This window comes from Setaria italica, chromosome II, assembly GCF_000263155.2.
Source record: "Setaria italica strain Yugu1 chromosome II, Setaria_italica_v2.0, whole genome shotgun sequence".
Classification (NCBI taxonomy): domain Eukaryota; kingdom Viridiplantae; phylum Streptophyta; class Magnoliopsida; order Poales; family Poaceae; genus Setaria; species Setaria italica.
The window spans coordinates 10564583-10634384 of record NC_028451.1 but is presented as its reverse complement, the minus strand read 5'-3'; the positions used below and the strand labels follow the sequence as shown (position 1 = coordinate 10634384).

The following is a 69802-nucleotide window of genomic DNA, read 5'->3' as shown; positions in this document are numbered from 1 at the left end:
GATAATCCATCCGAATCTTAAGCACGAGATTCTTCTTAAGGGGGTAGGATCTGTAACACCCTAAATCTCAAATTTTGCAATTTAATAAAATTTGCTAGAAATAGATTGCATGTGTTTAACAATTCTAAGGTTGCACTTCAATTTCTTATGCAATCAAATTCTTTTTCAAAATAAACTAATGAATCATAGGAGTTCATTGTTGCATTTATGCTGGTGCATTGTTTTTTATTGTTGAATTCAAATTTGTGTTTGAATTCAATTTTGAATTTGAGTTTGTTTTCTTTTCAAACCTTTTTCCTCTTTCTCTTTCTCCCTTCCAGCCGTCACCCTGTTTCCGGCCCAGCTCGGCCTGTCGCGCTGCGCCCCGCCAGCTCCCGCCTCAGCCTGCTGCCGTGCCGACCCATCGCGCGCACTGGCCCAGCCTGCTGTGGCCTTCTCCCACGTCGGCCTGCATCCACGCCCGCTCCCCGCCGCTCTCTCGCTGACCACTAGGCCCCGCCGTTATCTTCCTTCTCCCACTTGCACCGCAACCGCCACCCGCCTTATCCGCACCGGATTCAGCCCGAGTGCCGCCATGCAACCACCTCCGCTTCCTCCGTGTGCATGCGCACCTTGGCCTTATCTCCTCGGGCTATATAAACCCCTCCACCGCACGCACCAAACCCCTTCGCCCAAACCCTCGCCTCGCTCATGCTTTGCGCCGCCGCGCCCGAGCCGTGCCATGGCCCTTCCTTTTTGTCGTCGCCTCTCCGCCACCATGAACTCCACCCAAAGGTCCGCCAGGTGTTGATGAAGCTGCTGTGGGGTTCTTGTGCTTGTCGGTGGCCTTTCCCCGTGCGCCCGCACTCGCTGGAGCTGTGTCTCGCCACCGGGCTTCGCGCCACCGCTGCCGCCGCCAAACCCACACCGTCGACACCCAAATCGAGTTTGCCGCAAGCTCCTCTAGCTCCTGATCAAACCCCCGCGCAAAGCCGCGCCCAGAGACTCATTTTCGAGTTACTCAGGCGAGTCGTCGCCGCTTGCCGCCAGTTCCGCCAGCGTCGCCGAGCCATCGATCTTCTCAGCCGTCCGATCTGGATCCAACGGCCCGGATCTAATCTGACCGGGTTGGTACCGGTCAACGCGAGCGTATTGTGTCATTTTGCTAAAAAGCCCCTACGTTTCTTGCTTTTTGCGCCACAGTCCAGCTTAGTTCAAAAACCCTTAGGTTTAGGTCCTAGTTTCTTTCGCCTAGGCCCCTGAGCTTCTGCATATTAGTACTCGCCATCCAGCTTGGCTCTTTTGCGTGTTAAACCTTCAGTTTATATATGTAATTTTATTTTAGCCCTCGGTTTCTTCAAGTTTAGCCCTTGAAAGTTTTAAAACTTCGCCACCAAGCCCCTGCTTCTTGTTTATTGCATATCTTTAGCATCCGAGACCCATTTTAAGTGCTTCTTGCATCCACGAGTTCATCTTGGCGCATATTTTATCTTTTTGAGCTTGTTTTTCTCTGTTTATACTGTTTGAGTTCTTATTTTATTTCTTTTGCTTGCTTGTATGTGCTCGTGTAATCGTGTTAGAAGGACCACCGCTCAAGGGATTTGAAGCACAAGCCTTCGAGGACTACGAGCAGCAGGAGGAAGTGCAAGAAAGCAAGTTGTGTCCTTGACCACAGCTTGATCCTAAGAACTTTTACTTTCATGTTCAATAACATTTATGCCATGCACTTTAAGACATAAACATGATGGGACCTAATAAAGATTGACTAATTTTATTCCGTGCACCTTGATCAACCCAGGCTGACATAATGTTGGGTAGTACATGGTTATAAATTACATAATGTTGGGTAGTACATGCTTAGTTGCTTAACTGGGACATGGTGGTGTTAATGAACTCAATTATTAATCCTGATTTACCTTTAGTTAATGCAAGACCATTCATGCTTAATTGGAACATGGAGCGACTACCCTGAAAAACAGTACAACCACAAGAATTATATGGCTCTGTTCTTCGCTAATTAATTAGGGACTCTGGTTCGTGGTAGCTTTACCTGAAAGGGGCAAGAGGAGGAGATAGTCGTTGGTGTATAACCCGGTCCTCTTGGGAAGAGAGCTTGGCTCAGACCCTATGCCCACTAGGGAGGTTTATGCATTGTGCTGATCATGAAACCTTAGTGAGCTATCCTGGCTGGGGAAACTTTGTAAAGGTCTTGTAGCGTTCCTATGCAATCACACCTTGGAAGTGTGGTATGGTGCCTAGCTAACACCGCATGGTTGGGTCTAAAGTTCTTTGAACTTTTACGCAACTTGTGGGTATAGACGTGCAACCTCTGCAGAGTGTAAAACTGATCGATCAGCTGTGCTCACGGTCAAGAGTGGCCTAGACCCTCACATGCATAAATTATCGAAAGACAAGAATTAAATTGTTGCGAACTTATTTATGTTATCTCTGTTTATGATCCTGTTTCATGTGGGTGGTATAAACTTCCATGTATTAAATGCTAATAAAATTTGACCAACTAAATAAAATGCTGACATGCTACTGAAACTTTAGCCTATTCTTGATTGGTCTTACACTACACATTCCCCACGATTGCTTAGTACCAATCATAAGTGTACCGACCCTTGCTAAACCCGCTACTCAGAACAAGTCAACGCTGTGGAGGTTCTACAAGATTGGGAGGAGTACTAGGCGTACGTTTCTCGGGTCAGCTGCATGTGGAGTCACCGTGCTTATTGAAGATCCGCTGCGTTAATAATAAACTTTTGTGTTATTCGATTTAAAGACTACCAGTCATGTAATAATGTATACTCTCTTACGTTATGGCATTGATTTTGATATTCACTAAAGTCGTCACATGTGTGTAATTTGATCTTGACGCTCATGTGATTTATGCATTTGGTTTTTCCTTTGAAACCGGGTGTGACATTTACTTTTTGAGATTAATAACCATATATAAGTCAGTATTATATTCAAGATCTGATACCTTTTTAGCAGCTGCATGTGTTCAGCAAGAACCGTATTGTGCAGTTGCTGCCAGAAGCCACGAAAGGGCCACTGAGCATTTGGCGAATTGTTCTAGATCGATCGCGCCATTTCACAATTAATAAATATGCCATCACACTACTGCGTTGATGCATAACCACGGCATTTCCTTCTCGATAGTTCCATTCCTGAACTGCACCATTCTTTACAGTGTAGGAGGTGTAGAGACTCACGCGTACGACAACAATGTCAACCCCACCAGATTCCCTGATTGATCCTTCAGGGTTGTGGCCTCCCAAGCTTCCGCAGGTTGTCTCAGATGATGAGGAGGAGAAGGACTCTGTAGCAATGTCATCTGATGGTGAGCGTGGGTCGTCGGCCTACAAATTCTACGGCGTCAAAAGTGACGAAGACATCAGCGAAGGTGTCAACAATGACAGCAACGACGACAACGACGATGGCGACAACGGTGAAGATGGTAACAACGACGACAACGGGCCACCTAGCAAGCGCCGTCATGTGGACGGCTCGAGTGAGAATGGTGGAGGTCTCGGCTATAACGACACCACGTAATCTTCCGGCCGACTTTCCAAAGGTTGCTATATATTGTATTAATTCCAATCTTCTTTGTAAATAGGTTGTGTGTGTGTGTATATATAGATAGATAGATAGATAGATAGATAGATAGATAGATCTGTAGTCGGAATGTCTATGGACGTCGAGCAGAGGCAGTGGCCGCTCGATCTGACTTATTCATATATACTTAGATACACCGCCCTTACAGTCTGATATAAATACGTCAGACCTTTGAAGTATCCTTATGGCTATATGTTTAGATCAGGCGAAGAAGACGACAAATGCATCCACGTTTCTGTAGCCTGATCTGGCAATTGTCCAACTATTTTATTTTTTTCAAAGTTTCAGTTTCCCATATCTAAACTTCTTGTACAAACTACACGTCCAACTGCTCGTATACGTGGGAGTGTCAATTGATGAATATAGTTTGTTTATTTTTTAATAAATATTTGAATTTGGAGGGTTAGTTATACGTTATTTCTAGTAACTATTATCTTGTATGTAATCCTTTTCATATCACGTGCGACACGTCTACTGTTCTCTAAAAAAAACGGCGAGGGTTTTGGCCGGAAAACCCCAGAAGCCAATTCCCAAATGGCGTGCCACCGCCCATCGCTCCTCCTCCGCCGCCGGCGCAGCATCCCCACCCCTTCCTCCCTCCTCGTCCTCCTCCGCCACCGCCCCTTCGCCTCCTCTCCCTCCCCGCCCTCGCCCCCCACGCCGGCCTCCTCTAAGCCCCCCGCCCTCTCCGCCCGCCTCGCCTTCGTCTTCGATCAGCTCGACGCCATCGACCGCTCCCGCTCCTCCGACATCTCGGCCCGCGACGCCGCCCTCCGCCGCATCCAGTCCTGGCGCCGCCCCGCGCCGCCCCCGGAGGCATCGCCGCTGGAGGCAGAGCCAGGGCCGGGGCCTGGGCCGGAGCCGGACGAACCGAAGAAGGAAGCTGAGGCCTCGGCGGCGGCGGCGGCGGCTGATGAGGTGGGGAGGATGAGCATGGAGGAGGTGCTGCGGAGGGAGGTGGAGCTGGTGCACCCCTGGCCCGAGTGGATCGAACTGATGGAGCGGCTGGCTCAGCAGAGGTACTTCGACCTCGGGCGGGCCGGTGACGAGGCCTCGATGGCCGCTGCTGTGCCCATGGACCTCTCAGAGGTCAGTGAGGAGGCCGGGTTCGACTTCTCCAGGGACTGGACCACTGTTAAGAACGCCTGCATGAACTTTGGCCGCGACCGGTTCGACATCCTCAAGTACGTTTGTTGCTCCTAATGTTACATTTCGTGGAACATTTATGTTCCTTGTGTTGTTAATTATACACGATGCGGAAGTCAAATTCATCTGGGTGCCTTTACATGAATTATTTTACCTGTGTCATTGACTTTTGGTCAAAACAGGTTCCTTTCCTAAGGTGCTTGCGATAGCTTTGAAAAAGTTTGAAGGCAACCCATGTTAAGATAATTCCAGTCCATAGTCTTCGATTCAGTTCATTGCCATTCCAATTTTTCCATCCTATTGAGAGACCATTATCATTTGTTAGAAGCTTGTGGGATTATCAAAACAGTATCTTTATTTAGAGTTGTCAAGTGCTAGCTGCATAAAATTTGAAGGCAGGATTAGATGAAAATTTCTAGATCCATCAGATGGGTTGTTACTGTGTTCTTTTTCCCCCCTAGTTTTGATGCTAAGAAGTTACCACTGTTGTCGCTCATTGAAGTTAGATGACTACCTTGCTACACATACCTTTTTCTTCGCTGTAAGTGGATAATGATGATGCATATCCTGCCATTGTTATTCCCTTGGACGCACAGGAATAGATATTTTAAGTCGCATTTAAATTTTGGAAAGCTTCCCCTAAATTTATTGCAAAATTTGGAAATTTAGGGGTACAAGTATCATGTTAAGTTGGAAAACTCATCACTGCTGAGAGTAAATCACTATGGCCATCCGAAATCAGATATTGCTTCCTTGCATATAATTTTTTTGGTGAATCCATGACTGAAGCACATGATAATTAAATCTAAGATATATTGTATCGGAGAACCAACATGCTTTGCCCGTGCATGTGAATATTGTTATTTTGCCTCAAAATTAGTAAAAGGAATTCATTTAGCATGCCAGATCAGAAAGGGTTATTATTAATGTTGCAGCATTTGGACGACTTTGTTTATAGATACAACAAACGAACAAACAGGAGTGTGCTAATAATCATGTTATTGTTTCCTCAATCTTATGCAGGTCCTTGCCAAGGAAGGATCTTCAGATATTGGTTGGCCATGGGTGCCCCAGCATGGATGCAAAAGCGGTGTTTTCTGCAAAGCTTATAAGAAAACTTGTCCATCTTGATGAGGGTGATGTAAGTTGTATATTCTAAACCGAAATTTGTTTCTGAATGCCCAAAAATTTGCATTTCACCGCTTTGTGTTGTGTCTACCGACTTGTATCTCATCCACCATGGTCTCTAGTCATCATTGTGACTGGCTAGCACTTCCTATCATTTAATATCCATCCCTTTGGTCTTATTGACATAAGAGATGTCATTTATAGTTTATCTCTTTCTTTATCTGGAAAGTCAAGAAATTCTCATCGAAACATCGAGGAATTAGCCTCCTCCTCGAATGATAGCATAATGACTGGTCACGAAGGGTTTCGTTTTTGTAGGATGGTCCGAAAGAATAGGACAACAGTAGCCTGACAAACAGTAGGTTCAGTGCAGTTACGCCTACTTGTTCAACACTATATTTGGATGGGGGCATGACAAGTACCAGAGAATCTCAGAGAGAACATTTTTGTTATTTAATTATAATAGATGGTATCTGAGATTCTGAGTTTATGAGGGATACACGTGTTGTCTCACATTTTACTATACCATCTTCATTTCTTTCATTCTTAATGTCCGGCTGCATATTGCAAACACATTTTTATTTGCTTGTGCCGATCCTTTAAGAATTAGTTGGATTTGATAGCCCTAAATTTAGGCAAATAACTTGAAATTCCATTAGTATATGCTTAATGTTTTTGTTTTGCTTGCCTATTGTTAACATCAACAACACATTTAGCTATCTACACCCTGATCCTGACCCAGTGCTACTACTGCTGCATTGACACTCGCAAGAGTCAATTCACTAGACAGACTTAAATTCATGAAAACCTGCGATGCAATTGCTTACGCGGAAAATTCCCTCATGCTTGTGGTGTATTTATGATTTATCGTTCCTTGGTTGTAACTTATGTTACTTATACCAAAGCCACCATGATAGAGTCATCACAGCAAGAGAGTGAAGGAACTTTACATGGCGTAACAATAACTAAATGGTTTTGATACCAAATCGTTTTGTCCTGATTCCACTATCATCAAAGAGTCTAAGATTGATAAGTTAAATAAGATAATTTGAACCAGAAAAGGAACACTTCTATCTGCTTCTCACATTGAACTGGTACCGTACATGCTAGACTGCGCTGTAAAAGGTTCTAGTCAAGTAGCTGGTTTCGCCTAATGCCTAGCCGACCTAGCATACAAGATGGTGATGAGAGGGAACTGCTGAACAGGAGAGGTGAGTGGGTGGAGTGAAGGAATCTAACCATGCTGGCCATGGCTCGAAACCAACAGGTGAAGGAAGTCATAACAACCTTTGCCTCTGGCTGTGCCTCCACCTCCACTTGCTTCCTTTTCTAAAGCCGGAGCCACCCCTTGGCTTAGCTGATCTCCTCATGTTTTTTTTTCCTCGAGCACGCAGGAGAATCCTCATGTTTTCTGTCCCCATCGTATCTTGATGTCACTTCGTTGCATATTGTTCCTGTCTTTGAGCTGGCTGCGGTGAGTTCTATTCCTTCTGACCGCCTTGACAGGCTGGTCACCTAAGGTCACTGACTTGGTCGAAAGCTTTACATGAGAGTGCTTCCTAGTATTCTGAAGCCACCTAGCACCTAGGCTGCTGCCAAGGCCACCTTTGGAACATTGGTGTTAGACAAACTAAAATTCTCACTATACACAAATATGATAATGGAGCGTATTCATTTGACATTAGTTGTAGTAAGGTCATTTAATTGTTAATATGAGCTAAAGAATATGTGCTAAACAGTCCTGTTACAAAACGTCTGTATTCTTTTTTCTGACAACCTATGTCACATTTAGGGGGGAAGAGTTTATTTATTGCATCTTTTCCTGTCCTGGGAACGAACTAGCCTCCGTGAAACAAGCAGGGTAAGGCTGCCTGGAAATTCCTTTCCCTAAACCCACCTTGTGTGGGAGCTTTCAGAACTGGGTTCCCCCTTTTGTATTGCATTTTTACCCTCTACCCCTACATCAATGAAACAAGGTTATGCTGTTGTAGCATGCCAATTAGTGTGGTGATTTCTCTTTTAGTTTTTTTTCTGTGCCACCTTGGTTTCTGCACATGGCAGTTTACAGACAAGAATTGCGAAATAGAGTTGAGTTTTATTTTTGGCAACTGAGTTTTTGCCTAGTAAAGCTGCTTTAGATTCTGCCCAAAACAAGAGACTGAACTAGCTTATGTTGGTAACTCTGCGTTGTCAGATGGTATATTGCTTTTGCCTGACAAAATATGACAGATGTTTGCCTATCCCAATCGCTTTTTACCTTGTCTGACGTGCGCCTTCTTTTTGTTTGGATGTCATTATTACTCTTAACACTTTATCCCTTTTGTTTTGCTCTCTCATACTGGTTTTATTGTTAGCCCTTCTCATATAAGGTTATGAATATATAATGAGGTCTCCATTACAGTTTGGCCTTGTCATGAGATCTGAATACTTGTATTATATTTTCTCATACAGAAAATGTCATTCTTCTCATTTTTCTCTAGCTAGTGTACTGCTTTTCTACATCATCATATATAATTCAGTGTAGTATTCCGTATTTTGTAAGCATAATCAACGCAGGGTGTTAGCGCGGAGGCATATAATTTTGTTCAATTCACTTTTAGATGCAATGTCTAAGTGGACATCAAATATGGTAATACCTTTAAGAAAATCTGGCCTTCTGATTCTTTATTTTGCTTCTAATTTGCAGGTATGTAGTTCTTGTAATTTACGAAATGCATGTTCGAGGGGCTACATCCTTACACGTAAAGAAGATGAAGCTCGGACTCTTGATGTTATGCGTATTTTATTGATATATGGTTTTGATCACATAAAGGAAACTGTAGAGAACAAACCTCTTCTCAAATTAAAATCTTTGAAGACTGTTGTCCGGAAATTAATACATGAGATTGTGAAGCTGAGCGCTGTTCCTATTGATCCTAATCTTCCACCCCCTGTAATAAAGAAACCTCCTCCTAAGGTGAAGCAACCACCTCCCCCACCAAAGAAGCGAGTCGGACGTGATGATGTAGAGATGAAGAAAGGAGATTGGCTCTGCCCTAAGTAATTTAAACCACTTGCCTGTAATTTATGGAACCTCGTTAACTTGAGGGATATGATTTTTATTTTCTGGAGTTTGTTTGCAGGTGTGACTTCATGAACTTTGCAAAAAACAATATTTGCTTACAATGTGATGCTAAACGTCCCAAAAGGCAACTCCTCCCGGGAGAGTGGGAATGTCCTCGGTTAGCATACTCACCATAATTCTGTTTTGGTGTCTATTTTTCTAGCCTATTATATCTTAACTGTATGGAATGCACACTGCACTAACCCTTCGCACTTTTCAACATCTTTTGCTGCATCCATGTTTGCTAATATTTTATCTGTCCTCAAACACATTTCTGAAAAAAAAATGACTTGGTATCTAGGATGCGGTTTATTTTTCAACCTTATGGTTATCTCCTCCTCCTGGCAATTTCCAGCATTTCTTGTTACATCCATGTTTACTGCATATGGTTATCTGTAATCAATCACAACTGCGAACAAGAATGAGTTGGTATCAAAGATTCATAGTGTTTTCTGTTACATCTGTTACAATTAATTTGCTATGTACTGTTAATGTCTTCACTTATTGAGCTGATTTGTATACATGGAATTTCAGGTGCAATTTCTTGAACTATAGGCGGAATATGTCGTGTTTCCATTGTGAACATGATCGCCCTGCAGATGAGTACTCCAAGAGCCAAATGGAAGCAAAGCAATCGGCACTGCAGAAAAGATTGGAAAGACCACCACGCAAATCTGATGTTTCTAGTGCATGGAACTTTGATTTTGATGATAATGAGTCAGATGGTGCAGATGTTGCTGCATTTGAGTTTGCTGATTCATCTAAAGCGAGGGGGAGCTCATCTGTGGACAACATATCCTATAGAGATTCTACTAGGGGCTCCGAGGATGAGGAATTCAGAATGGCTGAAACAATGGGCAAGGGAAGAGATGATAAGTTCTCAGAAAGAGATAGCTTGCCATCTTCTAGAGTTGGTTTTGATGATTTTGATGATGAAGAGGATGACATTGACAGCTATGAACTTGACTTATCAAAAGGAAGTCAGACAGGTGGAGTGTCAAGGATGAGTTATTCTGATCTTGAGAATGCTTCTGATTCAGAAGGTTTGGATGAACTTGATAACGGTAGAAAGTCAAGATATGCAGCCAAAGATGATACAACAGTGTCTGCTGATGAGGATGAATTTGAGGATCAGCCTTCCCTGAGATCGAGTCATCTTGCTGATTCTTGGCATAAAACCAGAAGTCGGAGTGGTTCTAATAGATATAGAAGGGCATCTTTAGGATCAGAGAGTGATGAGGGGATGAATTCTGATCTGGACGAGGACATTGACAAAGGTCTAGGAAGTAGACGAAGCCATAGTCATGGAAATCCTGACAGAGCTTCTGTTAGGCACAATGCACTTGCCTACAGTGATGATGAACCATTTGCTGATGATATGGATTCTGGTATGGTTGATCGGTTCCAATCTAGGCGGACTAAGTCTTCCTCAAACATCAGTGGTAACTTCCGTGGCAGGAGCCATGACATGAATGATAGACAGTCTAGAGGTGATCGTTATAATAGAACAAAACGGAATGAACAATTTAACGGTTTTGATATGCATCGTGGTGGGCCGGTCTCGGATAGGGCTCGCAGGGTTAGAGGAAATCAGCTAGATAATGGTTCAAGAGGTTCACAAAGAAATGTAAGAGGAAACTGGGATAGAAGAAGTGATTTTAATGGCAGGCACTCAGGTTTTTAAATAGAACATATGAATCACATAATGTGAGTAGCAATACAAGTATCAGAAGGGGGACCAGTGAGCAGCAAGTTCCTTTGGTTGAAAAAACTGAACGGGAATTGGATTTGGAGGTCCTGGCTGATATGGGTTCTTTAGGAAAGTTAAGACTTGCTAGTCATTTCTCCAGTTTTGCTAACACTTGCAGCATTATATCACATGGCCATATATGTCTGTTGAAATCATGTTGTTTCACTGATTTTCTGAGCCAGCAATAAAGTTCAGTTTGTCATGTGAAATATACAATATGATGACCCACTGTATTTCATTTTTGGGTTTTGATTCAGTGGAATTGGGGTTTATGCTTTAGAGCAGTATCTAAACGATGGATTCATGTGTATGCTTACATCTGTTCAGTTTTTGAGTCTGGGTATTGCAATTTTGACAGGTCCATCCACTTCAGGATGGCTCCAATTTGGTTCCACCATAGCCGTGTTCCATGATCCTCCGTTCTGTGGTCATACCTCTCATCTGCATTTCCTTTTGAAGAATAGCACTTGTTTGTCTTATTGGTTTGGCATTGCATGCATCGGAGCCTACGAACCTGATTTACTCTGCTGGAGACGTGGACTGCAGGCAGGCCAAGCTGGGCCTGACTGAGCCGCTCGATCAGCTTACCTGCCTTGCGGCGGTGGATCGGGCTGTGATGCCGTGCAAGGTGTGTGTGTTTGGGTCTGGGCACTGATTTGGGTTCCGGCTCAAGTTGGGGTCCAGTTATTCGAATAGGTTTTCCAACTATAGTTTGGACAAAGTATATTCAAATTCATTCTACACTCCAAAAATTCCACTTCACTCCAAATAGAATAAGAATCATTCATCCATGCACGCTCTATTATTTAAATGCACTATTTCATTTACTAAAAGAAATTCAAAAGAGGAGAGATGCATTGACTTATATTTGACCTATTACAATGGATGGACACAATTCAACGTTCTTTTTCTTAAAAAAAAAGCGGAGCTTTTTGCCAACACTACGATTAGCTTCAATATACGTAATAACCGGATGTTCCTGGAAGGGCTACTGGCACCACTTTTAGTGCCACTCGATATCTTCTCGCCTTCACCATATTTCTTCCGGCCTTCCATGGCTTCGCTTTAGTTGATGTCTTTTTTTCCAAACACAAAGTATTTACACATATACACATACATACACTCATCCCTTTAAACACACACGCATGTACGTATATCATGTCTCTGTAAATACCTTTGAAAAGTTGGCCTGTTATTTCTGGAAGGAATCTAGGAACATGTAAGGTCAATGCTAAGTCTAAAACGAGAATAATCTAGGTAGACAAGTTCGACCACAACTCCATAAAATGTAAACAAATGAGTTTGTGCTTGGTTGATGTCTTGAATCTTCACTTGCTCTTCTAATGGTTTGAACACTTCTTTTTACCTAGTTCATTACCTTGCATCAATAAGACTGAGACATTTTATACTCACAAACGTGTTAGTGTAATCATGTTATCATTAATGATTAAAATCACATAAATAAAACATGTGCTAGGATAGTTGATTATTCAACAACAACATTTTTCAAATAACAAAACCATGAGGAAAAACCAACTCATTCAAGAAAATCGAGAAAAAAAGGACACGACAAAAACACTAGTAGACAAAAAGAAAAATACAAGGAACACATAAATAAAAGCAAAGTGTAAAAGGTTTTGCGAACATTTTTGATCCAAAGTTTGAGGACCTCACAAAGCTGCAGCTATTGCAATCATTATAAATAGGTATTTGTCAAACAATGTGGGCAGTAATTCTTTTTTTTTTTACGGAACCGGCAGGGGAGCCCCCTACCCCTATTTTTTTACAAATAAAAGGATAATATTTACGAGTTACAAGGCCGGAAGCCCAAGGGAGAAAAGGAAATAACTATTTACAGACTACTCAACCAAACATTGATTTTCTCCTTAATAGCTTGGTTTGGCCCTAAGGGTGACCAGACGCAAATCCTCCGAAACAATGTGGGCCAAGTCGAGAAGCACAAAATCGATAAAATCAGTTCACAATAATATGTACTTTCTCCATCCTGAAATACTATTCGTACATAACTTTTGATATATCTATGTGCATATCAAAAGTTATGCATATAGAAAAATCAAAACGAATAGTATTTTAGGATGGAGGGAGTATGTGCTAACTTCAACCGTTGTGGAAATAGCAGGGAGGATGCTAAATTATAAGACCTTGTTTTTTATGCAAGGAAAATTGTGACCTTGTCCTAAGCCTCAGATCTTGCGATTATGATTATTATCACAAAGGTAATTTTTTTCAGACCATGTCGGCATTGACCTTGCAAGTCATCATCACAGGCTAGATATAGGCAAAGTTGATGGTATGCAAGCAGGACGCAGAAAAAGGAGAACAACACAAATGCAAGAATCATGCGTGAAAAATACCATTTTTTTGCGAGTAAAAAAGTACCATTCATTACCAGTTGCGACACTTAGAGGCGATATAACCTACGGAAATGATCGTGAAGCCCTGCATCAAGTATTTCCAACTCTGCAACCAGCGGCTGCCTGCTCTCTGGCACGAGCAGAGAGCAAATATATAGAGAACAAAGGAAAGGATGTGTGGCTTTCGTGGCAGCCAAGCTGGTTGCGTCGGTCATCCGTTGACGACAACGACACCACTCAGAATTGTCTGATCAGCCAACGGCGTGGTCAAATGTTTCTGATGGAACATCTGGAAGGTATTCATCAGAGAAGAAGAGCTTATGTAGCCACTTAGAATAGAGCAGAGTGCCGTCGTGTTTTGATTCATTCTCCGGATGAAGATCCACCATCGTCCCAACTTTTAGGAGCGAGATACTGTTATTAGCAGAATTTTATTCAAATTTCTAAAACAGAGTACGTTTGTATGCGTTATAGCCGGTCCAACCTAATTTTGAACAACGTTTCATCAACTTTGCCATTAGATTTTCCATGCCATTTAAATTTTACACAACATGTAAGAGTAAAACCATGTATGATTAAACAAATAAAACTTGCTTCTTGTTCTATAAGATTCTATGGCACCAAAATGGTTTCGATGTCATCGAATGGTATGATCGCAAGAATTTTAGGATCTGCCAACATTGTAGGAGTGCTAGTGGAAACCACCGGCAAATATCTTAAATTCCTTTAGCTTGTTTTTGTGAAAAGCTAAATCTCACGTGAGCATTTTTAGACTTGTGCGAAAATTTATGCTTGCTTAATGGTGGTTAGTATAGGATGTAAGGAAAAATGCAAGCTTCTTATAGCGTCCTGGCACCTAAATTTTGTTTATCCTTAGTCTTTTATTCTTACGTTGTACGTAGTTCATAGACGAATTATATTCGCTTTTAGGATGTACACTCTTTTTTACAAGACATATTCTGTTCCTTTGGGACAAGACTTCGACCAACAACTACTTCATTAGTTTTTCATTACAAAACTATAATCATAAGAAATATTTTCGAATACAAATCTAATGATATCAAGTTTGTATCACAAAAAAATATATACTAATAGAGTAATTGTTGATCAAAGAGGTTCATCATAACGAAATGGGATAGAAATAAGCCGTGTAAATAAAAACACGGAGTGTTTTTTTTCAATAATTGTGGTGTGATAAAAATTAGGGTCTTAGAGTATCCATAATAGCTGCTTTTCGTTACTGCAAAGTTATTAGCTAGTCAGATCAATCCGAGCAGTACGTCTCAAAAGTTGAATGGCCGAAAGATCTCCTGCCGTCCTTGCCCCAAAAGAAATGTCAACAGTTTGACTCTGCTGTCAATCTAAAATTGGAGTAAGGGGCACGCATACATGTCCATTCAAGGCTGCGGAAAGAAGGATAGTCGTTCCGTAGCTTGCAAGGTGTTGACACTGACACACAAGAATTTGGCAAGAAATTAAAGTTGGCGCAGAACCGCCAGCCAGTTACGTGCTGCTACTGCTCCATACCTTCCATACAAGTACCATGCACGTCCTTAGCCCACCTTGGAGGTGCTATTAATTAAGGGTGTTTGGTTCTTTAGAACCTCCTGAAATTCATATCACGTCGAATATTCGGATGTTAATTAGGAGGACTAAATATGAGCTAATTATAAAACTAATTACACAAATGGAGGCTAATTCACGAGACGAATCTATTAAACCTAATTAATCCATCATTAGCTAGCATCATATTGTCAAATCATGGACTAATTAGGCTTAATAGATTCATCTCGCAAATTAGTCTCTATCTGTGCAATTGGTTTTATAATTAGTCTATATTTAATACTCAGTATCTAAACATTCGATGTGACAGGAATTTTAGGAGGTGCTAAAGAAACAAACCCCCCTTACATCCCAATCAGTTTCACCAGATTGCGATTACTTTCACAGATGACAATTTTGACATTATCAACTAACCCACCGCACAGACAGAAAAATCGAATGAATTGCAGCATGCAGTTGCCTACTATGATTTCTCAAGCCGATCGAGCAGCAATATGAGCAAAGGGCCAACACGTCTGCAGCTAAACTACTGCTTGATATGAAAGTTGTGTTAGTTATCCTTTTAGTAATACATAACGGTCAGTTTAGCTAGTTCTTATTTTTTATTTTGAGTATACATGTATTTATACGGTTATGGGAAGTTTATTTCATTTCATTTTTTCACCGTGGGTTCGTAGATTTACAATATTAAGTTGTGTACTTCCTTACTCTTATTCATGTCTTAATTCATATGCAGGGGATAGCCTCTGTGGCACGGTCAATCGAGCATCGTACGGTTGATAACCATATGAGAAGTGGTGTTGCGATTGTAGAGTTCGGGTTGTGTAAACCGGATCTCATTTGTGTCAAGTCTCAACCAAATCGAGAATTGTCCTCACCTAATAAAAGATCAGGCACTCTAGTTCCCATCAGGTGCACTTCATGCCCTTGTTGCAATTTTTCTACTCTCCTTCGCGCTACTAGCAAGCACACATGTCCACTTGTACAGTGGCTTCAATGATGTGTATTTCTCTTCAAGCATTGTTAGGATTCGGTCCGTGTACTGTCTGCTCCTCGTATGTTGTCCATCCAAACATGCTAACCATGTATGCTAACCATGTACTTGTCCACCTGAGTCTGAATTGCCACATGTACTCATATTTTTCTGAATTTATTTCAGAATTTAATCAGAGTTGCTCGTATGGGTAGGGTTGCATGTTGTATTTATGGGTTGATTGGTATTAGCACGTGGAGAATGCCCATACGAATCCTTTATCAAATTCATTCCTGTTAGGCATTTCTAAAACACTAACTAATTTCTAAAATACTAACTAATTATATATATAAAAATCTTATTGGTTATATCGTGTCTAACACATCTTGAAAGTATAAGACATTGATTTGTCATGCGTGCTTCCATGTGAGCACATTATCGTATTTTAAATGGATCTTACTCTTGGGTTATGAAATAATGGTTGCGACAACTCAATTAGTAGATCAAATGATGTTAAAATTTGAATTTTGCAAACACAACTGATTTAATATTTTAAAATAAAAAATTCGTGACGGAGAATATGAGCGTCGTCGCCGCGTCGCGGGGAAAAAAAATATCAGGCCTCCCCGCAACCTACACCACGCGTCACCATGCCACGTGCCACCGCCTGCCTTATCGCTTGGCGATCGCCACCCTTCCGCGCCACACAAAACCAAAAAGTATCTCCCGCGCACGCTTCCTCCTCGCGTCCTCTCTGACACGCCCCGCCCCGCCGCCCGCGCGCGCCATGGCCTCCGACGCGCGGCTCTCCCTGCTGCCGTGCCGCCTCCCGGCGCCCCTGCCCCCGCCGCCGGCGCTCCGCCGCTCGCCCGCCCGCGCCGCCGCGGCGTCCACCTCCCCGAGGTGCCGCGTCGGGGCGGCGGCGGCGGCGGCGGGGCCCGCGCAGCCGCAGCCGCGCGCCCGCCGCGGCCGGTGGCGGATTCGCGCCTCCTCCGAGGGCGAGGCGCAGGTCCCGGTGCAGCAGCAGGAGGAAGACGAGGTTGTGGACAGCAACGTGCTCCAATACTGCAGCATCGACCGCAAGCAGAAGAAGACCATCGGGGAGATGGAGCAGGAGTTCCTCCAGGCGATGCAGGCACGTGCGCGCCCCCTTTCTCCTCGCCTTGATCTGCGCGTTTCTACTTCACGTATACTTGGCGGTGAACTGAATTGAATCGAGCTATTTGCTGCTCCTGGTGTTTAGGCGTTCTACTACGAGAGGAAGGCGGTCATGTCCAACGAGGAGTTCGATAACCTCAAGGAGGAGCTCATGTGGGAAGGGAGCAGCGTTGTCATGCTAAGTAAGTGTGTTTTCGACTTTCGTAGGCCCATCCTGATTTTGTTTGTATCTGACGCATGGAAGTGATTTGGTCAAGGACTCAAGGTAATTCCTAATCAATGTCCCTTTTGCTTTTGGTTAGGCCCAGATGAGCAAAGGCTTTTGGAAGCCTCCATGGCATATGTGTCTGGAAACCCCATCATGACGGATGCTGAATTCGATGAGCTAAAGTTGAAATTAAAGGTTAGAACTAGTTATCCTACGAATCTCTTAATTTGTTAGTGTAGTTGTAGTGACATGCCATCTGAAAAATTGAAAGGGTTCACTGCAATTCTTAGTTCTTAGCGATCAATTTTTCTCCTTTACTAAGGATGGTTCTGTTAGTTTGGCCTCTTTTTCTTAAGATTATGACTAGAATAACTAAAAAGCAAGCAGGGAAACATATTTGATGGAAGAAAGCCATTCGGTGGAACTGTGACCCAACTTAAAGCCATGTTTACCTGTTTCGAAAAAATCTAAAGAAAAAAAGAACTCATGCATATACAGGAGGCGATTATGTACAAGCATGAAAAATTCTAAGATTGAAGTTGACTCTGTTTCCAAGGTATGAAATTGGCAAAGAGTGGTGATATAATGAAGAAGAGCAAACATGTACATGCTGTAATTTTTTTTTTCATTTGTGTTTGTTCTCTGCCAATTTCATGTCTCAAACAAAGTAGAGTTTGGCCATGAATTTTATATGCTTGTGAATCACCAGCTCCTCTCATCTATGTGAGTGTGGTATAGAGAGAATGAAGCTCAAACAATTTAGCAAGTTATTACCAATTCAAAATCAAAGGTCTAGTGGCATTAAGCAAATAGCTTATTACTAAACCTCCATCCGTGATTGCCTTGAAAGTATGGCATGGTCGCAGTTGAATCATGTAACGATTAACGAGCACTGTGGTGCACTGAAAGTTTGCCTCCACAGGTCAGTGCACATAAGATAGGTCGATTATTGATTTGTTTAGTGGGGTTCCATTTTCCTTGTTGCCTGGGCCACTAGTTTTATGACATTTGGGTGCTATTTGGCTTCAGGTCTAGTATTTCACTTTGGACTTTGGAACCATGAGAAGCTTAGAGATGAATTTCACCTATCAACTAATGCACCATAAGCACAGCAATGTGATATTCTAAATCTGTCGTTTTCTTGATAATTTCTTGACAAATCCTCTGTAGAAAGAAGGAAGCAACATTGTACAGGAAGGTCCAAGATGCAGCCTACGGAGTCGAAAGGTATGTAATAATCATTCAATGTATTGTCTTGCCAGTTATTCTACTTCATGACAGCACACATGGGAAAGGAAAGCATAGTTCTATCAATCTTTTCCCTATATACTGAGGCTTGTGATGAGGCCATGCTTCAACATAGTTATCCTTACCTATTGGAACATCAGGACCAGTCCTTTCATCAGCTTTTGTCACCAAACATTTTTGCAACATTGTTGTCTAGACTTCCTTAAGTGATCAATCGCCTGACGCCCTGGCATAGCGCTCAGCATATATACCATGTGAACTGTAACTGAACATTATTAGTGGTAGTGGGTTGAAGGAAACGTTGTCTGTCGCTATTAAATTTTCTAGTGTAATGGGTGAAGCTTCTCTGATCTTAAGTCCATACCATCAAGTCAATGCTGGGAAACATTATCTTGTAGATCTCTTGTACCAAGTAAACAAACCAGGAAATTTAACAAACAGTATCACAAAATCAACTCAGATGAGTTTACATTATAGTGTGTAAAATTCTTCAGACTAGATATGTCCATTAGGCCCCATTGTCAATGATTTGGGCAGTAATTTGAGTTTGTTCATTTTAAGAATCCTGACCCATTATGGAATTATGTGCAGGTCTACAGTTATAGTGTGTAAATCAGATGAGTTTACATTATAGTGTGTAAAATTCTTCAGACTAGATATGTCCATTAGGCCCCATTGTCAATTATTTGGGCAGTAATTTGAGTTTGTTCATTTTAAGAATCCTGACCCATTATGGAATTATGTGCAGGTCTACAGTGACTTGACTGTTGATTACTTCAAGATGTTCCTGCTAAATGTTCCAGCAGCAGTCGTAGCTCTAACACTGTGAGTATTAAATGGAAATATTCTGACATGACATGGATGAAAAGAGCACTGTTTGAATTCTTCCTGATTTCAAACGTTCATATTACACTGCGGCCAAATATTGCTATTGGTTTAGCAAGGACCACTACCTTTATTAGGTGTATAATGCATTGTTCTTCTTGACAGATTCTTCTTCTTGGATGATTTGACGGGATTTGAGATCACATATCTTCTTGAGGTAAGTATTGCAAATTGAAGTTCTACTGTATGTTTCTTATTGATGATGTTACAACAATTGCATACAAGTGCTATTTGAATGTGCTTTTTGTTAGTATAAACTCGAATCAATCCTAATCCCTACTAAAAGAACATTAGTTTAGGCTTCTGGACAATAATTAAGGAATGATGTGATCACATTTCATTATCCTTGATAAAATTTTTTAATATACTGAAATTTATTTCTCTTGAGTTGGAAGTTTAAAACTGGGTGTTGCAGTCCAGTGGGCGTGAGCTGCTGCCAAGATTACCAGGGGTGTCTGACTATTATGTGTACCCTTTTGGAAATATAGTAGCATGTCATCTCTATATCACGGAAAATAATCTCTTATATTAAAAATTTACCTCCTATGACATTATATTTGTCCTGCATAAAGTGAGCAGCTAGGACTGAGTCTAGTGCTAAACACGCTGGCTTTGCCAAACTGTTCAAAACATTCATGCTAGGCAATCGGATCGGCTGATGAATGCATGCAACCAATTTATTCTGATTTTATCATTTGTTCTTTTTTATTTTCATCAATAAATGATAGACTAAAGTCAAAAAGGAATAGAAATAATTCAATGGCTCAATTGGTTTCTGGTTAGATGAGCTTTCTGAGACCCACTTATTGTCGAATACAACTAGGACTTTCCTTTGAATTTCTTGTATTGCACCAGACTTGTACTTGATAGTTCTGATAACAATAAATGACATTCTTTTTCTCATGCATGCTACTTTTGAAAGTCCATCTTTGTTCTCAGTATACTTTAGGTTCTTAATTTTCTAACAGTTGCCATTAGTGCCATCCATGGAACTTTATTATTTGTAACTACATTTTTCTGATTTATGCAGTTGCCAGAGCCTTTCAGTTTCATCTTCACATGGTTCGCTGCACTGCCTTTAATATTTTGGATAGCCCAGGCAATCACTAATGCCATTGTGAAAGACTTTCTGATTTTGAAGGTATTTTCCTTTTTGTTGTAAATACATTATTGTATGGTTAACTGGAGAACACAGATGATTATTATTCCTTTTTCAGGGCCCATGTCCAAATTGTGGAAATGAAAACCTTTCCTTCTTCGGGACTATATTGTCAGTGCCTAGTGGTGGTGCAAAAAACAATGTGAAATGTGCAAAGTATGCCTTCAATTGTTAAAATCAAGTTCCGTCTGTGTTTTGAGTTTATATTCTGAGAAGTGTTTATTGCTATGCTTGTGCATCAGCTGCGGCACTGAGTTGGAGTATGACTCCGCATCCCGGTTGATTACACTCCCAGAACTGGCAGAGGCATAAGGTGGATGTGGTTTAGGTGAGTCACTCTTCTACGAGCCTTCACTCATCAACGGTACAAATTAGTACTCCCTCCGTCCCAAATTGTAAGTCATTCCAAGAATCTTGGAGAAGTCAAAGCATCTCAAGTTTGACCAAAATTATAGAGAAAAATATAAAGATTTATGACATCAAATAGATATACTATGAAAATATAATTGATAAAGAATCTAATGATACTTAGTTGACATCATAAATGTTATTATATTATCATATAAATTTGGTCAAACTTGAGATACTTTCACTCTCCAAGATTCTTAGAATAACTTACAATTTGGAACGGAGGGAGTACCATGCTATTGACTTCACAGTTATATGGGTACTCCTTTAAGAATCAAACCTACAGCGGAAAACAACTAAAGTGTTTGGGAAAGTTCGTAAGATCGAGTAGGACATACATTGCCACTTCTGTGTATAAGATAATACTAACTACTTGGATATTCCTAGATTTCACTAGCAGGATGGAGGGCCCCTGGTGCTTGATCTACATCTACAGTACAATTGTACAAAGCAAGAGACTTTGAATCGGGTGACAATTGTGTAGTGATGTTTGTTTGGTATATGCTAGTCTCTATGTATATCTTGATCAAATGTAGATATTTGTACTATACAGAGTTGACGCAATGGCGATACGTGCGGTCGTGCATAGAGTGTACAAAGAAAAACTAGCTGTATATGTTTGAACTATCTTAGCATATGCATACCTGCCTGAAGAACTTGATGTTGTGTGTGAAATTCACTAAGAAAGGATTACTTAGACAGGCGCCATCCTAAAAATATAACTCAGCTTGAAAAATGCCATCCAATGTGAGTTTGTAGTCAAGTTAATTGTGAGAACAAGAGACTACGATGCCTCTTCTTGACTTCACCCTGTTCTTTTCTTGCTCTCTGGGAATGTTGAGTGAGGTGGCCACGGCAGGCCCAGCTACCGTACTTATGAACAGTTGACATGTGTCAGATAGTGAAGCGGCGGTGTGGTGGGCGGGATGAGATAAAATTGGCCAAACCAAGCCCTTGTTTACTTCGCGAATTTGGGAGGTGCCAAATTACTGTAGCAACGCTGTAGCGTTTCGTTTGTATTTGTGAATTATTGTCCAAATATTGACTAATTAGGCTCAAAAGATTCATCTCGTAAAGTACAACAAAACTGTGCAAATAGTTTTTGATTTCGTCTACATTTAGTACTCCATGCATGTACCGCAAGTTTGATGTAATGGGGAATCTTTTTTTTGCATAGTGTTAAAGTTGGGAGTTTTGTGGGAAGTGAACAAGGGCCAAACCCAAACGCGCGTGCGTGCCCGCCACGACCCAACCCGGACGAGGGCCCTGTGCCCTGTGCCTTCCCCACTGTGACCCTAAAACAGTTTTATTTTTGGATTGTGTGGGGCCGGGCCGCCTCGGTCACACCGGCGATACGCGTGAATGAATTGCATGACTCTAGCTCCAAAATGGCAGGCACGCACGTAGGCAGTGCCTACCAAGAACCACGACTCCACGAGCGATCGTGTATTGCTGAGTTTTTCTTTTCTTTTTTTGTTGCTCTATCTCTAGGTGGCCACCGGCCGGCCTTTTCGTTTCGATCTGCACGGGATCGATGATCAGTAATCTGAAGCACCCACCTCACTAGCACGTACGCAGGCTAGTGCCTTCCTTGTCGTCTCTTGGTATGCGTTTTGCTGGCGTACCAGTCAATTTTGGTGGCGGTTGGATTTCGATTCATCAAACGGCGGTGCATATTTCAGCCCACGACCTTACTTCCTTCTCACCCTCTCTTTTTATCCACTTCGTCTCCTAGCTTTAAGGACTCTCACGTCATCTTCGCGTCACCATACTCTGCATCTCTCCTCCTCAGTGCCATTGTCTCCAATGCAGACTTCTTCTTCGACTCCAGCGTGCCCTGCAACCCTCGCTGTCGTCACCTCCTGTATGGTCTTTAAATACTCCATCTGATTCGAAATATTTGTTACCATTGTTTTTTATTCTCGCAACATTTTATCATTCTTCTTATTCAAAAGTTTATTGTAGATATATGAAAAGATTAGTCATGCTTAAAAGATATTTAATGATAAAGTAAGCTATAAACGAAATAAACTATACTTATATGATTTTTTGAACAAGATGACAAAAAACTAACATTGACAAACATTTCAATACATATCATGGTCATCCTTCTCGGCTATCTCTCTTTGAAACTGCTGAAACTGAGGTAATAAATTCTCACCCCCGACCAGTGATATAAATCTCTAGTTCAAATTTTTTGAATCGATGTTTGAATTGATGATAAGCGGTAGTAATTGGTAGACTGTATAAGTCCTAACGAGACTTCGGTTATACAATTTAGGCATGTTAGGTTGGCTGCATAAGCCCCCTAGCCAGGCCTAACTTATGCATCATGGTCCTCTTGGCCTGGCTAGCTGGAAATGTGAGCGGCGGTCGCATCCACGAAGCCAGGCTTCATTTAGCTATGTGCTATGCATCCACTCACCTCCCATCCCCGCCGCTGCCGGCCTCCCCCGTTCCTACCTCCCACCCCGCCACCTCGCTTTTCTGGAGGAAGAGGAGGATGATGACGGCGGCGATGGCAACTACAGCGGCATCTGCGTCGTGGGCAGCGCCGTCCTCCCGCCACCGCTCTCCTCGGAGCCGGTGCAGTCAAGGTTCATCCTGAACAGCCACACCCGCTTTGAGGTCGATGACACCACACGCAGCGGCGGTTCCGCGTCAGATGCTGCTGCTGCTAGTACGGCCGATAGAAGAGCAGCTGCCCAATGCCGCCTCCCCCACGCCGTGGCCGAAGGAGACGATATCCCCTCAATCTCGAGGACTGCATGGTCACCGAGGAGTTCAGGAGCTCCTTCTCCTCGCGAGGTTCGACGCGACGACGAGCGACAGGGAGGTGAAGGCAAGATGGCGAGCGAGACCGACGTTGCGGTGCTCGACTGGGAAATTGCTGCTGCTGCGCGCCTGCGATGCTCGTTTGGCATGATGAGTCCGTGCCACCTATAGGAAATACAGGAAATACAGGGTAATCTTATCACATTGTGCAGCCAACTAAACATAAGCATAACAAATCAGGCTATCTTTAGCCACCTAACCAAACACGAAAACACGAGCAATTTGCATTGATTTAACCTGGTCGAAATAAGCCCAGGTTAGAGTTTGCCTAGCTAGCCCATCACTACCCTACTGAGTCTAACCCCTTGTTTACTTCACTCCTAACTCCCAACTTTGACACTATGCAAAAAGAAGATTCCCCATCACATCAAACTTGCGGTACATGTATGGAGTACTAAATGTAGATGAAATTAAAAACTAATTGCACAGTTTTGTTGTACTTTGCGAGACGAATCTTTTGAGCCTAATCAGTCAATGTTTGGACAATAATTCACAAATACAAACGAAACGCTACAATGTTGCTACAGTAATTTGGCACCTTCCAATTTAACCAAGTAAACAAGGGCTAAAAGGTGAAGACTAAACTATTTTGTCCATGATCTATTCGTGACCAAGCATGCACAAAGGAAGATACAATTAATGCTACTACATAGCTTATAGCCAGCCTCAGCCACTTAACACAGAGATGGTGCGTGGCCTAGGCTAGCACTGGTGCCACTTCGGGTCGTTGATAAGGTCGATCACTAGAGCGAGCACTAGCGCACTGCTCCACCACCCCACAATACTGGCGTACATACGCGGGGGCGGGGCACGCGTACGTGCGCTCCGCTAGTTAGTGCCCGCACCACCACCGCGGGCAGCACACGGCGGCCTCGATCTCGAGCAACCACAGCCGCACAGAGCCTGCAGTACAAACCACGCGCCCACCCAGGCACACCCGGCGCTTATATATCGAGACGCAAACGCAACTCGTGGGCTCGTGGCAAGCAAGAGCCTCGTGCACTGCAGCGACGGCGACGCACGCCACGCACGACTCGAGTGATCTGATCGCTCGCTCGCTCGCCGGATCGGAGGATGGCCACTTGGTTGCTGCTCTGCTGCCTCATCGCCTCGTCGTTGGCCGCCGCCGCCGCCGGCGACGGGGGCAACCAGGTGTACATCGTGTACATGGGTGCCGTGCCGCAGCGCGCCTCCCCGAACCTCCTCCAGGAGAGCCACCTGCGCCTCGTCAGCACGGTGCTCAAGAGGTCGGTCGGTCCGTCCGTACGTCGTCACAGTCTCCACAGGAATATTGCGTTCCTACCTCTATTCTGAACCTACGTACACGCACGTCCCCGTACCCTATTGTCTCGTGAGTCCCTCCAGCCAAACATCCTTCAACGTGGTGTCGTCTCGTGCCATCATGTCCCATCCCGTCCCAGGAACTAAACACATGCTTAATTCACTTCACATCATCATCACATCATCATGGGTACGATGCTAACGGGTTTCTGACAACTTGTACGCATGACGTGCGCTAAGGTTTAGGGTCCCAGGGAGGGCTTCTTGGGGTTATTCTGGGATTAGAAGGATGAGGGTGGGGGTGGCAGGCTTGACCGCGGATGATGGCGAGAGCAGGGTGGCGGAGGAACGTTGAGGGGCGAGGGGCAATTACAAAGTAATTAGTACAGTGAATTGTATATTATCCAAAATTTAGCTTGTTCATTTTGCGCGCGTGGTTTCCTTCATCGATCAGGGGACGGAGGGCGGGCAGCGTGGTGGTGCGGCAGTACAAGCACGGCTTCTCCGGGTTCGCGGCGCGGCTCTCCGAGGTCGAGGCCGCCGCGCTCCGCCGGAAGCCCGGCGTCGTCTCCGTGTTCGCCGACCCCGTGTACCACCTCCACACCACCAGGTCATGGGACTTCCTCCAGCAGGCGGCCGTCAAGATCGACGCCGCCGCCCGTCGTCGTGGAGCCCACAAGCCCGCCGCCGCCGCCGCCGACCCCTCGTCGTCGTCCCCGGACACCATCATCGGGCTCCTCGACTCCGGCATCTGGCCGGAGTCGCCCAGCTTCAACGACGCCGGATTCGGGCCCGTGCCCGGCCGCTGGAAGGGCGTCTGCATGGCCGGGGACGACTTCAACTCCTCCAACTGCAACAGGAAGCTGATCGGAGCGAGGTACTACAACGAGAGCGACGTGAGGGGCCCTTCCCAGAGCGGCGGCGGCTCGCCGCGGGACGACGTCGGCCACGGCACGCACACGTCGTCCACGGCGGCGGGGAACGCGGTCGCCGGCGCCTCGTACTACGGCCTCGCCGCCGGGACCGCCAAGGGCGGCTCCGCGTCGTCGAGGGTCGCCATGTACCGCGTCTGCTCGGAGGAGGGGTGCTCGGGGTCGGCCATCCTCGCCGGGTTCGACGACGCCGTCGCCGACGGCGTCGACGTGCTCTCCGTCTCCCTCGGCGCGTCCCCTTACTTCCGCCCGGACTTCACGTCGGACCCCATCGCCATCGGCTCGTTCCACGCCGTGGCGAAAGGGGTCACCGTCGTGTGCTCCGCCGGCAACTCCGGGCCGGCCGCCGCCACCGTCGTGAACGCGGCGCCGTGGATCCTCACGGTCGCCGCCACGACCATCGACCGCGACTTCGAGTCCGACGTCGTGCTGGGTGGGAACAACAGCGCGGTCAGAGTACGTGAAGTTGCTGCTATCATTTCTCAGTCTCATCAACCTCGGATCATATATGCATATATATAATTATATATAAATTCATAAATATGTATGTAGGGTGGAGCCATAAACTTCTCGAACTTGGATAAATCCCCCAAGTATCCATTGATCGATGGAGCAGCAGCAAAGGAGAGCTCAGTTTCTGATGCTGAGTCAGCTAGGTATGTGTACATGTTGATCAAAATCCTGAACATTAACAGCTCTCTGCAAAGCTTTGTGACGCCATGATCATCCTCCTGTAGCCACTGTGAGCCCGGCACGCTGGACAGCGGCAAGGTCCAAGGGAAGATCGTGCTGTGCAACCACTCGGAGGGCGACACGTCGAAGGTGGTGAAGGCGGACGAGCTGCAGAGCGCCGGGGCGGTGGGGGCCATCTTCGTTAACGACGCCGAGAGGTCGGTGGCCACCACCTACCTCGACTTCCCGGTGACCGAGGTCACCTCCGCCGCCGCCGCGGCCATCCACAAGTACATCGCCTCCGCCAGGTAGGTAGCCAGTGCACCGATGGTCTCATCTAGTAATCTCCAAAAGCGAAGAAAGACACCTCACTTATGCCCAAACCCTCTTCCGATCCGTAACGAAATTGAAGCCAACCGGTGGCCACGATCACGCCGACGGCCACCGTGACGGAGTACAAGCCGGCGCCCGTGGTGGCCTACTTCTCGTCGCGGGGCCCGTCGGCGCAGACCGGGAACGTGCTCAAGCCGGACGTCGCGGCTCCGGGGGTCAACATCCTGGCGTCGTGGATCCCGACGTCGTCGTCGTCGCTCCCGGCGGGTCAGAAGGCGGCCTCGCAGTTCAAGCTCGTCTCCGGGACGTCCATGGCGTGCCCCCACGTCGCCGGCGCCGCCGCCACCGTCAAGGCGTGGAACCCCACGTGGAGCCCCGCCGCGATCCGGTCGGCCATCATGACCACAGGTAACAACAATCTTCATCTCCGAACCTGAAATTCTGAAATGGCCGTCAACGAAGAACAGAGTCTCATGTATGCCCGATCGATCCGCCGGCGGCACAGCAACCCAGCTGAACAACGACCGTGCTCCGATGACGACGGACTCCGGGTCGCCGGCGACGCCGTACGACTACGGCGCCGGGCAGGTGCACCCGACGGCGGCGCTGGACCCGGGGTTGGTGTACGAGGCCGGGGAAGACGACTACCTCCACTTCCTCTGCAACTACGGCTACGACGCGCCCAAGATCAAGCTCATCGCCGCCTCCCTCCCCGACGGGTTCGCCTGCGCGGCCAACGCCAGCGCGGCGCTCATCTCCGATCTCAACTACCCGTCGATTGCCGTGTCGGGGCTCGGCGGCAAGGGTGGCAGCCGGACGGTGACCCGCGCCGTCACCAACGTCGGCGCGCAGGAGGCCGCCACCTACACCGTCGCCGTCAGTGCGCCGGCCGGCCTCAACGTCAAGGTCACCCCGACCAAGCTCGAGTTCACGAAGAGCGCGAAGAAGCTGGCCTTCCAGGTGACCTTCTCCGGCGGGCACGACGCGGCGGCCAAGAAGGGCGCCATGTCTGGCTCCATTACATGGTCTGATGGAAAGCACTTGGTTCGCAGCCCGTTTGTGGTGACCAGCTGAAACACCATGGCGCAGCGTGACGTCGACCGGACGCACTCAGCCACTCAAGCCCAAACAAGGCAGTAGGATCAAGCAATGCTGTCATCGATATAAATGATATGATGTTGACAGCAACTAGTAATAGTGGCAACTATCAAAGATTCTGAAACTGGGTCAGTCTCAGACATGATACCATGGTTAAGCATGTGAATGAGCAGGGCCGTCCTATAGTGAAAGCTAAGCCAGCAGTACTTTGTAACACAGAAGCAACTTGCAGAGTACCACAAATGAACAATCGATGTAGACAATGTTTCAAAACCCACAGATCCAATCCATCAGCAAGCCAACTCAGACTGCAAAGCCATCTTACCTTTTCTATAACCAGAACAGGACTACACTTTTACTATTCAATAGTCGGATTTAACCACTCTCCAATGAGTTGTTGTGCATACAACCAAGTATAATGCGGATGGTCAAAAAATACATAAGCAGAATGCTGCTCATAATAAACTAACCTAGAACATGGATGATACTATGAGAGCTATATTTTGGGGCTGCCTTCTGCCACATATTACATCCACCGCAATCAGCTTCCGAATGCCTAATCCGATGATATCCATAGCATCGTCAACCAAGATAAATCAAGTTTCCTTAAGCAGGGATGAAAGAAAACATTAAGTGCTGTTAGTTTAGTCCTCATCAGAATCACCAAATGTGATCTTCGTGGCTTTAGGAGCATCAGCTGTGATTTCCTTGAAGTGGGAGCCATATAATTTGGATTCCTGCAAAAGAATGATAGCAGACAAACTCAAGGTCATTTATCATAAATCACCCTCATGCAAACTACTTTAATGTTCATTCTGTTCTCATGTCGTGAGTTGGGCCTTAAATAACAAAGAACCGAATAGTATTCTCAGGATTTAAAAGTTTTCCTACACAATTTTTTTGCGCTTTAAGTCAATACTAGAGTTAGAAAAAGAGACTTTATTTTGACTGACTGAAAGTGTTTGGATATAAGAAAGCATTTAGTTCGAAACCATTAGAAACTATTAACTCTTTTGGAGTTTTGGAAACTCAAACTAGTACTCAAGTCATCCCCAATAACCTAGTACTCCACCCCACACGGTTTGTTTAAGCTGTACTGTGGAAGTGGCTAGGTGGCTCAAATTGAAAAAGGTCAATCACTCCCTCCTGACTCCCGGGCCCTCAGAACCAGAAATTGGCCACATGCATTGCCACCTCTTTGGCTCTTTCTAGTATGTTTTCATGTCCAGAAAAGATGGAAGCAAAGGAAAAATATGTTTGCTACATATAATATCACAAAACTGTAGTTTCTATACACCATGATTGTTGGAAACTCAGCCCTCGTGTCATTTCAGACAAAATATACCAGGATTTTGCATGATGGATCAAGTACTTAATTACTTCATTAATATATGTAGCTGACATATTGATTGGCAAAAACTTGAAATGTATAGCAAAACTGATTATGTACAGTTCAGCATTTTTTTCACATCAAAGAACATGGCTCAATCTTAAATTCTTTTTCGAGATTTGTTTACTTATACGCTTGAATTTCATAGGATTTATAGCACTTCATAGAGCTTGATGTCTCCTGCCATTTTTCTGCATCTATAAATGCCACTTACTGGGTAAAGCTATTTGCCATGACAGAAAACTAGATCAGTTGTGTACTCCATGTCAAAACATGTAGGATCTGGATTCAATGTCTGTCCATCGAGAATATCAACACAATGTCTGTCCATTGAGAATATCAATAGTGTAGTTATTGCAATGTGTCCACCCCCTAACCCTAGTTAAATGCTTTGAAGGATCAATATGATTGTATCATTTATTTAGTAATGGCCACTTCACATTGATTTTTTTCTTGGAACTAATACTTCCTTGGTTAGTATGCTACGGACAAATCAAAGTGGTTTCTTGAGAATGTACTCAATGAGTATGTGTATTTTCAAATGTATTTCTTTCTGTACTGACATTGCTAGATATCCATACCTAAACAATCAGACATGGACTAATATGGACTGTGAACAAAAGATAACTTAAGATAACTTCAAATGATAAATCCAAGCTAAGTACAAACCTTTTTCTTGACATGTGTGCCAAATTTCATGAGGGCTTGAGGAACAACCTGACCAGCCTCCCGCAAAACATTCACAAGTTCACCAGCAAGCCCCTGTAAATGCAATTAAATTAACATAACCTCAAGTCCTCAACAACTGATGTCATTAAGTGCAAAAAGGGTATGATCGAGTACCTTGTTCTCTTGAGTGAAAAAGGTATGTGCAACACCTTTCTTGCCAGCACGACCAGTCCTTCCTATCCTATGGACGTAATCCTCAGTTGTCAAAGGATAACTATAATTAATGACAACTTCAACATCAGGAATATCAAGTCCACGTGAAGCAACATCTGTAGCGATCTGCATGTATTACAAAATAATGAGCACACAAATGGAACAAACCATATGTTGTTTGAAACAGAAACAAATAAGAGATGGTTTGACAGAATGATGTCAAATGCAAGATAATTGGTCTTATACTGAAAAACCGTACATCAAAGAAAAATCAGAAAACTACAAACATTACACACTGGTTTCAGACAGCCACATATTTAGAAGAATTTGCACTCTTGCAAAATGTTTTCATTAACCTCAGATTCAACTCGTGTCACAGGGAAAAAAATATAAAATGGTCTTACTATATGAGCAACATCATAACTCGCATGGGTGCTGGCACTGTGTTGATATACAGAGGTTTCTAATTTTCCAATAGGTACACAAATTATAAATTCGATTCACAACTTATGCTATATTTCTTGGATGTTTTGAATCACTGATCTTTTTTTTTTTGAAACGTTGAATCACTGATCAGAACACCTAGATTTCATTAACAATTATCTCTAAATAGTAAAGATCCACGAGTAGCATAACTTATTGATATCCAGAAGGAGCCCTTTAGCTGCTCTAATTTTTCTATAAATTCACAGTGCAACATGAAGTCATGAAACCCATTAGTACTTCAAAGCACTCCTACCTAGCATGGTTCTCCACTAGCAAGATTTGCCTTGCCCAACCTTGCCTAGCAATGCTGGAGTCTGGTGGGCAAGGTTGAGCAAAGAAACCAAAAATGTCCCAGATATGAAGGTCCAGATCATAAATTAAAACAACAAACCATGTATAAAAAGCAAAGTCACACATATCAACAATTGGACTATCAGGCCTTAATCAAGTATACTAAAGTGATTGAAAAAGCACACCATTAAAGGGCATTTGCCTTCTTTAAATAAAGACAAAGCTTTTGTTCTATCATGCTGAGCCTTGTCTCCATGGACTGAAACAGCCTTCCATCCCCTTCAGAAGAACATATATAATTAGAAATATGGAGAGATATTGTGCATTGTGCAGAGATTAAATTGAAAGATAGAAACAAATATGCTACCTTCTCTGAAGCATTGTTTCCACTCGTGCAGCTTCTTTCTTGTACAGCACAAAAACCAAAACCCTGTTGCTGTTGCATAGAACAAGTAAACTTCCTTAGATGAGTTTTAAATATAAGGCTCCAAAGATAAAAGATCATCACTAAACTGTTTATTCGCAAAAAGAATGTTTCTGGGAGGGTGGTAATAAATCACTAATAATGCAAATATTGGTAGAGTAAGAAAACAAAATATCGCATACGAGGAATGCTGTAATTGGACATGCAAACAAGGAAAAGAAACGTCATCGATAGCATTGCTCTGACATGTTAGATGCAGTACATGGAAAAAATGAGGTGGCTTAAAAGGAACATATCAGGATTCAGGACATTGATTGTACTATGTTAGTTAGGAGAACAGTACCATTTACAGTAAGTGTACGTGTTACGCTATGCTGGTGGCTATAATCAACCGAGTGTGTTCCTCGAAATACCACAGTACGTGTAGCTATGCTGGTGGCTATAATCAAATCACCAAGTGTGTTCCTCACTTCCTCGCAAGTGAGCCATTGGTGTGGTTCAAGTAGGACCAACATATTAGATCAAGTAAGCTTTTGTAAAACACTAGGTTAATAATACCTACAGTTGTGTGCCCACCCAAAACATTGAAGCTTTTCGTAACTTACACTTTTCTAATAGTAGTTCTAGTCCTCTTGAAATTCTTCGAAACTTTTATTTAAGTTTGTTCCAAAATGCTAGATTTTTTTCATAACTTACACCTTTCTACAGTAGTTATGGTCCTCTTGAAATACTCTTTCCTCGGAACTTTTATTTAGTTTTGTTTGAATAGAAACAAATCTTGGAACCTGACCTACCCTAGAGTTTCAAGCAGACCCCCAATTTCTCCATTTGTAACAAAATTGTATCCAATCATATGATCTATTACCAACCCTGATGCTGTGGCCAGCAGAATCAGTGCCTTAAGGGAATGAAACATATGTAGACAGATACAGCAGCAAGTGAAACCTGACTAATACATACCTTTGCGCTTGATGGTATTTGTCAAGCAAGGCAAGTAATCTTGAATCTCGGGATCTATCATCCAATACTTCAACAATTTGCATCACATCATGGTTAGCTGCAAGATCTTCTGATCCAATAACAACCTGCAGTGAGAAAGAACAGACTGTCAACCCCAAGCAATCAGGTACTTTGAAAGCAAAAAAAAAAAACATACAAAAAAGCATAACCTTTATTGGATTTGGATCCATAAACTCTTGGGCTAGCTTGTGGACAGCAAGAGGCCAAGTTGCACTAAACATAACCATCTGACGTACTGCATGAGAAATAGCATCATTATGCTATGCATCATACAAAAAACAGGCTTGAGGTCGAGGATGCAGCAGAAAAGGCATAAAAAGGATAAATTTACATGAACAACGCAAATAAAATAATAGTGTTTTGGTTCTACGAGCTAGCCTTGCCTTGCCTTGTCTGCACAGAAACCGGAGCTAAGAACAAGTTAGGTTTGCTTGCCTTGCTGCCTTGGGGCCTGCGCAAGCAAGCTATTTCTTGCCGAGGAAAGCGAGCCGGATTTGCTCCGCCACCAGCAAGGCAAAGCTTGCCTGGCAAAGCAAGGCCAGGTAAGGCTAGCGCTGCAACCAAGCGTGCCCTAAAAGCTACTGCTCAAATAACTATGATAACAGCACTCCTATGTAACATGCCACAAAAGCCAAGTTGCTCAGGTTGCATTACATAGCATCATCAATAAGTTTTCTACTTTGTAGTAAGCACACAGTGACCAAAAAAAATGTGACACCTGTACTTGCCAGCTTTACAATCCAGAAAATCTGAATTTCTTTTGTTGTTTATTTTATATTCTGAAATGGGCTTTGTTGTTGAAATTCTATTCTGACCTAATCTCCTGGCTATCAACTTATTGGCAGAATTGTTGATAATCTGAAATATTTTGCATACAGCAATAGCAGAACAAGAAGACCAGCAGTACCGTGGACGGTCGCGTATCCTGTCGTCTAGCCCAAACCTAGCAAACCTAACACCCCCCCCCCCCCGCCACACACACAAACAAACACACACCCCACCACCACAAGCAAAAACTGACACATGCATAGGTAGAGGGAAGCGTAAGTAATGGATACAAACCAGATGATGTTTGGCTCAAAATCGCCCTGACTTCAGGTTCAAAACCCAAATCCAGCATTCTATCTGCTTCATCTAGAACCTATGCAGGAAAAATCTGTGTTAAAGGACATCTATCACACCATACAAGACCAAAAGCAACAGAACGAAAACAATAATTAATCATTAAAGCACAACCATGAAAGTATAAGCACAGCTGTAGTCCCAAGAAACATTTGAGGTGAGTGATTGATCCCTGAAATATGCTAATCCATTTCACTATTTTTTATCTTAACCACCGGTTCTTAGACCTAATCATGTGGTCATCAGATCCCTGAACGAAGAGGGATAAGGTAAGGACGATTGGGGATGCAATCACTGTGGGAAATGACATATTCAACTAATTTGTTACCAAGTATGTGAATTATATTGGTGATTTCCTTGAGATTAAAATGAAGCACCAAATGACACTAAGAGTGTGTACCAGGCTACACAGTTAGACAAAACAGAAAGAAAAAGGATAGGGTAAGGAAGATTCAGAGGGAAATGCCATATTCAACAAATCTGTTACTATTTATGTGAACTATCGGGTCATTTCCTTGAGATTTAAAACGAAGCACCAAATGACACTAAGAGTGTATACCATGCAACACTGTTAGCTGAAACCAATGCCATACCTAGGTAACAGGCAATTCAATTATTATTCTAATATATTATTAGCACCAACGGAGCATGTTTATTTACAAATAGTTGAATACATTTAGATTAGACATGAAAATGGTACTTGTAGAGTTGTCTCAGAAACAGAAAGTACTCTCATAATGTTTTTTCACTACCCAGTTCCCAGGGCTTCTGGGTTCAAGATGTCATTGGACCATTTCTTTCATCAATTTAGCATTACGCCTAGTTGTAAACATACAATACTATGGAACTACTTTTAACTAGAAAACTAGTAACATGGCTTTCATACAGCCAATCCACATAGTTTGACTTTTAGGATTCAAATAAAAAGGAAACAAAGACATAGTGATCGAAGTTGCAACTAGGTGATCCTGTTGATGTCTAAAACACCATGTGTTTGTACAGAAGAGAATATATATAATATCCACACCATAATTCATAGACAACAAGAATAGCACAACTGACTTACCACAAATGAAACCTCATTAAGCTTACAAACACCCATTTCAATAAGGTCTTTCATACGTCCAGGAGTTCCTATGACTATATCCTGAAAGCACAAAACCACCCAAGAAAATGAATAAAGGGTTAGGCAACATGGATTTTTGCATAAAAGTAACTGTGGAATACTGAAAAGACCAAGGCACAGTTGCATGTCTTATAAAATAAACAAGCATTTCTAATTTTTCAATAAGTGGAGTCGGTGGGGGAAAATTGTATCACACTAGTGATTGGTTATACAGTGATATCAGAAGTTCCCGAATGTAATCAATTTCAGTAATTATGTGAACCATGGCTGAGCAAAAACTGAAAGCAGAGTTCTCTTACCACTCCTGATTTAAGGGCAGCTATTTGGGGTCCCTTTGAAGTTCCACCATAAAGGCAAACTGAATTTATCCCACATGGTGTACCAGCCTCACTAAGTACATCTGCAATCTGGCACAATACAGAAATGTGTAAATCATCCTTTGCATGTTAATATTCAGCCATATTGTTTCTTTCAGACCCCCACCAAGCCTACAAATTAATATGTTAAGTTGTTCTACTATCCCACTAACCAAAAAGGATATGATACGCATTTGTAGATAAAGGTAAAAGCATTTGCCACTCTTATCCAAGATTTTTTTTTCTATGTACACTAGAAGTTTTTTGGAGAAATTGAAAAGGCAGCATATCCATTAGATTCAGGCTACAAACTGCAACGAGAAGCAGAAGCTCAAAAAACAACTGGACATGAATGTAAATAATGATTATTACAGAAAAAAAATTACCAAATAAGAAAAAACTCAAAGACTCATCATTTCAATAAATTTGAAGCTTGAATAACGATACAACTTCTTGGGTAAGACAATGCAGAAGTATGTATGTCAACTGAACCTAAAGTAACTTATTTAACGCCACAGAAATCAACCAGCAAATTTTTACCTAAAATTTGCATACCCTGTTCGAGTACATAATTAAGAAGGAAAGTTGTGGATCGCATTCACTTGGTTACGGGTTACCTGCTGAGCGAGCTCTCTCGTCGGCGACAGCACGAGGCACCGCGGCACAGCCTTCTTCCCTGTTTTCCCCCCTACCTTCTGCCTGATATGCATAAGTGCCGGCACACCAAAGGCAATCGTCTTCCCTGGCTCCCGAATGACGCAAAGCAACAAGTTCATCAGAAATTTGGAAAGGAATAACCAAATGGAAAGGAATAACCTCTTCTAATTCACTTCTAATCCAAAATAACATGAAGTGTACTAGTGTTTGCTTTTCTTCGTTTTGTAACCTATACAAACTAAATCATTTTGACACTTGGAACTGTCGTCTGCACACATGGGTTCTTCCCTAATGGCCTCGTGCTAAGAGCCTAAGCATTTCTTTTTTGGCATAGCAGTACTCAATTTTGAGACCAAATGAACATTTTGGGTGCACACCTAGGTGTCTATTTTGTTAGCTTTAGTAATATGTAGTACGGTGGACATTGGGCTGTCCTAGTTTGAAGTTCAAGATCATACGTAATATTCAGTGCCTTGTACACCTTTTTTATGCATTTCAGAAGTTATGCATTTGTCTTCTTCCTGGTTCTAATCAGCACAGGATCATATAGTATAGCGAACATGTTGCCAACTAGTGTTGAACTTCATCTGCTGCATATGTTTCATGATTGCAATTCACAAGACGCACATTTTTTTATAACAATAGAAGCAACTAGTGTTGAACGTTTTTGATGTACCGGATCCGGTGGCGGCGATGCCTATGAAGTCGCGGCCGTCGAGGAGGAACGGCCAAGCGTGCGCCTGGATGGGCGACGGCCGCGCGAACTCCTTGCAGCAGTCGAGCACCTGGGACGGCAGCTCGGCGGCGGAGAACGACCGCAGCGGCGCGTACTTGGTGTCCTCGGAGCCCTTCCCGGTCACGGCCACGGCCTTCTCGGCGCCGTTCTCCGCCTCCCCTCCTCCTCCGCCGGGTCCATCCTCCGCCCGCTTCTTCTTCTTGCCGCTCTTCGCGACCTCCTCAACCGCCGCCGCCGCCGCCGCCTCGGCCTCGGCCTCGGCCTCGGCCGCGAGCTTCCGCTTCTTGTCCTTCTTGCTCTTCTTCTCCTTTTTGCTGCTCCTGGGTAATTCGGCCTCCGCTTGATCGGCGGAAAGCTTGCGGCCCATGGCGGCGGTGGGGGAGGTGGCGGTTGTGAGGGGCGGCGGCCGGCGGGAAAGTGTGGAAGGCGAGGACGGCGGGAAGGGGGACGGGAAGGTCAGTTTCTAGGGTTTTAGAGGGGAGCCGAGGCACGGGTCGGTGGATCTTGGCCGTCCATTTCACGATCCTGTAATTTCGTAGCCGAAGCCCCCAGGTGCCCAAGCACCAGCAAATATCTTCCTCCATTCGATTTTATCCTGACCACGTGTTCGGTTTTTTTTATAACGTCACTTAAGACCTGCTTATTCGTAAGTCATTTTTTATCATCAGATTCAAATTAAATTGGTTAGATCAACTTTTAAAACATTTTAATAAGCCTGCAATGTTCTTTCTTGAACGAAAATTTGTTTTTCTTGACGTGGAATATAATTTGACTGACAGATATACAAAACATAAGTCTCCTGCTATTGGACTTTTTTTATATTCGGGTTACAATCTTACACAAATAAGAAGCTTTAAAACCATGCCTTAAAAATATAAATTTGAATCTCATATTTGGGCCGTTGGAAGTTGAAACTTAAAGGCTTTTACATTCTAAATTTCTAATAAATAAGTTGATAGATGAAAAATGAAAGGAGTGAGTAATATGTTAAAAACTGATTTTGCATCTTTTAGTAAAATGATAGATGAAAAAATAAGTGACGTTGAAAAACTATTTTTGCATCTTTTTTGCCATTTTTTCTTTAAAAAAAGGTATTGTGGCGGAACCGCCCAACTTAGACCGGATTAAATGCGCCTAATCGCTGTCGGAACAGTAATTATCCGAAACGCACTTAAAACAGTATAAGTCCGGTCGTCCGTCGAGTGTCCCTAGGACTCCTCGAACGATCCACGTCACATCTCATAGCCATACACCAGGATTGTTTCCACGATGGGAAAGCATCAACAAATATTACATTTTTACATACATACATGAGGTACGAGTTATTACATAACATAGTTTGAAATAAACTTAACAGTGCAGGTCAGAGAGAGATTCTAGCATTTAAACATAAACTGGTTTAGGTGGGAGATGAGCATTTAAGTTTCCTTCTGAGGGTATTGCGAGACTCTAACAATACCCTAAGTTTTCGGGACTTCCTCCTCGGCGGACTCCTGCGGTGCCTCTGAAAACAACCACAAGGGATAACCCTGAGTACGAGGTACTCAACAAGGCTTACCCGACTAACCAATATAATAGCTTTTTCTGGAACTACATGATGACTTTTTGGTGTACTGGCTGACACACTTTTTGCCAAAGAGCTTACTAAAAGTGCGTCCTTAGCTTTATCTTTTATTCCAATTATGTTATTACCTAACCATTCTAAATGATGACAAAAATGAATATTTTGCAAGCAAACAAGGCATTAAGTTATACACCAAATCATTAGTGGAAAGATATTGCATTCATGAAATTATACTACGATGCTCAACGGTGATCAAGTGCATTCATTACCGAGAATTGCGGCGATCCAAATCAAAATTACATCCTGCAGGATAGTACTCTGATCACCAGTTACGTACGACTGTCCAGATCGTACGTAACGACCTTTCGATTAGTAAACCCAAGGATTGGGAATAAGACTACCCGGACCCAGGGATGCACCCCCACATGGGACCCCACGTCTGGCCTGATCTCCATGTGAGTTTCAGGCTACGCCCCTGCCAATCTCCAGCACGTCAAGCACGGGTACGAAATATTCCCGATTAGAGAGTTTACTAACCTACCGGGCTTTACTGATCCCATACTCAGTAAGTAATCAGGTGTCATTCACTCCGGGCTTTACTGGTCCCATACCCAGTAAGTAATCAGGTGTCATTCACTTGATCAAAGGTTAAGACAACGATCGGGCCTTAACCAAATTAATCTAGCAGACAGAACTACATCCTTAGCTTCTGTCCGCCTTTCAACTTCCAAGTTATCCTTCCATGATTAGCATGTATGACCCAACATTTTTCATTAAGGTTCGGTAAACAAGTTACTTAGGCAACTAAGCATTTCTAGACTTGGGTTACTTACTAAATATTTGAACAAGTGGCAAAGATGTCCTTAAAACAAGGTACGATAATGCACAAAAATGGGTTTCAATCAACTCCTAGACTTAGTGCATTTATATAGAAAATAACCGATAATTGGACACATGAAATAATAATTCCAAAATAATTAGGTATAATGCACCGGGGCTTGCCTTGTTCTATAAAAATATTAGCACTGCTCGACGGATTGGCTTCGCAGGGGATCAACTCAACAATTTCTTCAAACTCCGGAGATCCTTCTGATAATTCCAAGAAATCCTCTTCCGCTGCTTCAGTGTCTATGATAAAGCATATGCATGGGTTAGTGATGCAACTTTTTGAATACAAGACTATACAACTTTCCTTCATGGTAAAGTTGCAAGCCTACAAGTGACTGTACAATTTACCATGATAAAGTTGCAACCCAACACACAAAAACCCAAAAGATTAACCCACCATTTTTATTTCCTTTACTAACCTTACCTTAGGCCTTTTCTTTTATTTTTAGAAAATGTTATAATTATTTTCTAGTCTTGAAACCTAATTTCCTATGAGTTAACAATAATTTGTGATTATGAAAATGTTATTCCATATTTTATGCATTTAACAATGATTAAGTATTTATTTAAATACCTTAAAGAAAAGGCATTAAACAAATACTTAAATTTTAATTATTTTTCCTAGGGTATAAAAATTTTAATGCATAAAGGAAAACAAAACAATCCTAACAAAATTGGTTTCACTAATTTTGGACACCCCTAGAAATTTCTGTGATTTAAAAGGTGATATTCGGATTTAATCTATTATTCTATAAAGAAAATCTAAATTTTTCCCGAAAAACCCCGGCCTACTTTTGCCACGCACCCTCTCCCTACCCCCTCTCTCTTGCACTGGGCCCGCAGGTCGGACCCACCTCTTCTCCTATTCCTTCTACCCGTCGGCCCTTTTCTCCTCTGCTGGGCTCACTGGGCCGTTTTCTTCTCCTCTCCTCCTTTCCTTTTCTTGATTCGGCCCAACGACCCAACTCCTTCCTTTCTTTCTTTCACGCAACTTCCGGCCTGCCCAACCGGCCCACGGCCTGCTGGACCCTACAGGCCCCCGGCCTCTTTCCTTTATCGGCCGCCCACACCGGCACTTGGGCCTACTGGACTCCCGGTCCACCTAACACCATCGCTCGGCCGCCCTTCTTCCTTCCCCTGTTCTTCTGACGCGCAGGCCTGCCGACGCCAACTCCTTCTTCTTTCTCGCGCCAAAACCCGAGCGCGGCAGGGGGCGGCATGGCTCGCTGGCCGGCGCCCCACCGGCGACGGGGCTAGGTCGGGGAAGCATCCCTATGCCCTAGCGCACCTGTGCGCGGCGGTAGCTCCCCGGGAGGTGGCCGGAGCCATCCTCTCCACGGCGGCAGGCGGCGAGGCTAACGGCCGGCCGTGGCCAAGCACGACGGCGGCGCAACTCGCCCTTTCGACTACCTCTAAAGCTTCCTAGTACCCCAAGAACTTACCTACGACTGACCACAAGTAAAGAAAACAACAGCAAGATAAAGCTCACCGTGAGCAGGAGGTGCGGCGGTGGCGGACGGAAACGACGGCGGTTAAGGGCACGCCGGCGGAGAAGCTGGGCAACAGGCTGCTAGGGTTGTTGGTAGGGTGTGAGTGGAGGCGTGGACAGAAGGAATCGACGGGAGCTGCGTTGTGGTGGAGGAATTTTGCTCGGCGGCGGCGGCTTGACAGAGGATTCACGGGCGGCGGTAAAAGGTGACACGTAAACACGGCGGCGGGAGCGGTAGTTATTCGAAGTTTCACCGTGCGCATGGATGACACCGTGGCCTAGCCATAGACTTGCGTGGTGAAGCGGTGGCCCTAGGCATCGAGCTGGACAGCGAGCAAGGACGCCGGCGGCGACACGTCCCGCCCTTTCTGATTTCCTTTCCCCCTTTTCTTTCTTTCATCAGAATGTTCAGACCTTCCCTGCGGCCGATTTTCAATCCGACGGTCCACAAACCTCTTAAGCAAAGTTGGACTCAAGCTCTTCAAATTTTATTTTGGCTCTTGCTCGAGATAATCATCCAAATGTGGTCAATTTTGAATTTTTTTCCCTCAGTTAACTGAATCCTTTTGAACACCTTATTCAGTTCGACAGTCACCTGATCATGGTCATTTGCCCATCTTTGGAATTATTTTCAGTGGCCCAAATCCATTCTCCTTAGCCCAATCATTAACCATTTATGTTCTATAACCATCAGGGGTTCCATTTTGCTCATAAACACCTATACCTTTTACACTACATCCTTCTGAATTTTGCTCCAAACTTAGCTATTTATCACTGTTTTCAGACTTAAAGAAAAATGGCAGTTTCAGTGACTCAGCCGAAAATGGCAAAGTACCAACTTTAAGTCCTAAATTAAATTTGTTTTCTTTGTGGTTCCTGATCAACAACACCCTAGTATACTTGTCCAAAGTCTATACTTCAATACTGTATAGTTGCCTTGGTCCACTTATTTGGAAAATTTAGCAGAAATCAATTTCCAAAATGGATACTTGTACTGTTTTCTGAAAATTCCATTTTCGGACAGTGAACAGTACACTCTTGTTTTGATTTTTCCTTTGCCTTCCTTGAGATGTTTAGGACTAGGTTTTGTCTCCAATCTTGATTCCCCAAAGTTCTAAACACTCTCAAGCTTCCATTTCATATTTTTGCCAAATTTTTCTGAATTTAGAATTCAAAATTCAAATTTCGATCAAATTTGACTCGAATTTGACTTTTAGCCAATTTCTTCTCTTTTTCCCCATAATTTGCCTTTAACTTTTCTTAACCATCTTTGATGGTTGAAACACCAAGTGTGACAGGTATGCACCCACATGAAATCCAGATTTATCTTGTGATCTTGTCCTCCTCATTAGGACATATTTTCCATTTCATATTACCTCACTTTATATCCTAACCATTAACGAGCGGAGGAAAACTGAAGCCTCGTGGCATTTGGCACCGTAAATAATGATCGTGTGACATACATGAAGGATTCATATACGGTAAATACATTGGTATTCGTAAGTCATTGCGATTTGTTTCTTCCAGGTGTCAGATACGTGTTTCTAAATCGACGTCATGATGGTGACTAGCGGTAGTCATGCAGTCCGAAAACACAGGGGGCTATTAATTCATGTGGGCATATCACGCCACTGTTTGAGCATTGCGCTGCGAAGGAGACGTTTCGAGAGTAACATGGATGGAGTGATTATATGCGTCATTACTTTAATTAATCACGGTATCCAATTTCGATTTTGTTGGTCTTATTTGCTCATTCTAGTGTAAAAAAAAAATGCGTCCGCATCGTGTTCTTTGGCCGCTGTCTGAAGCGTGCTCCTCAACCTATCCAGCTTCTTTTACTCTATTTGCTTGGCCTAGACTTGTCGCTGAAATTGAAAATTGTGAAGCAAGTTACTCGTGGCACGTAAATAATTGGGACATGACAAGGCAAGGCATCGCCGTGCATGTTGTACACACACTTGCAGATTTTATTTCCTTTATTTGTTGGCTGTGGAAGCTTAGAATAAAGAAGCCGGTGGCAGCGCTGCATGTGTGAGATCTGTGGTGGTGAGCTGGTGGGAGCGTGGGCTGCGGCGCGGCGCCCGGCCCGCGCTGTGCGGGGACAAGGAGACGAACCACGTGGTGCTTTGTTTACTTCTGAGCGCAACAACCAACAACGCCACAGTATATCCAGCCCGTGGGTGCGATGCGACGGACAGGCAATGCGCTAGCTGCTGCGTGCATGCAGTATCGGATGGGATCGGATCGGATCGGATCGGAAGGGATGCGATATGGTGAGATGGGATGAGAGAATGATATGAGAATCGGCGAGGCGATTTGGTTCCGGTAGGCGAGGAGAAGATTATTTCGACACGCAGCTCGATCGGCTCCGGGCTCCATCGCTGGAGCCTGGAGGATAGCATAGCAGCAGGCAATAACGGAGATTAATTAAAATCCGCACGGCAGGAACTGAGGGCGCCTATAAATGCATCCCACGGCGCAGCCAGGGGGGCAACAAAACCGGAGCGAGCTGAGCACCTGTCGCCACTCTTGGTGCTCGTTCCATCTCCGGCGGGCTGCTCAGTCCTCCTCACGCCGCCGACGATGGAGTCCCCCATCCTCGCCGCCGCCTCGGTCGCCAGCAGCAGGGCCGCCACCACTGTCTTGTCGACGCCGCTCTCGTCGTCCTCTCGGCCCGCCGTCCTCCGCACCACCGACGCCGCCGCGCGCGTCGTCCGCTGCCGCAGCGCCGCCGCCACCAAGCAGGTGCTTTGCCGGACCACCAACCATATCCCTCTTCAGTTCCTCCCTCGTAGTAGTCCTCTCGTCTCGGACGGACGGAGTGCTCTTTCTTTGGTAATGTCTCTATCTGTAGCGTGCTTTTATTTATTTATTTATTTGATCGATGCATGGCACGTGCAGGGCTCGCCGGCGGCGGCGCTGCTGCTGGCGCTGGACGACGCCGAGATGTTCAACTCTGCGGAGGTGGTGCAGTGGGAGAGCGGCAAGTCCGTCAACGCCATCGCCGCCGCGCAGGGCATCCGGGTCCGCCGCCGCTGCCGCCCGAGCTACCCGTCCGAGGGCGTCGGCGCCGACAGGGCCGTCCCTCGGGACGTCCTCGAGCAGGTCGTCTGGGACAAGGAGGTCGAGGTCTCGCAGCGGAAGGCCCGGGCGCCGCTCCACAGGGTGGCCGAGTCCGCGCAGCGCGCGCCACCGTCCAGGGACTTCGCCGCGGCCCTCGGCGCCGCGCGCCGCCGCAACGGAGGGCTCCCCGCGCTCGTCGCCGAGGTCAAGAAGGCGTCGCCCACCAGGGGACTCCTCAGGGACCACTTCAACCCGGTTAGTTGTACTCAGAGGATGAGACTTCTTTCTTGGATTTGGATATAGCTGCTGGGCGGAACATTGCGCCCTGCAGCTTGCTTGCCATCTCTGAATCGAAGATTGACAGTGTGTGTGTGAGTGACCAATGCGATTCTGCAAAATTCTTGACAGGTCGAGATCGCGCAAGCCTACGAGAAGAACGGCGCGGCCTGCTTGAGCATCCTGACTGACGAGAAGCACTTCCTGGTAAGGCATTTGCTTCTTGTTCTTCAACTGATGAAATTTCTTTGTTACAGCTCTGACATTTTCTGACCCTGTGCATATACGTTCCTCTAGGGGAGCTTTGAGAATCTGGAGACCATACGCAATTCTGGTGTGAATGTAAGTCGATGCAAACATGCTTGCATTGTCTCAAGAATTGAAATATTTTCTTCTGTCTCTCTTGACTTTGACTTAATTTGCCTTTGTGGATATGGTTGTTGTGCCCATGCAGTGCCCTCTTCTCTGCAAGGATTTTATCATTGACATCTGGCAAATCTACTATGCGCGTTCGAAAGGTGCCGATGCGATTCTCCTGATTGCCGCCGTGCTGCCGGACCTTGACATCAAGTACATGCTTCGTGTTTGCAGGAGTCTCGGCATGACAGCTCTTGTTGAGGTTAGTGGTCACAAGCTTCTTATCTGTGGGGTATCCTTGTAAACTAACTCCTTTTAAGCTTTTATATATATATATATATATATATATATATATATATATATATATATATATATATATATATATATATGTGTGTGTGTGTGTGTGGTTTCAGACAACAATGTAGTCAATTTACTAGAATTGATATGTCCATTCTTGTATGTCGTAATTTACTATAAATCGATTGTACTACTAGTTCTTTCCTGTCATAGTAAATTCTACCATACTAATGTTGCAAAACAGTCTAGCTTGATTATTGAATTTTCTAACACGCAAATTTTTATTATTGAAATGTTAGCTTACATACATAAGTGTAATTCACCATCTCATACAAGTTGTAATTCACCACTCCTTTTGCCGTACTAAAGGAGTTAACCTTTTCTTTTGAGGAATTACTAAACATAAATTGTATTTTAGGTTCATGATGTGAGGGAGTTGGATCGCGTACTGAAGATAGATGGTGTTCAACTTATTGGCATCAACAATCGCAGTCTAGGTATGTCTCCGTCAGTTCTTGCATAACAAAAGTTACATCGAGCTAAATTTGTTTGTGGGTGCAGCTATCCCCTGTCGATCCGGTAAGCTGAAATTTTATTTATGTTGCAGGGACATTTGAAGTCGACACTACGAACACAAACATGTTGTTAGAGAAACGTGGTGACATCATTACGAAGAAGAAAATAATGGTAGGTTGGTCTGGCTTTTCATATAAAAAAACTTTGTAATCCCAGCTTGACATAACAGTTGTTTCAATGGATAATTTTTTTCCAGTCATTGTTGTGATGCTGTCATTGTTGATACAAAATCTAGAAAGTGATCCACTAATCACAACAGAAAGTTACATAAAAAATCCATGATCCTAATCGCAACAGAATTTTTTTTTATCTCAATACCTTATTTTACCATGCCATTTAATTTGTTCCTGATGCCAACATTGTACTAGATATGGGAACCAGAATAAAGTGAGACAACTGCATTTTATCCACTTCTTGTGCATTGACTTGCAGTATTGTTGATTTGGCCATTCAAAAGAAAACCAGTTCACTGGATAGTTTCTTCCTACTAGCACTTAGCATGTGTTGTCTAATTCCAAAATAGAAATTTCTCAAAATGGGCTTATAAATATTAAATTTCAATGAACGTGTTTCTACAGGTTGTGAGCGAGTCCGGGTTGTTCACGCCAGATGACGTAGCATATGTTCAGAATGCTGGTGTTTCAGCTGTAAGTTTTCTAAGGCATCCAGTTTTGCTACAAAATTATAGTTTAATGTAAAAATGATTTTCATATTTGAACATATGAATACTGTTTATAACTTTTTGATGAGAACTGAATGCATTTGGTGTTTTTCCACATAAAGGCCTTCATTTTATTCATTTGTTAGTACAAATAATTCTATTCAGGCAACTAATACGTTTGAAAAGCATTGTTTTTTTTCCTTTAAAGCATAGACTGGATTAACTTTGTCATAGCAATACCGAGCATATACTTTGATCTTAATCAGAGAAAAAATCTTTTATTTTTTTTTAACCTAGGGGCTAGGGTGATATGTACAGACATTGATTTGTTGTTACTCATGTTGTCAGGTTTTGGTAGGAGAATCCCTACTGACGCAGGAAGATCCTGGCCGAGCAATCGCTGGGCTGTTTGGGAAGGAGCTCTTACACTAATCTTGTTCCCTTGTGCTCTAGCTAATTGTTGTATGTAGCAATTCATCAATCATTGGCTGAGAAGTGAAGGCTTCCAAGAGTAAAGATTGCACAAGACTAACCATGAACAAGCGCATCACTACTATTTTGTGCAGTGCATGTATTGGAATATCAGTGCAGATTGCGTATGACGAATTTTCGTTTTAGTGATGCCATGCCATAGGATTTCTTTATCGTTTGTTGAAGGCAGATTGCTGGCACAGCAGACAGCATATGCAATATTCCAAAAAATTGAAATATTAAATTGAGAGAAATTTCCAAACATTTAAAACTTTTGTTTGAATTGTGTGCTCATTTCACAATTGTAATCAAATTCCACTCCCTTATCTAAATTTCCTATTAATGCAATCCCAAACTATTTCAAAACTTGTGTGGTTTGATTTGGTTCTTTTTGGATTTTATTTGGATCTCAAATACGAGTGTGTTGGAATTTTGAATCCAATTCAACATTCAAACTAAAAATAAAAACAAACCTAAACTAACAAATCTAACCTATTTAACCCAAGACTGGCCCGTAACCCAACCGGCCTGGCCCGCCTAACCTTCCCGAAACAGCCCAGCAGGCTGGCCTGCGAAACCAGCCCACCGCTGCCAGCCACTCCCCTCCCCCCCCCACCCTCTCTTTCTCTCCCGCTGCCCCTCACCTCTCGCCGCCTACCTCTCTCTCGTGCCTACTCTGCTCCGCGCCGCACGCCTCGCTGGCAGTCGCGCCGCGCACCCGTGACCTTCCGGAGCCTTCCGCGAGGGGGAAATCCCCGTCGTGCCCCTTAGCTCCCGCCGGCCGCACCCCAAACCCTAGCGTCCGGGCGTTGGATGGCCGCCACACCACCCTTGAGCGCGGACGCTGAGGATGGATGGCTGTGCGTGCTCGCACCCGTGCCATAGCCGTAGCCTCGGCCGAGGGCTATAAATATCCTCGATCGGGAGGCCTCACCCATCCACACGGGGTCTCCCCGTGCCACCGCCGCCAGTTGAGAGAAGAGGAGGAAGGAAGAGGAGAGGAGAAGAGAAGAGAAGATGAAAGAAGAGAGAAAGAGGAGGAGGTCGCGCCGGAGCAGCTGACGCGCCGCACCGGGAAGGAGGAGCTGGAGCTGCCTTGTCACCGCCCGAGGAGCAGTCCCCACTGCCGTCGCCAAGGAAGTCGCCGCCGTTCCGCGAGCCTTCACCACGCCAACGTCCCTCTTCTCCCCCGCTTCACCATGAGCGTCGCCGCCCTTTTTCTCTTCCTCTCTCTCCCCTTGGCGCCTCTGGCCGGCCCACGCAGCGCCGCACCTTGCCTCGCTACGGCCAAAGGCTCTGCCTGTGACCGGGCCGCAGCTACGCCGCGCTGCGACATCGCGACGTGCCGCAATGTCATGGGCGCGGTCACCGCCGCCCTTCGCCGCGACGTCGCGTCGCCGCCGCTCGCCGCGCCGCAGCCAATCGCACACCGGATCCCAATTAACCCGGTGCGGCCATGCGTGCGCCATATGGCAGCGCCACGTAGAATAGGATGGCCACGTGGCGCTGCCATGTAGAATAGGATGGCCACGTGGCTACCACGTGGTCAGCCACGTGGCGCTGACGTGTCAAAGGGCCGGACTAACAAACAAAGGGGCCCACTGACCAGTGGGGCCTAGTTGACCGCTGATCGGTCAACGTTGACCATCAATGGGTCAACGTTGGCCATTGACCGGGCAATGCTGACGTCAGCCGACATGTGGCACCCTCCCGTGCTACCACATGGTGCAACCAGAAGCTGACACGGGTCACCCTAATTAATATTTTTTCCGAAATTAATTAAATAATTAAATAAATGCTTTAATCTTTAAAAATTCATAACTAATTCATTAAAATTTGAAAAATATGAAATGAGTTGCATTAAATTCGTAAAATCGAGACCGTGCTGTTTGTAGCTAGTTTGATGTTATTTGGATCTTCTAAATTTAGCTTTCTTGGAGTTTTTGCCTAGATGTAATGGTGATTAATTTATATTGCACCGTATCTCATTCTGTTCAGACCCGAGCTACGACTCGTAAGACTCTCAAGACCCCGACTACATCAAGGAGGATCCCAATGACTATGGACAAGGTGTCATGTCACTCCCAATCATATATATCCTATGCATGCTTAGTTGCTAGTGCTTTATTTATGACTCTTGGATGATGATTGATTGCATAGCCTATGTTTCTAACTATACCTTGATAATTGTTTATCCTATTTTTCTTGTTACCTACTTGTGGACTAGTTACAGACCCCTAGCTAGTCTACCTTACTTATTTCCATATATATGCTTTTGAGTTATGGATGGGCATATGCCATAGCTTTGGTGATGGGTTTTCTTGTACACTCTCGCGTGTGTTTTGGGTGAGTGTGATTTCTTAACGTGTTTTGGTGGGAGCGAGCCGCGGTTGGTACCGGGGAGTGCCTTTCCAGGGGAGAGCATTCTGGACTCTTTCCACCCCCTGTGCCTATGGCGGGTACCTTGTTTGACACTGAGAAGCAGGTGGCGTACTTGTACGTTGCAGATGCTTCAGCACATACTTGTGGAGTTAAGTGCTCGCTCTCGGCCCCTAAGGACTGAGTCAGTTTACCACTAGTCATAGTATCTATTTTCGTACATACCGTTCGCTTTGTTATGGGCGGGGTTCGGTACGAGACTAGTGGTGATAGTGCTCAGCCTGTAGGTGGATTGGAGGATTAGTGTAAGGAGTTCGAGGCGTTGACCTACTCTAACCAAACTGCACCCCAGCGTGGGTAGGTTTCACAACTTCGAGGTTCTCAATTGGTGACGGCGTGCCTTGCAGTTAAGGATGGTTTCAGACTCGAGGAAATAGGGAGTACTATCCACTTGCTAGAGCTCCGGCTGTTAGGTGGGGATTGGATGGATCGCTACCGTTCAGGCTCCATCCGTGCGGGTACAGTTGTACAACTTCTACAAAGTGTATAAACTTATAGTTATAGTTCGTGTCCACTGGTGATGGACAGTGCTGTTGACTAGTACTACTTGTGACTAGATTTATATTTTTTACTTCTATCTTCCCTTTTTGAGATAGGCTTGCGTTTGCCATTGAGATGTGAGGGAAGGGAGCTCTCACATCGCCTAGTGTGTTTGGGTACTGGATTCTTGGGTGAAGGATCTGGTGATTTGTGACGACTTCCTTGATGTGAAGTGTTGACCTCGGAGATGGTATTGCTTTGATGCATCCGTGATTGTTGCTGCTACTGCATATACCTCTACAGCCATATATAGGTTGTTCCATGCATATAGTATTATTTCCTGGTTCCCTTGGCTTGTTTCTTTTGGGAGTTGACATGGCCTACCCACTTCTTGGGCATATGGTGGCTTTTTTGGGTCGGAGCCCGACTACGACTTCGATAATGATGGATGGGAAGAATAGAGATGGTCCCTCGCTCAAGTCACCTCTGGAGATATTGTTCGCTACGCTATGTGTTTCCGCTGCATAAATGTTTTACCTTCCATGATTTAGTTCTGATGGACTTGTTCCGGCATGAGCCGAAGTGTTGTACTCGATATTTATGATATTGTTACTTTGTCGTCATTCTATATTTCTGTGTTGGTATGAATTTGCACTATCTGAGATAGGGATTCGCACGTGATAATCTTTGTAGGACTATCACGGAGGTGCGTAGTTTGAATTCTTTGAGATAGGAATTTAGGTCGTTTCAGCGTAGCTCAAGTTTATCTAGGCATGCAGCTGCTACCCAAAATCCGCCGTTCAACCTTTGGTCCAGTGTTAGAAACGACATGCGAAAATCCTAATCAGCCGTAATACTTCATCGTGGGCCAAGATCACGTTTAAATGGGAGGATCGCTAACATGAGCGCACCCAGAGCAATGCATCAAACCATACGAGCATCTCGCAGCACCTCACCAGAAACAATGCAATATCAAAACGGAGAAAGCATGTGAATGCCATGTGAAGTGACCTCAGGGCAAGAGCATATATATGATATACGACACCATCGAGGAAACTAAAACAGCAAACCACAACGCATAACGCAAAATACCAATGTGCTTTCTCAGATATCCCATGCCATATTTTACAAGAACCTGAGGCCACTTTAGGCATTCCGCACTACATAGCGTAATAGTTTTTGTTTTTTTCCCACCAAGCAAGTATATATGGTAATAGTTAACATGGTAACATTCCGATTCCACCAGAAACTAGCATCCTAGAACGAGCATACTTTCCAACTGTATTTCCGCCAACGCCAACTGAGGTCAGGACTTTTGAGGAACGCACCTACACATCTACTCTGCTCTTAGCAGCAGTTTGGTTTTAGACGACGGCTGTTTTAGCTAACAAAGGCAAAAGACTATAACTCCTGTTCTTCCCCACCAGATGTACATTCACCTTAGCTGTCAGCGAAGCGAGCACAGATCCTTCGCTCGATGGGAGACCTGCAGGATGGGCACTCTGTCATGCCCACCTCTTGGTGGCGTTGGTTGCAGCCTGCACAAACCACCTGATGCCCACATGGGAGGAAAACCACCGAAACCTCCTCTTCCAAGCACATGGCACATTCTTGCTCCCGTTGTACGGAATCCATCGCGAACCCTGGAGGGGGCATGAACATTGCGACCCTCTGAAGCTTGCTGCTGCTAGTCATTTCACCTACCTGCTGTTTGAGATTCCTGATGTTGGCCTGCAGCCATTCCTGATCTTTCTGCGCTTTCAGCAACAGATTGCTAGACTTTGTTCTCGCTGATGTATCAATCCGCTCAAGTGCAGTTCTTTCAGAGTTGACCTGCTTCGTAACTGCATCTAGCATCTTCGCTCCTTCCTGGCACCTTTTCTGCAGTGGTTACGGCCAAAGGTCATAAACAATCTTTGCAAAAATACATTAACAAACAAAAAAGCTAGGCAACAACACAAACATTTTGTAGATGATGCATGAGTCAAGTAAATACTAGATTATGTTTAGGATTTTCATCTCAAGACTCAACCAAAACAACGAGCATGTCTTCCTACTAAGATGGTCTATCAAGTTGTTCATGGTGCAGGAAAACACGCGTGCTTGCACACGCTGCATCCTCTATGTAGGTCATTTTGATATGTAGCCATTAACCGGTATCTAGTAATCAACCCATTATTGTCATAAGATGTGTTAGGCAGTACATGACCACAGTGAAACCCCAGAATAAGAAAAGGATATAGTGCCCACAAGGTTGAAACCGTAAAGGACCAGCATGGTGACACACAAAGTTATAATATACGACCAACCAAGGAATTGAAGATATGCCACAGTTGCTGCCAAGGAATTTGGCATCTCGAGCACCATGGTAGTTAACAACATATTATGTACATCATTGCTGTATGCTAAAGCAAAACCAATGCATCCTGCGGCCCTGCCAAATCATGAAATTCAAATTGTGCAAATGCACATTTCTATGAAGTTTGCCAAGACAAGTTCAAAGTCAGTTAGAAAAATATATGCACAAAAATATAATTCCCTGTCAATATTCATTTTACAAATAAAAAATGATTTTATCAAACAAAAAACTATATGGCGAGGTAAAATGCACCTGGGTGCATTCTCTGTTCAGAATGCACAGACCCTGCAGTTGCAACCGAGAGACTGGGCCAATTGCAACTCGATGGAACTGGTTGCAACTGAGAGACTGGGCCAATTGCAACTCGACGGAACTGATTGCAACTGGACGGAACTGATTGCAACTCGAACCGAGCCAGTTGCAACTACACGCGAACTAGTTGCAACTCAGTTCGAACTAGTTGCAACTGGACGCATACCGGTTGCAACCAGAGGGTGGGTGCATTCTGTGTACAAAATGCACCCAGGTGCATTATAGCAAAACAATATATATATATATATAGAAATCATTCAACATATCATATTTAAAGAAGACAATTGACCTACCAAACTCAAATAGGATTCTGCATGTGAGTGAAAAATGCAGTTGGGTTATTAATAAACTACTCCATTCATGAATCTCTGACAGTTAAAAAAATATGCAGTAAAAATCTCTAATTTTGATCCTTAAGCACTAATATTTTTTAAAAAATGGAGTAGTAGAATTGATCGTATACATTTCATAGCATATAAAATTACAGATTTCCAGTGGTACTTTCATGGAAAAATTAGTGGTTAAAGTTGTATCAGGAGACAGTATCTGTACAAAACGCCACATATTTAGAAACCAAGGGTGTGTAACAAAACCAATAAAACAATATGCACATGATAAGACAGAAAATTTAAAGGAACAAGGTGAATCAAATTGGAATACCTTTACTGAATCTTCAGATCTTCTAGCTTGCTCAAGACTTTTCAGAAGATTGGATAGTTTACTTCTTTCAGCAACAAGCTCCTCCTGCAAAAAGCTCTTCTCTGTTTCCATGGACTTCAGTCCGTCCATCAACTCGTTTTCCTTGCTTAAAAGGTTAGCCAAACGTTCATCTGCTTTCTTTCCCTGTAGCTGGACAGCTTTCTTCTCACGCCTAGAATGTGAAACCTTATCTGTAAGCTCCTGAACACAAGAATTAACACGATTGAGCTCATCAGAAGTACTGTCTAGTGCCCTTTGTGTCTCCTCAAGCTTCTTTCTGTTAAATACATCAGGCTCTTCAACATCTGCCTTATCCTTTTTAAGAGATAGAAGGATGGACCTTTCATTTACCAGCCTATTTGTTGACTGCATCACCCTCTCATTAGCCCAATCTGTCCAAACTTTCACCTCCAGCTTTAGCTCGCCCAGACGCTGCACTAGTTCTAGAGCAAGCTCCTCTTCCCTCTCTTTTGGAACCCAAGTGGTCTGCATGCCGTCACGTGAGAAATTAAATTCAAAGCCCTCTGCAGGGGTGGTATGTGGGAGAGATAACTGTACAACATCAGGTTCCATTTGCAGCATAGACTCTACCATTGCACTAGATGATGAGATGGAGGAACAGCTAGCATGAGAAGAAAGTGACCCAGTTGAAACCATTGCTGGTGAATCTCTACTTTTGACCGACGAAGGTCCAGAAACAGGTTGTGTTGGAACTAATGTGGCTGGTTGTAAGCATTTTTTATTGGCTACCTCCGAAATGCCTGTGGAAGTGTTCTGCGCAGATCCAAGGAATGCCATTAGTGATTTACTCTCTTTCAGCATTCTTGAAGATGTTTTACCTATACCCTTGACGTGTGGAATGTTCTTGAAAACGACCAGATCCTTGCCAGAGTCTTTCTGATACTTTATGGAGTTAGTCTTACTACGGTTGCCTTTCGTTGCTTTTTTGCTACGCTGAACCACAGCCCTAGGCACCGAAGGAGAATTTTCATCTTGAGTAGAAGAAGTGTCTTGATTTTTCGTAGCGGAATTTTGAACTGAAACTATATAATTTGCCAGAATATTGCTCCACACCCTTTGGGCTGCTTCAGATTGAGATGGCTCAAATTGTGCAGGCGATTCTGTGCCTCTACTACTACCACAACCACATTCTTCTGATATCTCATTTACATTCTCACGAGCTTCGCATAAGTTACACTGTCTAGGAGCATGCCCTTCTGATTGTCCATTCCCATAACCACTCGTATGACTAAAAGCTGCACGAGTAATAGAGATATCCAGGTCGCACAGCAGAATGCACCACAATGCATCTCCCAAGGTGAAAAATGGACAGCATGTCTTAAGCAAACTTGATGCATTGCAAAGAAAAAACAAGCCCAACATGTGCAAAACTGTGTCAACATTCTCACTGCTGGAATAATCAACCTGATGACCACCGCTCTGTAGCAATGTGCGTGCATGCTCCGTAATCTTATCGATAGGCCCGTCATACTGGTAACAGAGTGCAGAGTCTACGATGGCATTTACAACAGCATCCTCGGTGTAACCTTCAGAGGATAACATCTGAACTGCGGTCTTGAAGAACATGTGCAAGCTATTCAATGCAACATCCCTTAGGTCATTGCAGCCTACATATCTGAAACCATCCAGTCCAACAGCCTCCTTGCTCCAATCCATATCAAGTTCTTTTGAGGTCATGTGCTCAGCAACAAAAGCTTGTACACTTGACATTGACTGTTCAAGTTTTACGTGAACCAAAGATAGATCATCATTGAGAGGGTTCACTTGCATTTCAGCTGCAGTAAAGTCTGAACATAACTTTGTGTTGCTACTTTTGTCATCTCTTTCTCCAACATGTAAAGAATATGGGTTGCTGCCATTGCCAGCAGCACCCATTGCAAGGATATGTTTACCTGGCCAAAAACCACTGAATAAGAACTACAACACCACGAGTGCAATGGAAGAAAGGTAGTAACACTACCTGAAGGACTGAATAGTTAGAACAGCTAGAAGTAATGGCACTTAGCTATGGCAATTAAAGTTCACATCTGGAGCAACAAAGCCATGCATTTCAATTTTTTAGCTATACAGTTGATACAACAATAACATCCCTTTCCCTCAATATTTCAGGTACATGATCAACTTAAAAACACGAGACTTCAACAACATTAAGGTGTACACTTTGGCTGTATACCAAGCAAATGGAGAAGCCTGTTCCATAAACTGTCTAGCACGTTGACAAGTACAGTTGCCATGAAAATAAGAGAAGGAAATTGAGCTCAGTAAGGCCAATAGCACCCAAAATAAAGTAGTATCTACTTATGCAGTGAGTACAGGATACTCGTCAAACATATGAGCCAAACTGAAAACTTGAACCACTATCTACAGAAATCATTTCTTATCCTAACAAGAGCAGACTGCAGACCAATCATGCATAAGGCCCATGCGGACACCCAGCAACAGACAGCAACAACACAATGAAGAACATTCGATCAAACAATAGTCCCAATTATAAATTAGTATAAGTAAAAGAATCTAGGCGCAGGCACACCAGCAAATCTGGTACAGCAGTGAACTTCAAAGAGCCAAAGATTAGAGCAAACGGAAACTAATATGCCCAATTCATCACTATGCATATTGAGGTTATTGTGAGAGCTACAACAGCTCCCAGCGTTCCACAAGCAGGCTCACAGGTGCACATAATCTGAAGGCACAGGAAACATAACCTAACAAGAGTAACAAATAAACAACCGGTTCCTGGTAAAACAAGCATGATCAGCCCAAGGCCCAGACCGGTAGCTACAGAGCAAGTGCGTGTTAGGTGTTTCCTTGGCAGCTAGTACGACATTAATAGCCAAAATAATTTCTATAATTTCCAGGCGCACGCAGCTTACATTGCAACCATGGAAAAATGCACAATTTTAATATGACACACAACATAGCGGCAGGATTCCTGAGCGCACGAGTATCAATCAATCAAGGGACTAAAGGAAAGAACAAAATTTTAAATCGCTATCTCAAAACAATGCATCGGACGCGAAAAATCGGAACAAAACCCAGAAATGCTAGAATCCTGATGGAACAAACAAGGGCCTGCGCACGGCACCTAATTTTTTTTTCTTATTTCCATTTATTTTTCTACGGGGAAAATTTGGGAACGATTGCTCGGTCGGAAAGATCCATCTCCCGGAGCAAGCAAGTCTTAAATAGAGAGAGAGAAAACCTACATCCAACGAAGTTAGGGTTCCTTACTGACGAACCAAAGAAGGGGGGGGGGGGGGGGGGGGGGGGGAAAAGGGGCGATAAGCAACCGCGAAGTTGGGGTTTCGCCCGGAGAGGAATCGAAATCAGAATCCGCCCCGACGCAATGCAAGTGATGAGAAAGGGGGGAAGGGAAAGCGGAGGCGGCGCCGCTCACCTGCGAGGCTCCGGCCGCCAGGGTTTGTGGTCTCCGCCGGGGCCGCCCGGGAGGGAGAGGGGGAGGAGGAGGCCTGCGAGGAGGTGGTGGAGTGGGGGAGTGGGTTTTGCTGTTTCGGGGGAGACGAGGCGCGTGTGCCCTTTATGTCCTAAACCCCTCTCCACAGCCGCCACAGCGCAGGCAGGCAACCGCAGGCCGCAGCAAAGGGAGGCGGTGCGGTGTGGTGTGGGGACGTGGTCTACGGCGCCGTGCCGCGGTGTGGGCCTGCGTGTGCCTGAGGCTGGAGGGTGGGACCCGGCTTGCAGTTACACGGAACGGCATGCCGGATTTTCTTTTTGTTTGGCCAGTGTGCACAAGGACGGAGCAGGGGAGCTGTGCAAGTGTGGATAGACTCGTCCTCGGGGCTGGCTCCTGCACTAGCGTGGCAGTATGAGTTGGAGTCGGAGGAGTCACGATAATCGTGGCTCGACCGGCTCCTCCAAGATATGGCAGGGTTGGAGATGAGAGGAAATCAATTTCGATGAACAGCACCGTTACAATTAAAATGATAGGAGGAGCCGCATAAAATTGATCCTAACTTTGAGAGTAAGAGTTTACGAATAATGTGCAGCATAGCGCGACCTGTTTCATAATCGCCACGAAACTGGAGTTCACTTCCGAAAATCTGACTTTCCGGTGTTTCTTTGACTGTGGTGTGGTTTTCTTCGAAATATGAATTTTATGCTGGGCGAACCTTTTTCTCGATGTTGAACGAAAATTCGATGTTTTCAACCGAAATTACTATTCATATGAAATATCATCTATTCATTGAAAGATGCAGCTTTTCAAGTCGAAATTTTGTGAATTTTGATGAGTCTCGAAAAAAGTGAAAATAAAATTTAAAACCCTGTGTGATACTGACGGTGGCCAAGCACCGAGAGCAGGGATCCGATGGGACCCCCTTTTAGAGATCCGGTCTGAGGGTTAGTTCGTGTGAAGAGATTCAAGAGGCGTTCAGGGAAGTTTTAGGGTGATTGCACTCAGGAGGGTTTTTAGACAGGTTCAGGCCGCTCAGAAGCGTAATACCTTACGTCCTGTATGTTGTGTTTCCTAGCGTTGTCTGTCTATGTTCGTACAAGAGCAGGCCTTTTATAGGCCAGGCTTATGGGGGGACTGGTTGGGGGTAAGCCTTGCGCCCCAATCCTTCCCTTTACACCGTGTGTGAATTCGGCGGTCCAATGGCTGCCCTCCTTGCTACAGTCCCTCTGACGCGCCGTCCACTTGCTCTGGCGCCCCTTGCCTTGGCGCGCACGGCCTCAGGGTACCTTGTCAAGTTCTTTATGCATCAATCTCCACCTTCTACCATTTTACCCTGGAAGTCATTGTTCCTGTTGACCTTGCCCCACCATCCCAGGACCGGGGGGGGGCGTTGAATCCGGCTCCCGGGGCTCCTCCCGGGAGGCTGCGATGCGGCCTCCCATAACAGAGTTTCTCCGGGAGCTAGGCGGGTGCTTTTAACATGAGGGTGGCGCCCGCCTCCTGTTGGACGGGACGGGTGAGGCCGTTAGTCTCCGAGGCGCCCAGACACGTCCCATCAGCCGTAATGATGGTGTTTTTATGGGGATGGGGCGTCTGTTGATAGCCTGCCTCGACTGTCATGCCCTACTCGCACCAGGATACGCCACCGCTTGCTTCGCCTTGTAGCGATCCTTCCTGGGAAGCCGCCCCAGGTGTGTCTCGTCCCCGTCATGTGAGCCCTCAGCAGATCCCACCATAAAGGGGTGATATTTTCCTTATCCTTCCTAAGCTTTGTATTTCTAGGCCCATCTCCCTATTTGGGCTCCACGAGGGAGGGAGCCCTTTTCAGCAAGCGGACCCCATTTGTAAGCGCCTTCTCGGGGGACCCCCGACCCTACACTGCACCATCTTCCCTAGGTCAAGTAAGGGGCCCAGTAGAAGGAAGGGGGCCGCCTCTCGATGTTTCGTCTTCACCTCGTGCCCAAACGCTAGAGCTTTGGTTGGGATTCCCCTAGATTCTGGGACCCTCCTGCACGTATTTTTCGGCGGCTGTTTCTTGAATTCGAGGCGCCGTGCTTGTCGTCTTATAAGACTGCATAGGTGAGCCCCTAGGGCTTCCTTCCCATCCACTTTTCATCTTCTCTAAGCCTTCGCCTTCCTTGCAACGAACTCCTTGTTGCTTTTCCGCTCAACGCCATGTCTAGGAGTGACCACTTCGGCCGCTGCGCGCCTCCATGTTGGAGCGCGACCCTCGGGTCGTCCACCTCACACGCTCCACGATCACGACTGTGGATGCCCTAGAGCAGATCCAGGTAATGCTACCCCGGTTGGGCCGGATGGCGGTGTGTTGATCGGGTAATGCTACCCCCGGTTGGGCCGGATGCCGGTGCGGTGATTCTTGGGGCGACGGATCCGGTGACCCCCAACGAGCCGGAGGAAGTGGTCATGTTCCTCCCCTTCTTCTTCTGCAGCCTGATCCCTCCGTTCTCCCCCTACTTCCTCCGCTGCTGGAGGAGTACCAGGTGAACCTGGTGCACCTCATGCCCAACGCCGTCCTCACGCTAGCCATCTTTGCGCACCTGTGCAAGATGTTCATCGGCGTGATGCCCTCCGTCGAGATCTTCCGCCACTTTTTCTACATCCAGTGTCCTATCGTGCCGGCCAACAGCGTTCCCCGCATGGTGGGGCTGTGCTTCTTTAAGCTTCGCAGCCCGAGGGGGAGTAATCGCCATGATACTCCGCAACAAGTGGGAAGATTGGAGGAGGCGGTGGTTGCATATGTGCACCATTGTGTCCCATCAGCGCCTCTGCCTCCCTATCTCCCCTCCGGTCGCTGTCGCCGACACGTGGCTAGCTTCGCCGGACCTCGGGGAAGAATGGCGATTGGTGCCGGATCGGATCGCCCAACTTCGTCAAGCTGGGCTCACGTTGACCATGGTGGTGGCGGACTTCATTCAACTCTGCATCGCTCCCCTGCATGCTTGGGTCCGCCCAGCGTGGTTCTTCACGGGCATCGATGACACAACCTGCACATGCCGAGGAGATGGCATGGACCTCTCCGAGGTGGAGATCTCGGAGCTGCTGATGCTCATTGCAGAGGTACGAGAGCCCGCAACGGCGATCCTTCCGGATGGCATCGTGCTGCTGTGCGACGAGCCAGCACGGCTCGTCATTCTTTTGACGCTTCCAGAGACCGACGCGCGCGAACTCATTCCTACTCGTGCGGCTCGACCCTCTGGCGGCATTCGCATCGAGGAGAGACTGGACAGGTCCTCTGGAATGGAGGCGCTCGAAGGTGCGGGGAAGCACCGGCGGCCTCCCTCTCCAGTCCCAGTGGGCTCCTCTTCGTCGTCATCACCACCGCCTTCTCCTCAAAACACTCCGGTTGCCCCGAGGCAAAGACCATCATCTGCGGCAGTGGAGAGGCGGACTGATGTATCCGTCGACTGTTCCCCACCGCCCAAACATCCAAGGGTAGGGATAGTTGTGGTGGCTTCAGCGTTGCCGTGGATCTACATGGGCCCCAGGCGTAGATACAACCTCTCACACCTCTCTCTCTCTCTTTTTCTCCTTTTGTTTACACCATTTCGTTTCCAGGGGTACGAGTGGTTCGTTGGGGCAAACCCCACTTGGGGAGTCCAGCGGAAGGGCCCTACCATCTTCACCCCCCTCGGTCCGACGGATCTCCCTCGTAGGGGGCTCTCTTCCCGCTAGACAACAGTCCCTTGTGGGTAGAGCCCCTGCAAGTGCAGGCGACCCTAATGGATCCGACCTGCTTTCGCCGCGCCCTCACGTCATCAGCCCGTTGGGGCTTAGGACCCCCACTGGTGGGGACCCGAGCATTGATGAGTGACCACATCAGCCTGCTTCCGCTCCCACCCTTCCTCTTGCTTCGAGTAGCGATGATGCCAGAGCGACGGCGGTGGAAGTTGTCGCGACCGTCACGGCGGCGGCTGTGGAGCCTCCATCGCTGATGGAGTTGGCCGGCGCAGCCGCGGCTTCGATGATGACGTCACTTGTGGTAGGTCCCGGTGGTAGTGAATAGACTCTTGCTATTCTTCCTCGGGTGCGGCGTGCCTTGGAGGCAGCCCTCGAGGATATCCGGCGGGTGGCCGTGGTCCTTGGCGGGGCACCCCCCGAGGAGCGCATGGCGGAACTCCAGGAGCAGAAAGAGGAGCCACACTCCTTGGTGCTTGATCTTGCTCGTCACGAGGAATAGGCCCATCTATGGGAGGCGGATCTGGTGGCGTGTGAGGAGGCGGCTACTACACGTGAGTAGTGGCTCGACTCGTCTGATGTGGCAATGGCGGCCTACGAGCTCGAGCTGCAGGAGCACGCGAACCAGCTTCAGCGTTAGGAGATGCTGTGTCTATTGCCCGCGAGGCTGCCTAGGAGCAAGAGAGGTTCTGCTCTCCCTTTTGCATGGCTTCCAGGAGGAGGTCATGCAGCCCCGACATTCTCGCCGGATGGCTGCTGAAGGCTTTCGTGACCTTGCCATCCACCTTCGCGATGTCCTTTTTGACGGTGGGCTGCGATGGTTTTCTCTGCCCATCCTTGCAACCGATCATGGGCAGGAGCACCTTCTTCCCACTTTCACCAGGTTGGTGGAGCATCTGGAGGCGTTCCGGTCGACAGTGGACACCGCCGTACTACAAGGGGCACGCGACCTGGCTCAAGGCATCGCGGAGCACATCTTTGCCTGTTAGAAGGCTCGGTTGGTCAAGCTACTAGTGGAGGTGGTGCGCGAGGGTCTGGCTACTGAGGAGGAGGAAACGGCACGTGCCGCCGTCCGCGACATGGCCGCTGAGGTGGTCGGCTACTTTGCTCCTGCTCCAGCCGATGAAGGGGCCGACGGCTCGTCAGCGGCCGCCATGCATCAGCAGCCCCCAACGGGGCCCCCGTCTTCTTAGTCTTGTTTATTTGTCTTGTTTTCTTTTGTGTCGGTCTTGTCCGAGTATGGCACTTGAACTTTGGGGTTACTGTGTTGTGCCCCTCTACATTTGTAATAAACTAGACTTCCTCTTTTGGCTTCCGGGTTTGGCTTTTGTTCTTGTCCCGGTCCTTTTCCTTTCTTTTAACCCAGTCAGGGAACCTCCTGGTCACGTGGTAGCTTCTGGTGGTCCCGTGCCAAAGCATGCTATCGAACGTGCTTGCGTGTCATGCTAGCCTTGCTTGCTTTGTCCGCCATGGTCCTCGTGTTGCAAAAGGCAGCATACGACTGCTGGCTCCACCCTACACTTCTTTTGAGGAGGAGCGGCACCTGGAGACCGTCTGCCCAGGCATCCTTCAGACCAATGGGTTGTGCATTGTCTCTGATCAAATGGCTGCCCCATGAACAGGGCGGCCTTATCAGGTAGCGTGGCTTTCCCCACTATAAATAGCTCCTAGGGCTGCCTTCTGTTGGGATACGAGATAGGCTACACTAGCGCAAAATAAAATTTTCTACCGGGTAAACCAGGAAACTGTTGTATATGGATCACGGGATTACCACTCGACGCACTAGTGCGGAAGATGTAGAATCACGTCGGGGCAACGAAGTCGATCAGCGTAGTCGATCACGTCAACGTTGAGCAGCTCATCCACGTGCAGCAAGATCCTTCTCGTGCCGCAGCTCGTCGTCGGCTCGTCATGGCTCGTCGGCGGTTCGTTCAAGTGCTGCAGGTGCAACACCTCCAAGGTATCCACACGTGCAAGGAGGAAGCGTCGCAAGCCGGACTACTAGGTCCGAGAGTTGCAACAGGACGAGGGCGTGGGAGGCACGGCAGATGTGTTTCGGCCAAAGGGATAAAACCCTAGGGCACCCCACCCCTCTATTTATAGAGGTTCCTAACGGGCCTTTGGGTTCGAGGTTCATTAGTACTCCTAAACCTGATCCGACTCGGATCATATCCGAATTGGGCTTCCAGCCCCTTAAGTGTGTGATCCTATGGGTTCGGATACGTAAAGACATGGCTCGAGTACTCTTACTCGGCCCAATAGTCGGTAGCAGCCTCTAGCAAGACGTGCCAACTCCTATACGCACACGAAGATCATATGAGACGAACCATCACAACATCACGTACATGCTATTCCCTTTGCCTCACGATATTTAGTCTAGCTTCAAGCCGACCGCTCTTTCTCGATCCTGTGATTCGGAATCCCTTTGTAGGTTAACTCTTAACCGTATGTAGCATGACCATGCATTTTCGGATCCGATCACTCGAGGGGCCCAGAGATATCACTCTCAATCAGAGAGGGGCAAATCGCATCTTGATTGACCATGTCTCACAACATGCTTATTAACAAACCCGAAAGCTACCTTTTTAACTACAATGTCACGGTGTAGCGTTTGATAGCCCCTAAGTAAGTCGATCCACATGTTGAGTACATGCGATAATCTCAGGTCTAAGGACAAAGCGTACATGTTGTGTAAAGAGAGAACTACTTCTCGTGTTGGGTCAGTCCTAACACATGTCTCCACATGTGCCCACATTATTAGTTTGACATCTCCATGTCCATGACTTGTGAAACATAGTCATCAACTAATACATGTGCTAGTCTAATATTCATATATGTCCTCACATGAACTCCGACTAGGGACAACTTTAGAATAATCATACAAGTAAGGAGTTCCACATATAATTCATATAATTGTAGATCAATTCAAGTAGCCTTTAATGATATTCAATGAACACAGTATACAAATCATGGATACAAATGGAATATCATCATCTCTATGATTGCCTCTAGGGCATACCTCCAACACCTTCCTTGTCCACCACCACTGCCATGGAGCTCGCAGTTCACTTAGTTCTTCTTAAGGGATCTGGTGGTTTTGCCCCTGGACCTCATCTCTCCCTTAGCGCTTCACCTGGTGGGGGTGCCGAAAGGAAGGCTGCCGCAATGTGCATCCTACCATTCTTAGCATTGGAGAGCTGAGTTGAAAGAGCGCCATGACCCTGGGGAGTTGTGGTGCTCTAGGAGCGGAGGCGGAGGTGCGGCGGATCGCAATGTACAGGGGTGCGATGTGCAGATCCTCAGGTCTATGCACCTATCCTACCTCTCTTTCCCTTTCTCAACCACCTATCCTACCACCTTTCGGCTTTCCATGGTGGTTGCCATGGTAAAAGGGGTAGGCCCATCTCTACATCTCCATCCACGGGGGATGTTATTAATGTGCTGTGCCTGCAGTGGCCGAGATGCCTGGCATGCTATGGTCATGCGCCTTGGGAAGATACCCGGCGCACGTCTCGCAGGTGCCTGACGTGTCTACTCCTTGCCGGTCGCCTTTCACCCGGGTGGACGGAGTGTCCATGGTGGACATGGAGGCGCTCCTTCTGCCCAGGGTTGAGGCCTTATCTACTGTTGCTAGTGCTGTTGCTGATTGAGGGTGTCTCCTTTACCCTCTTTCTCATCTTCAGCTGCAGTGGGGCGCTCCTGTCCTTGAGTAGTGCTCCACGCTCGTGGACTTCCCCTTCTCTATGGCGTAGAACCTCAGGTTCGCGCGCTGTGGAGCTCCCTTCATCCTTGTAGAACTTTTTTCCTTTAAAGTCATTGTGGGGGATATAACCCCTGGGTACCACTCAGATGGGCCTAACCGCCCTCCAAAGGGGGTGCCATGGCCTATATGAGGGGGACTTGGGATAGGCGTACGGATCGACATCAAGAGATATAGTTACAGATAAGCATGTTTAAATATGTAAAGAAATAACTTGTACCGAAAGGCAGTAGATTTCCTTGTAATTGACTAGAATTAGGTCGAATCAGATCTATAACCCTGCCCCCTGTACTATATTAGGGCGGCAGGGACCCCCCCAAAAACCCAAGCCATATTCGATACGCTACATGCTGAGAATACAACCCCAAGCACAGGACGTAGGGTATTAAACCAATCTGGTGTCCCAAACTTGGTAAAGTCCCCTGTGTCCTTGTGTTGATCCCCTCCACACAATCTACCCCGTGGTGGACTGCCGGACTATTCCCCCGACAGTTGGCGGGCTAGGTAGGGGTTCGCCGTGTCAGTTGGCGAGCTTGATGGACGCTGTCAAGATCCCAAAGAGCTGCATCATCTTCGCCATGATGGGAGTGGCAATTTCCTTATAGGGACATCACACTGCCTTCGCCACCGACGATCGTGCGGCCAACAACTCGGTCCCTCTTAGGGGCCAACTTCTCATCAGGGAGGTGCCTTGCATCATCCGTAGTCCCTCGGTCGAGAAGATCAAAACCTCCGATCGGGCTACGACATTGGTCGCAGTAACTCAGGTCTAGCTAACAGATCCAATTTTATTGGCAACCAGGCCCAAGCTAACCAAGCAATCCTCGACAGGCTGTTATAGATTAGGAACCCATGAGTTCCGATGGATAATCTACTGTACCCTATGGCGGAAAGGGACGGAGCCCCCATGGCTCTCTCCGCTGATGATCTTGTCCAAGCTATGGATCGGATCGCATCCCAGCTGGCCAAGTGCATAACCCTCTGCGAGTCTACTCTCGGAGGGGCGCTGATTGGTTCCACCCCTCAAATCCGTTTCCTTTATGGTCTGAGGAACGCCGTCGCTTCCTCCCAGGGCTGTTATCAGCATCCATCCACCAGCCGACAATTCCCTTTTTCCTATCTTGGAGGAAGGTGTGGGGACGGACTGCACCATCAACCCAGATCAGCTGTCGGAGGGATGCTCTCAAGAAAAGGCAGAATCTCAAGAAAATGCAGAATCTCAAGAAAAGGCTGCAGGATATCGGAAACACGACAGGAGGCAAGTGGCTCAAAGAACTACCCAACATGCTGGGGCTCCTACCCAGCCATGCAAGCCTACAGGGTAATTGCCCTACTTCCTAGTCTACGGATCCAAAACTGTCCTACCTGCCGATGTCATGTGGAAATCTCTAACAGTTGAGCAGTACGAGGATGGTGTAGTGGAAGAAATAAGGCATCTAGACTTAGACGGCCTCGAAGAAGCTCGTTGTGCAATACTCATCCAGTCTGCAAGGTACCTTGAAGGAATCCGCCGCTATCATGATCGCAACGTCAAAGAATGTTCCTTCAATATGGGCGATATGGTTCGAAAGCGTATCCAAGCCACCAAGGGGCTGCACAAGCTAAACTCACCATGGAAAGGACTGTTCATCTTCTCCAAGGTCACTGGACCTGGGTCGTATAGGCTCCAATATCTCTTCAGTGAAGACATCGACAACTCATGGAACATCAAGTATCTCTGTCGATTTTATCCATAATTTAGATTTGCATATTCATGTAAATCGGCCATCAGCCCTAGTTGTAGAATTACAACTCAACAAAGTAGTCATATTCTCATCGTAATTCGACTACTTATTTCTACCTTATCGCGGCTTGTTGAAGCAAGTTCGCTGTAATCCTAAATGAGCTATTCAGCTCCCTGGGCAAAATCGCCCAAATCACGGCTTGTAATAACAAGTCTGCAAAATTTCAATGAGCTATTCAGCTCCATGGGCAAAATCGCCCAAGTACGGCTTCTAATAACAAGTCTGCAAAATTCTAATGAGCTATTCAGCTCCCAGGGAAAAACCACCCAAATACGGCTTGTAATAACAAGTGTATGAGTCATTCAACTAGAAATTGTCCTCGCAGCTTGCAAAGCAAGTCTGCAGTAAACTTCATGAGTTAGTTAACTCATTGGACACATGTGTCCCTCAACGGCTTGCAAAAAAGAAGCCATCAATACCTCAGGAGTTAATTAACTACCTGAAAGACTATCCACTAGACAAATCTATTTAGTCGCGGCTTGTAATAATAAGTCTGCAGTTCCAGTCTTTCTAGAGCATAACATCAATAATCAGAGAGGTTGGAAAGGTAGGCTCTAGTCATCAAAACCCTGAAAAGACTTCTATTAAAGAAGTCTATAGCCCAGGCAGCTTGAGTATTCGTGCACCACAACAAAGGAACATATAACAAGAGTACTCACAACTAACGCCTGATGAGGCTCATCAAAGAAGCCTTGTGCATAAACAGTCACATCTACCGTACGAACAAATATCAGAGAAGGTTGTAAGATGCACTAAAATAACAAGTTGAAAGCAACAAAGATTGCAACAAAACTTAAAAAAAAATTTACATTACAAAGCATTCATATCATGTTTTCAACACAGAACTAATGTTTGCTTTAATATAGAACTACTCAAAGACTAGATGATTGGATATTTCTTTTGCATTGGGGTCCATCTCCTGCATGTACTGCTTGAAGAGCTCGTCAGAGCAGTCCTCTGCTATACCTTCTGCAACAAGAGTCGGATCAGCTTGAGGATAGAAAGACTTGACGAAGTCCAGCAGTTGCTTGGAGACAGACTTCGCTATCTTTTGAATGTAGCTGGTGAATTTCCTTAGCACATCCTTGAGTATTTCAGATAGCGGACGGGGTTCTACACCTTCACCTGGAGGCTCCACCATGTCCGTTATTGGCTAGGCCGCTTCATATATCTCCTTCAGAGTGAGTATGACAACTTCCATCTCAGCTTCGCGCTCTCGGATGGTCTTCATGGTATTGACCAGATCAACCTCGCCATCCTCGTGCATCTGCGTCTCTTTCTCCAGATCATGGTCCAACTTCTCAACATGAAACACCAGCTTGTCGTGTTGACCTGTCACCCGATAGAAGGCATTTTTCCAATCAATGATTGACGCTTGAAGCTCTGGTTCCAATTTCTTATATTCTGCGCAACATCAGCATGGGGTTAATAAGAATGAACATAAAATCAGTAGTCAACGAACATCAAAGGAGAAGAGACTACCTTCAATTTTTTGATTGAGAGACTTATTGCGAGCAACAAGACGCTCCTTCTTATCCTCCAGACTTGAATCCGGTTCCAAAAGGCTGCCGTCGAGCTGTCATGCTTCATCATCAAGCGGGAGATGTACATTTTTTCTTTGGCAAGATCTTTCTCCAGTGCCTCAACACGAAGTATGGTATCAATGCCCCTCAAGCATCTCCGACTTGCAATGGGAGCGATTGATCAAGTCCCGGAATTCAAAAATCAATACTCGTGTTAACACATGGGTGCTTGTCATTATGCCAACAAAGCAAAACAATTTGAACCCACCTCTCCATAATTGCTAAGATGACGGTGCATCTCCATGATAGCAGCTATCATCTCTGGGTTCAACAGTGGATCATTGATCAGCTAGATATCCTCTAGAGTTATCTTTCTAGCCCCGCCGGTTTCAGCACATGCGGTCGCATGTGGAACCACAGCAAGACCACCAGATGTCCGAGGCTTGGAGGATGAATCAACAGCCATGGCCTCAAGGGTTGTCGCTGCCTCGACTTCTATCTTTGGCTTGGGGGTCCATATCTGCAGCCACGATGCCAGAGGTAGTTGTCGCTTCACCCGCAATCGGTTGCTCAGGGGTTGCAGAAGCAGTCGCCATGTCCAGGGCAACCACCGTCTCCTCGAGTACTTGTTGCTTGGGGGCTAGCAACACAACATTAGTCAAAGATGAAATAACTTCTCGCATCAACGTTGCTACAAAGAAAATGGCACCTGGACTACTCATCGTTGCAGGGTATTCCTCAGGCTATGGACTTGCTTGGGCCCGGACAACGTCCTGGGCTCAGAGGCCATTGCCATCGGTCACGGGTCTTGAGCCAGCTCTCTAAGGTCCATATCAGAGGATTTCCTGCATAAGACAAAGCTTTAGCGACACAACAAGTCGACTTTGAGTTATAATTAGTACTCAAAAGGAGCATAAATATTACTTTGAAGACCTCCTCAGCCGTAGGGTGGGTTCGCCAAACAATCGCAGTGGCACAGTTGAAGACGGTGCTTTCGATGCGGCCTACACATCCACAATAGGATCTTGGCCAACTTTGAGCTTCACCTCTGCTGCTTGAGTTGTGTCTGCGCTAGTGGGGTTTACCACCTTCGAATCAACCCGAATGGCATCTTGAGGCTCTGGATCATCCTTAATCTCGATCAACTCCTCGGTGATCGGCGACTTGTTTTGAGCAGCCACAGTAGCCACCTTCTCGACTTTGGTCGTCTTGTCGAGTACCTGCAAACCACCAATGTCATCTTGAGTAGACACGGTGGTGATATTGGAAACACCTATCGGGAGTACATGATCCTCATAAGTAATTACCGTGGGAGGCACATCTTTTGTGGTGACAGATTCCTTCACGGCCCATTTTGCAATAACGGTTCGCTTCTTCTTCGGTGCTGGAGGAATCGCAGCTTGAAGATCATCAGCAGCCGAGTGTTTCTTCGCCGCAGAGGAAGACCCAACCTTAGCAGACGGCTGAGCCTTGACATCATCTGTGGCATCAGAACTAGTGCCACTAGAAGACTTGAGTACCTCCTCCTCCTATTTATCTCCTATCATAGGTTCCCGCGTAACCACGCAAGGAGCAGCTTCACAGGATTCTTCGGATATGGGAGGAGAAGGAGTAGAGAAATACAAATCAACATCTTCCTGCAAAGAAAGATAAGTTAGCAAACCCAACAACTTCAAATAAGTACTGGGGGCTACGACCACGGGTACTTACAGGCTTTGGCGGGTAGACGGTGCTGAAGTCCCGAACAATTATGGGGATCCCGCTCACATTCTTAAATATTTGGTTGAGCTTGACCAGAACTTCATCAGTACTAACCTCTTCTAGAGAGAATCTGGAGGGATAGTTCAGGCCGGTGTATTGATAGCTATAGTGACACCTTTGCTGGAGGGGCTGGATGCGTCACTTCATAAAGCTGAACGCCACTCCGATTCTAGTAAGGCCCTCTTGTTTCAATTGCGCTATTCTACTCATCAGCTCGGGTAGTTGGAGGCGATCTCTATGTTTTGGTTCATCAAGCCTACGGTTGTTCCATGAGGGGCTGAGGAATATGGGTACCCCATGAATCCCCACCGACCAAGATACTGGCCGGCCCTGGCAAGTGGGCTCGCACGACCATAACATGCAAGCCAAGGATGTGAAGATGCTTGGAGCGCAAGTTAAGGAGGCCGGGCGATTCAAATCAGCCCAGATATTGTGGGATACTTGTTGTAATCTGACTCGGGTTGCTTTCCGTGTAACAATTGACTATATTAGATTCAAACCGACTTGTAGCCTTAGGTCGTCAGCCTATATAAGGTAGCTAAGGGCGCCTCCCGAGGGCATCCGATCTATTCTTCGCACCCGCGCAAAGCAATACAAACCAGCAAAACATAGGACGTAGGGTATTACTCTTCGGAGGTCCAAACCTGTCTAAACCTTCGAGTTCTTGATCTCACAATTCTCCCTGCCCTTGAGGGCATCCGATCTATTCTTCGCACCCGCGCAAAGAAATACAAACCAGCAAAACATAGGACGTAGAGTATTACTCTTTGGAGGCCCGAACCTGTCTAAACCTTTGTGTTCTCATGATTACCTTCGAGTTCTTGATCTCACAATCCTCCCTGCCTACAAATCTACCACTTGGGTAACCCCCTGGTGGACTGCCAGGCTACTAAATCCGACAGGTGCGATGCCCTGTCAGTTTGGGTAGTTTTGGATCATGGTTGCCAATGTAGCACCACTTTTCCTTCCACCTGGCATTGGAGTCTATCAACTTGTATTCCAGATACTGGCTGCTCACTGTCTCGCATCTAGATCCTGGCGCCTCCAACCAAGAGAGTATGATCTTTTGAGGGTTGTGACTTCACACGAAAAAACTTCCGGAATAATAAGAAATGCGGCCTGATCCCCAGAAAAGCTTCAGAAGTGCATGAAAATAGCAATTGGGAAGATCCCATTGGGGTTCAGGTGAACCAACTCCAACTTATAGAAATCCAGCAAGCCCCGGAGGAAATTAGAAGTCGGCAATGCGAGACCCCACTCAATGAAGTGGGCAAATTTTATCGTCTCATTGGGATAGATCTCCAACGGGCAGGGGTTGCCATAAGCAGATCTCCAGTTGATGAAGTTCTGATCTTGGAGTAACTTGGTGGCTACGAACACCTTGATTAACTCCTCTTTCAGAGTCAACTACTTCCAGGCATAGACGGGATTTGGCGGCACAGCCTGAGCGGTCTTCCGGTACTTGGATGCAACAGCCTTCCTTCCCATCTTTGATGTCACGAGCGTTTTCAGTCGCATACGCTCAAGGGCTACTTGGTGGGGAGACGATGGTGGAAGTGTTCGAAG

The 69802-nt window shown here is 45.6% G+C and overlaps 6 protein-coding genes across 6 annotated transcripts; 4 read left to right on the top strand and 2 right to left on the bottom strand.

Annotated features, from left to right (window-relative positions):
- Window positions 1-4101: 4101 nt before the first annotated feature.
- On the top strand, window positions 4102-11121 carry LOC101777634. Its single transcript, XM_004955954.3, has 5 exons — window positions 4102-4784; window positions 5770-5887; window positions 8561-8913; window positions 8997-9095; window positions 9512-11121. The coding sequence occupies exons 1-5, from the start codon at window positions 4135-4137 to the stop codon at window positions 10659-10661; spliced, it is 2370 nt and encodes a 789-aa protein (XP_004956011.2). The 5' UTR covers window positions 4102-4134; the 3' UTR covers window positions 10662-11121.
- A 5281-nt stretch (window positions 11122-16402) lies between these two features.
- Window positions 16403-21401, top strand: LOC101777218 (PGR5-like protein 1B, chloroplastic). Its single transcript, XM_022824465.1, has 10 exons — window positions 16403-16773; window positions 16882-16978; window positions 17099-17199; window positions 18175-18231; window positions 19001-19077; window positions 19243-19294; window positions 20168-20278; window positions 20355-20452; window positions 20539-20624; window positions 21092-21401. The coding sequence occupies exons 1-9, from the start codon at window positions 16426-16428 to the stop codon at window positions 20606-20608; spliced, it is 1011 nt and encodes a 336-aa protein (XP_022680200.1). The 5' UTR covers window positions 16403-16425; the 3' UTR covers window positions 20609-20624; window positions 21092-21401.
- A 3103-nt stretch (window positions 21402-24504) lies between these two features.
- Window positions 24505-28128, top strand: LOC101776807 (CO(2)-response secreted protease). Its single transcript, XM_004955952.2, has 6 exons — window positions 24505-24786; window positions 25275-26208; window positions 26305-26408; window positions 26490-26732; window positions 26837-27165; window positions 27263-28128. Exons 1-6 carry the CDS (start codon window positions 24614-24616, stop codon window positions 27829-27831), a joined length of 2352 nt encoding a protein of 783 aa, XP_004956009.1. The 5' UTR covers window positions 24505-24613; the 3' UTR covers window positions 27832-28128.
- Window positions 28129-28161: 33 nt separating this feature from the next.
- On the bottom strand, window positions 28162-36808 carry LOC101776410 (DEAD-box ATP-dependent RNA helicase 5). The gene is made up of 12 exons (XM_004955951.3): window positions 36286-36808; window positions 35570-35694; window positions 34896-35003; window positions 34537-34617; window positions 33411-33489; window positions 32498-32583; window positions 32289-32413; window positions 31272-31340; window positions 31090-31183; window positions 30089-30253; window positions 29915-30007; window positions 28162-28592 (listed from the first exon to the last, which is right to left on the bottom strand). Exons 1-12 carry the CDS (start codon window positions 36710-36712, stop codon window positions 28500-28502), a joined length of 1545 nt encoding a protein of 514 aa, XP_004956008.1. The 5' UTR covers window positions 36713-36808; the 3' UTR covers window positions 28162-28499.
- Window positions 36809-42551: 5743 nt separating this feature from the next.
- Window positions 42552-46258, top strand: LOC101775600 (indole-3-glycerol phosphate synthase). The gene is made up of 9 exons (XM_012843833.2): window positions 42552-43031; window positions 43188-43604; window positions 43758-43832; window positions 43923-43967; window positions 44080-44244; window positions 44698-44776; window positions 44887-44966; window positions 45434-45502; window positions 45865-46258. The coding sequence occupies exons 1-9, from the start codon at window positions 42870-42872 to the stop codon at window positions 45946-45948; spliced, it is 1176 nt and encodes a 391-aa protein (XP_012699287.1). The 5' UTR covers window positions 42552-42869; the 3' UTR covers window positions 45949-46258.
- Window positions 46259-49985: 3727 nt separating this feature from the next.
- Window positions 49986-55821, bottom strand: LOC101775199 (putative E3 ubiquitin-protein ligase RF298). The gene is made up of 3 exons (XM_004955949.2): window positions 55695-55821; window positions 52238-54189; window positions 49986-50787 (listed from the first exon to the last, which is right to left on the bottom strand). Exons 2-3 carry the CDS (start codon window positions 54170-54172, stop codon window positions 50347-50349), a joined length of 2376 nt encoding a protein of 791 aa, XP_004956006.1. The 5' UTR covers window positions 54173-54189; window positions 55695-55821; the 3' UTR covers window positions 49986-50346.
- Window positions 55822-69802: the final 13981 nt, after the last annotated feature.

Excerpts from the sequence above, each read along its gene's own strand:
- LOC101776807 (XM_004955952.2), top strand. The coding sequence starts at position 24,614 with ATGGCCACTTGGTTGCTGCTCTGCTGCCTCATCGCCTCGTCGTTGGCC. Across the intron at positions 26,209-26,304 it reads GGAACAACAGCGCGGTCAGA|GGTGGAGCCATAAACTTCTC; the intron begins GTACGTGAAGTT and ends ATATGTATGTAG. Across the intron at positions 27,166-27,262 it reads GTCGGCCATCATGACCACAG|CAACCCAGCTGAACAACGAC; the intron begins GTAACAACAATC and ends CCGGCGGCACAG.
- LOC101775600 (XM_012843833.2), top strand. The coding sequence starts at position 42,870 with ATGGAGTCCCCCATCCTCGCCGCCGCCTCGGTCGCCAGCAGCAGGGCC. Across the intron at positions 44,777-44,886 it reads CATCAACAATCGCAGTCTAG|GGACATTTGAAGTCGACACT; the intron begins GTATGTCTCCGT and ends TTTATGTTGCAG. Across the intron at positions 44,967-45,433 it reads TTACGAAGAAGAAAATAATG|GTTGTGAGCGAGTCCGGGTT; the intron begins GTAGGTTGGTCT and ends GTGTTTCTACAG.
- LOC101777218 (XM_022824465.1), top strand. The coding sequence starts at position 16,426 with ATGGCCTCCGACGCGCGGCTCTCCCTGCTGCCGTGCCGCCTCCCGGCG. Across the intron at positions 16,979-17,098 it reads GAGCAGCGTTGTCATGCTAA|GCCCAGATGAGCAAAGGCTT; the intron begins GTAAGTGTGTTT and ends GCTTTTGGTTAG. Across the intron at positions 17,200-18,174 it reads AGCTAAAGTTGAAATTAAAG|AAAGAAGGAAGCAACATTGT; the intron begins GTTAGAACTAGT and ends AATCCTCTGTAG.
- LOC101776410 (XM_004955951.3), bottom strand. The coding sequence starts at position 36,712 with ATGGGCCGCAAGCTTTCCGCCGATCAAGCGGAGGCCGAATTACCCAGG. Across the intron at positions 32,414-32,497 it reads TGGATCCAAATCCAATAAAG|GTTGTTATTGGATCAGAAGA; the intron begins GTTATGCTTTTT and ends TTCTCACTGCAG. Across the intron at positions 30,008-30,088 it reads TTTTCACTCAAGAGAACAAG|GGGCTTGCTGGTGAACTTGT; the intron begins GTACTCGATCAT and ends TTGCATTTACAG.
- LOC101775199 (XM_004955949.2), bottom strand. The coding sequence starts at position 54,172 with ATGGGTGCTGCTGGCAATGGCAGCAACCCATATTCTTTACATGTTGGA. Across the intron at positions 50,788-52,237 it reads GATCTGAAGATTCAGTAAAG|AAAAGGTGCCAGGAAGGAGC; the intron begins GTATTCCAATTT and ends TAACCACTGCAG.
- LOC101777634 (XM_004955954.3), top strand. The coding sequence starts at position 4,135 with ATGGCGTGCCACCGCCCATCGCTCCTCCTCCGCCGCCGGCGCAGCATC. Across the intron at positions 8,914-8,996 it reads GGAGATTGGCTCTGCCCTAA|GTGTGACTTCATGAACTTTG; the intron begins GTAATTTAAACC and ends GTTTGTTTGCAG. Across the intron at positions 9,096-9,511 it reads GGAGAGTGGGAATGTCCTCG|GTGCAATTTCTTGAACTATA; the intron begins GTTAGCATACTC and ends ATGGAATTTCAG.